This window comes from Gopherus flavomarginatus, chromosome 2, assembly GCF_025201925.1.
Source record: "Gopherus flavomarginatus isolate rGopFla2 chromosome 2, rGopFla2.mat.asm, whole genome shotgun sequence".
NCBI classification, from domain to species: Eukaryota; Metazoa; Chordata; order Testudines; family Testudinidae; genus Gopherus; species Gopherus flavomarginatus.
Window position 1 is genome coordinate 199,436,595 of NC_066618.1, and position 72,089 is coordinate 199,508,683.

Here is a 72,089-nt window from a genome sequence, read left to right on the forward strand (position 1 = left end):
TTCTGTGAAGCACGACATCTACCTCCTTCTTAGTTTCTTGTAATAATTTTGCACAACTCTGTTATTGAACTTCTTGGAAGCAACACGTTCATCTTTGGTGGCTTCTCGTGTGTCCAGTACTTCCATTCCTTCAATTGATATGCTCATTAGTTCATTCACATGATCAGGCAGAAGGCTACTTCTTTCAGAATACAAAATTCTATTCAATGATGAAAAAGAACACTCAGCTGTAGCTGTTGTGACTGGGAGTAGCAAGAGATAAATTCCTACTTCTTTCATCCCAGGAAACATAGCGTAAAGATCAGGTCGAGCCACTAGTGATAATAAAAAAGAAGTTGAAGTCAGATCTTCATTCATTCATTGTATGATATGTGTTCAAATTTTCTATTCTGTCCTGAGCACATTGCTGGTATACCCAAACACTCAATTGTCAGTGTTTTATAGGACAGGGATCTGTAAAAACTACGTAGAGGTTGAGTAGAATCTTGAAGTCACTACTGTAGATTTTTAAGAACAAAGTCTGTGTACTTTTTCAGTTGTCTTAAACACTTCTTGTCCTCTTCACTTAAGGATTCAATATAAATGCCTTCATTAGTCAACTTCTGAACTGAAGTCTTTGCTTCTTTTTTCAATGGATAGCTCTCTGATTGATCCAAATGTAGCTTTTATTGCTTGACAAAGATCTACTACTGTTGTAGCAGATGCCTGGATGGCATTTTTTAATGACCCAAGTGGTTTCAACAGTAGACTTACAAGAGAGAGAATGGTAATAGTCTTCTCTGAAGATATTAGCAAAAGTAATCCATCAGCCTCACTACTTAGATCCATCCCATCTCGGTAGATATTTCCAAAGTCAGTAATAATGGCTGGAGAATTTTAAGACAATAGCCAAGGATCGCTCATGAGAAAGCCAGAGAGTTTTCCCAGGTTAGCCTAATTGAACTTCAGTCCCAGTGTATCTCCTATATTTTCCAAGATAGTCAGTCTTTTTGGACTCTTACTGAAAAAAAAATATAATTAAAACATTAAATTTATAGCTTTTTAAAGCGTCTGCAGCTTGTACTAGTGCTAGTTGGAGTAGATGGCCTCTGCAGTGTGTATAGGAGAGATTAAGGTTACACTTGTCTCTGAGCAAAGCTTGTACTCCACCATGTCTTCCAGAGAAGTTTGCAGCTGCATCAAATGCACAAGCAGCCATCTGTTTCGGGTCCAACTGACAAGCATTTAACTCTTCTAAGATGCAGATGCAGATACAGCCTATGTGTCTTCTATAACTTGAACATCTAGAAATGCATCTCCTGGACTACCACTGACATCAAGATAATGTACACAATGATTTAATACTTGTCCATTTGCACTGGTGCATTCATCAGCCATGTATGCAATTTTTTTTCAATGTGATGAGAGAGGTCTTCACTTTTTCAACTGTTGTGTCTTTCACTGTTGCACCATATGCTCCTAGCCAGTCAGTTGAGTTTCTTGCATAAAGATAGTGAGCATTTGCTGGTCTTGTTCGAAACCAGTGTTCAACTTCAGGATGAACAAGTGACAATGCACTTAACATTGTCCTCCAGTCTGTAGTGTGTGATATTTCTTGCTTTAATAGAAAGTATGATGCCACACCCATGTTTGATCGCATGTCTCTTGAGGCTCCACCCAGCTCACAGTGATTTCAGCTGAGCTCTCAGTGAGGGAATCTTGCTGCTAGTGCAGACTGGGCCCTCTCTTCCACTTAGACCTGATTATCAGTGATTTCACCTGTAGTGGTCCCTTAACAAAACAAAAGACTATCTATGGAGACCAATCAGCTCTATCTTTAAACAGTGGAGAGGGGCAGGTCAAATAGTACTTGTGACTCAGGCAGACCATCATGAAAAACTCCTGTCCCCATCCTATCTCTTGATGCCCTCAGTCAGCACAGGCTAAGTACAGTTCTATTGCCCTTTACTCATTCAATAAGAATAACAACATTTCATCCCCCCCCCTCACATTAAAGTGATTTGTAACCCAACCCCAGTCAAAATCTATCACTTGGGCAACACAGCTCTATTGGATACCTAGGTAGACTAGATGTGACTGTAAATACAATCTGGTCCTGAAGCCTTTCCATCCAGCTCATCACTAGCTGTCAGGAGAGCTCATTTAGTCTTTGCTTACAAATCATAATTTGGCCAACATCACCGAATGAATGCACTGACATCATCATAAAAACAAAAGCTGTATAAGGAAGCTCGTTTATGTTCATACTTTTCAAATCTATTATACTTTTTATAATACACTTTATATGCTTTTAAAGTATGTATTAATGTTTCAATTTCAATTCAAATTTCCAGACAATCACTAAATTGGCAACACTACCTGTAACTAATTCAAAAAACGGGGGGGGGGGTGTTGGGGAAATTCAGGAGGGGAGTAGGGGTGTGTAGGGGAGTGTAGGGAAATTGCTGAGTCCAACCAGGTATCATCTTCAGGGAGTAATGCACTTTGTCAAGTAGGATCCCTTAACTACTTTTCTTGGCCCTGTCAATCAGCCACTTTATCTTATATCCTAGAGTACATGAATATTTTTTTAGCCTTAGACCTGGTCTACACTGAGGGGGTGTCGATCTAAGATACGCAACTCCAGCTAAGCGAATAGCGTAGCTGAAGTCGGCGTATCTTAGGTTGACTTACCTGGCCATGAGGATGGTGGCGAGTTGACCGCTGCCACTCCCCCATCAACTCCGCTTTTACCTCTCTTGAGCTGGAGTTCTGGAGTCGACGGGGAGCATGTTCAGGGATCGATTTAGCCGCTTCTAGATGAGACGTGATAAATCGATCCCCAATACATCGATCTCTACCCATAGTGAAGATCTGGCCTAAGAGTCTCCCAGACTGAATCTATCTGTCTGAAATTTCTGTTCTGTCTGTATAAAGTATATCTGGGTCTCATCAACAGAAGGTAACAGATTTTTAGACAAATGAAACACAGTGGATCTAATTTACCTCGATTTCAGTAAGGCATTTGATATGGTTCCACATGGGGAATTATTAGGTAAATTGGAAAAGATGAGGATCAATATCATAATTGAAAGTTGGATAAGGAACAGGTTAAAGGGGACATGACAATGGGTCGTACTGAAAGGTGAACTGTTAGGCTGGAGGGAGATTACAAGTGGAGTTCCTCAGGGTTGGTTTGGGGACCAAACTCATTTAATTTTTTTATTACTGACCTTGGCACAAAAAGTGGGAATGTACTAATAAAGTCTGCAGATGACACAAAGCTGGAAGGTATTGTCAATACAGAAAAGGACCGGGATATCATACAGGAAGATCTGGATGACCTTGTAAACTGGAGTAATAGTAATAGAATGAAATTTAATAGTGAAAAGTGCAAGGTCATGCATTTAGGGATTAATAACAAGAATTTTTGTTATAAGCTGGGGACACATCAGTTGGAAGTAACAGAGGAGGAGAATGACCTTGGAGTATTGGTTAATTACCACTGTGAGCCGCCAATGTGATATAGCCATGAAAAAAGATAATGCGGTCTTGGGATGCATCAGGCGACGTATTTCCAGTAGAGATAGGTATTGTTAGTACCATTATACAAGGCACTGGTGAGACCTCATCTGGAATACTGTGTGCAGTTCTGGTCTCCCATGTTTTAGAAGGATGGAACAGGTACAGAGAAGGGCTACTAGGATGATCCGAGGAATGGAAAACCTGTCATATGAAAAGAGACTCAAAGAGCTTGGCTTGTTTAGCCTAACCAAAAGAAGGCTGAGGGGAGATATCGTTGCTCTCTGTAAATATATCGGAGGAATAAATACCAGGAAGGGAAAGGAATTATTTAAGCTCAGTACCAATGTGGACACAAGAATAAATGGATATAAACTGGCCATCAGGAAGATTAGACTTGAAATTAGACGGAGATTTCTAATCCTCATAGGAATGAAGTTCTGGAACAGCCTTCCAAGAGGAGTAGTGGGGGCAAAAGACATATCTGGCTTCAAGACTAAGCTTGGTACATGTATGGAGAGGATGGTATGATGGGATAGCCTAATTTTGACAGTTAATTGATCTTTGACTATTAGCGGTAAATATTCCCAATATCCTGTGAAGGGATGTTAGATGGGGTGGGATCTGAGTTACCACAGAGAATTCTTTCCTGGGTGTCTGGCTGGTGAGCCTTGTCCACATGCTCAGGGTTTAGCTGGTTGCCATATCTGAGGTCGGGAAGGAATTTTCCTCCAGGGCAGATTAGCAGAGGCACTGTGGGTTTTTCACTTCCTCTGCAGCTTGGGGCATGGGTCACTTGCTGGACGATTCCCTGCACCTTGAAGTCCTTAAACCACGATTTGAGAACTTCAGTAGCTCAGACATAGGTCAGGAGTTTGATACAGGAGTTGGTGGGTGAGATTCTGTGGCTTGTGTTGTGCAGGAGGATCATAATGGTCCCTTCTGACCTTAAAGTCTATGGTCTATGATTCTAACAGTAGTGTTTGAGCTTATTACGTAATTACTTTCCTCCACCATGTATAATCAATGCTCTTGCCCAGTTTCCTTCAGCACATTGACTGTATCTGTTTTCAGGACTGATTCAAAGGGAAGTATTCGACTTACTACATCACTGAACAACTTGTAGTGTCCTAGCTTACTTATGACTGCTTCCTTTCCCAGTGCTATTGACCAGTCCTTAACCTTAATTTGTAAGTTTAAAAGTTGACTGTATGCAGGGCCGGCTCCAGGGTTTTTGCCGCACCAAGCAGCAAAAAAAAAAAAAACCAAAAAAAAAAACCCGCGATCGGTGGCAGCTCCACCGCGCCGCTTTCTTCTTCAGTGGCAATCCTGCGGCAGGTCCTTCCCTCCGAGAAGGACAGAGGGACCCACCGCCAAAGACCTGGACATGTTGCCCCTCACATTGGCTGCCCCAAGCAGCTGCTTGCTGGGCTGGTGCCTGGAGTCGGCCCTGACTGTATGAGATGGTGTTGTTGGATATAAATATCTCTTTAATTTCACATCTCTCATTGGTAGATTTTATTTCATTTTTTTCTTTTGTCCTTTGTATCTCTCTCTTCATAGAAGTTAGAAATCTTCTCTAGCTTAAAAATAGGTGAAGCTTTTTTAATAACAGTATTTCTGTCAATCGCTCCCATGCAGTACTTTGAAAATTTAACCAATGAATTCCAGCAATTTTGTTATAAATATCCCCGTAGTTGAACTTAATGTCCATTTACTGTAGAATAATATTCTCTCCAACAGAGTTGAACAGAGGAGTGCTAATCTTTATTCATGAGGCCAGTAAATTTTGTTCAAAGCAAACATCTACTAAAGGCTGGAATGACCATGAACAAGATGAATTGTGATATTGTTTAGATTTCTAATGACAGTTATTTATAAAAAAAAAAGTTCAGGTTTTCTGGATTTTCCTTCCTTTTGAATACTGAAGAGGCTTATTGAAATTCAAATTAAAAATATGAGTGATTTGATAATTATATATCCCAACAGAAGAAATAAAACAGTAAAAATATCCATTAAATATTTCATTATTTTGTTTTACTTATACCAATGCCACATTTCCAAGGATATGGTAGCTCATCTGTACTGTACATTGGACCAAATAAAGAATTACACTATGCAATTTACTTTATATTTCCCAGTTGTGAAGGGAGATCATTTATAAAACATTACATATATTAATTAATAGTTTTATTAGGAATTGAAAGTTACATCAGTCTGAAAGCATTCTGCGATGTTTGAGTAAAGTTTGTCATGGTTTCTTTATGCTTCCAGGAGCTTACTATGGAACTAGTATGTGTGAATACCATAAAAATGGAGCAAAAAATCCACGATGCAACAGCTGTGTTTTGTGAAAGATGCCCAGCATTCAAAAAGCCATTCAAGGGCAGTTTTTGCAGATTCTTAGTGACAGAAATCAAGAAGGGGCATAATCAAACATGGCCAGTAGTCCAAGACCCAGATTTTGAACTATGCATGTGAGTAGCCTTTTGAACCCAATAATTAAAGTTGTGTTAGTATTTGCAAGAATGCAGCCCATGTGTAACTGTATGGACCAATTATGTTCATTATGCACATGCTTTATATTATATTCCTAGTTTTGACATAGACTAGAAAGCAGAAGGGACTGTTCATAGGTAGAGTTTTTCTAAGCACATTAGTGCTGTTATTGATTTTAAGCCAGTTTAATTCCAGGTACCAGAATTTAATCCTATGGTAATAGCAGTTTGTCTAAGACTTCCTTCCTAGATCCCCCAATCTGTTCTCTGCCCAGAACCATCCCTTATGATATAATCTGAAAACTTTAATAAATGCTGTGGGCTACATCAAAGCTATGCACATTAAAGCTTCATCAAAGCTATGCACATTGAGCAAAGGCACAAAATGAACTCAAACTAGCTATGGGAATAAAGGGAAACAAGAAGACTTTTTATCAATACATTAGAAGCAAGAGGAAGACTAAGGACAGGGTAGGCCCACTGCTCAATGAGGAGGGGGTACCAGTAACGGGAGACTTGGAAATGGCAGAGATGCTTAATGACTTCTTTGTTTCGGTCTTCACTGAGAAGTCTGAAGGAATGTCTAGTATAGTGAATGCTTACGGGAAGAGGGTAGATTTAGAAGAGAAAATAAGGAAAGAGCAAGTTAAATATCACTTAGAAAAGTTAGATCCCTGCAAGTCACCAGGGCCTGATGAAATGCATCCTAGAATACTGAAGGAGTTAATAGAAGAGGTATCTGAGCCTCTAGCTATTATCTTTGGGAAATCATGGGAGACGGGGGAGATTCCAGAAGACTGGAAGGGGGCAAATATAGTGCCCATCTATAAAAAGGGAAATAAAAACAACCCAGGAAACTACAGACCAGTTAGTTTAACTTCTGTGCCAGGGAAGATAATGGAGCAGGTAATCAAAGAAATCATCTGCAAACACTTGGAAGGTGGTAAGGTGATAGGGAATAGCCAGCATGGATTTGTAAAGAACAAATCGTGTCAAACTAATCTGATAACGTTCTTTGATAGGATAACGAGCCTTGTGGATAAGGGAGAAGCGGTGGATGTGATATATCTAGACTTCAGTAAGGCATTTGATACGGTCTCGCATGATATTCTTATAGATAAGCTAGGAAAGTACAATTTAGATGGGGCTACTATAAGGTGGGTGCATAACTGGCTGGATAACCGTACTCAGAGAGTAGTTGTTAATGGCTCCCAATCCTGCTGGAAAGGTATAACAAGTGGGGTTCCGCAGGGTTCTGTTTTGGGACCGGTTCTGTTCAATATCTTCATCAACGATCTAGATGTTGGCATAGAGAGTACGCTTATTAAGTTTGCGGACGATACCAAACTGGGAGGGATTGCAACTGCTTTGGAGGACAGGGTCAAAATTCAAAATGATCTGGACAAGTTGGAGAAATGGTCTGAGGTAAACAGGATGAAGTTCAATAAAGATAAATGCAAAGTGCTCCACTTAGGAAGGAACAATCAGTTTCACACATACAGAATGGGAAGAGACTGTCTAGGAAGGAGTATGGCAGAAAGAGATCTAGGGGTCGTAGTGGACCACAAGCTTAATATGAGTCAACAGTGTGATACTGTTGCAAAAAAAGCAAACGTGATTCTGGGATGCATTAACAGGTGTGTTGTAAACAAGACACGAGAAGTCATTCTTCCGCTCTACTCTGCGCTGGTTAGGCCTCAACTGGAGTATTGTGTCCAGTTCTGGGCACCGCATTTCAAGAAAGATGTGGAGAAATTGGAGAGGGTCCAGAGAAGAGCAACAAGAATGATTAAAGGTCTTGAGAACATGACCTATGAAGGAAGGCTGAAGGAATTGGGTTTGTTTAGTTTGGAAAAGAGAAGACTGAGAGGGGACATGATAGCAGTTTTCAGGTATCTAAAAGGGTGTCATCAGGAGGAGGGAGAAAACTTGTTCACCTTAGCCTCCAATGATAGAACAAGAAGCAATGGGCTTAAACTGCAGCAAGGGAGATTTAGGTTGGACATTAGGAAAAAGTTCCTAACTGTCAGGGTAGTTAAACACTGGAATAGATTGCCTAGGGAAGTTGTGGAATCTCCATCTCTGGAGATATTTAAGAGTAGGTTAGATAAATGTCTATCAGGGATGGTCTAGACAGTATTTGGTCCTGCCATGATGGCAGGGGACTGGACTCGATGACCTCTCGAGGTCCCTTCCAGTCCTAGAGTCTATGAGTCTATGAGTCTATGCCAAATCCTCTGGCTTTCCTTGAATTTAGAAAGAAACAACTCTTCATTAATTTCCTATTTGTTTTAGATTCATGGATTCAGACATTACAAGGCCTGAATAAATAATGAAGACTATTCAATTCTTCTCTGAAGAATCTGCTTTGCCATCATGCCTTTGAGAGGTATAAAAAGAGTATTCTTGCTTAACAGGGATCCTAGACAACCAGCAGAGTCTGCATTTATTTCTGAGGTTCCAGACCTTGATAGAGGACTCCTAACTGTGAAAAGTTCACCTAGGTCCTTAAACAGACAGTGCAGTCACAAAAGATTATGGTCCTTGCTGAGAAGGGGCTACAATTAAGATGTCTGGGATTTATATTTATTGAGCACATCCTCTTGATAGCCTCTACCAGCACGGCTCTTCTGAAGCTCCCCAGTAGAGAGGTATTTAATGATGCAACCATATGATTTTTCTTCTGCAGGACTCCAGCATCATTCAATGCTCAGGATGGACAGTGAATGAGGAATAGGTTTGTAAGGAGATGAATGATGTTCCCTTGTGGTAAGGTGTTAGGCTGGGAGAAAGGAGAGCCAGGATCTATTACTGGCTCTGCAATAGGAGGGCTAATTAAGGCTTCATGGCCCAATTTGAGATGAACATTTCCCAACTTCTGAGTGCTTCATTTTGCAACCATTGTTCTTTTAATGCTGTTTTTTATGTAATATGTATATATTCACATTTTACAATTTCTTAATAAAAATAAAATCCTCACATTTAATGACATTCATGTTTCACCCTGAAACCTTAATGTTCTCATTTTAAAATAGAATTCTGCATTCTTGCAGTGTCATTCTTTAATCTTCTAATAGAAATAAGGGTTTTTCCTCACTCAGCAAATTGCAGGATTGGGGCTTTAGATTCTAAAACCTTTCTGATTGTATTTGCAAATTTTGGTCTTAGTTATCAGGATCTGTAATGATGTCTCTTAGTGTACCATATTATGTAATAAATCCAGCACATTGGATAAAGCATTCAGAGCTTTAAAGCTAGGCCAAAGACTTAGCCTTGGTCTATACTACTTCAGGGAGAGGAGGGGATCGATCTAAGTTACGCAACTTCAGGTATGTGAATAACATTGCTGAAGTCGACGTACTTAGATCGACTTACTGTGGTGTCTTCACCACGGTGAGTCAACTGCTGCAGCTCCCCTTCGACTCTGCTTGCGCCTCTCGCGGAGCTGCAGTACATGAATTGACAGGAGAGCACTCGGGGATTGATTTATCATGTCTAGACTAGACATGATAAATCAATCCCCGCTGGCTCTATCACTGCCTGCCAATCTGGTGGGTAGTGTAGACACACCCTTAGTTGCATCTCCATCCCAGTTATTCATCAGGGTAACAGACTCATTAATCAAGATAGCACTCATGAAGTGCCCTTGTGAAAGGAAATTTTTATTTTCCATGAATAGCATCCATGAGGTGCAGATGTTACAGAATAAAACATAATGCATTAGGCTCATACTTGATACTTGTAGGGTTAAAACAATGAATAAGAATTAACACAACATAAAATCTTATCTGCTGTTGGAGGAGTATAAAATCTCCAGAGGTGTTCTGTTGCACAGCCATATGTTGTTTTCTCACTTAAGGTCTGTGAAAGTTTAAAAGATTAATAAGATTACTAATATTAAGACTGAAACTCAGAGAGTTTAAGAATAAAAAAAATAGACAAATGTGGTTAAAACATATAACACCCAGGAAAAAAAAGTTAGACTTGTTGTCTATCTTTAAAAAGAATTTCATCATGTGTCAATAGAGTGGGTTTTTATCTGCACTGGATTTTTCATCTCTATGTATTTCTTTCAGCAACACTTTATATAGATATTAATAAGTGATGAAATAACTTAAACTTTTTATTTTTGTTTTGTTTATAAAATAAAGGAATGCCTGCTGTTTTGTCTGTAAAATTTTAAACAGCTAAAGCACCATGCATAGTTCTAGCATAGATCAAGTAATATTTTATGGCATGAAGCAGTATCTTAGCTAGATTTGTTGTGCTTATAACCTCTGTTCCTTCCTTCTAGGTTGTGTACAACTTTCCCACTCCCTGCTCTACAAACAGGATATTCCCTTGAAATAAAACTCTGAGTTTACTTTAAAAAACATTTTATTAATAAAAAATAATTAAAAAACTACAACCCTTTTAAAAATAAATTTTAAAAAACCCTGAGGGTCTGAAGAAATCCATAGATCTGTGAAGATTCCCTTTGTAATTATTAAGCACTTTCAATACTAGAATGCAAGCCTTCTATGGAAAAAAATGACATAGTGGAGATGCTAGTATTCGAGTCCTGTCTTGGTACCAGTGCACCTGATTTGGTCTTTATACAGAGAACTGTGATGTCAAGCTGTGGAAGACTAATTTTTTTACAATAGTGGCATCTGGCCTCTTGGCAGACTCCCCAGGCTAGCACACATTGAGTTGCCTCTGGGTCTGTCACATAGTAAAGCTACAGATGGGCTGGTTTGTCCTCCTTGGACATCACCTTGAGAATAATGATTTGGGTGAATTCTTGTTCTGCTATCTAGTTTTTAAGATCTTTTCCTTTTTTCTCAAGTGACTTTAAAGATGGTCTCTCAAGATTTTCTTCCCTCTTTTCATGACTAAGGTGCTGCACTGATAACCTTGGAGACCTTAGATGCTACAGTTACCACAATTGCAATGCCAGTTCATCTTCATCTGGGTCTGGAGGGGTAGGCTTCATGGGTCAAAAGTTAGAGTGGACACTGAACTATTTCTTCCCTCTACTGAGGCTGCCAGCGGGTACTCATTCATTCCACTTCTGAGGTAGTGTTTTTTATACTGTGGATACTTGTCCACTAGGATCCAGACCAAGACCATGAAATAGTCTCATATAAGTAACTAAACATCATTAGTTGATGTTGCCCCTTTTCAATCTGAGTGACTAGTGAAAGCTGGGGGCCTCATGCATGTTCTAGGTGGGAGTAGAAATTGGTCTCAGTCAGTCACTCTTTTATGCTGTTCTGTTTATTTACAAAGATTGTACAAAGTCCTGTTGCTCTGAAAGCAGAGAGAATCAAATAAGCAGGAAGCAACTTATTTCACACTTAACTCCAAGACCACTTTTCAGCCTGATCCAGAAACCTCTTCCCAGGCTGCTTCCAGAGACAGTCACCATATTTTTAGCTGCTTCTTCAGGCTGAGTCTCTGTCTCTCCTTCCTTTTTTAGTTTTCTGTGTTGTCTCCCCTGGGTAACAGTAGCCCTTTACCCACCTTTTGCTAGTTTCTGGGAAGGTTTGTTTTAACTATGTCCCCTTAACTGATTTATTCACACAACTATTTGAAAGAGGTTTTAACTCTGCCACCCAGCTTATAACAGTGGCAAAAACTTTCCATAATCTAATGATCAGAGCCCCAATCCTGCAACTAGTTGTACACAGGCAGACTGCAGGCCCGCCCACAGTCCCTCTGACTTCAGTAGGACTCCATCCATGTGTGAGAGTTTGCCTATGTAAAACAAGTTGCATGTCCAAGGTCCGAGATTGGATTCTGATTGGTGATCTAGAGATGTAGAGTAGGGCTGAATTAATAACTTGCAACAAGTAATTAATATAGCAATTTTAGCCTCTTTTTTAGGTTGGTGGACCACTCATGAACAGATTGCAAATTCTATCTCTCTCTCTCTCTCTCTCTCTCTAAAATAGAGGAATTTATATATATTTACACATATATAGTGTGATATTTTAATGTAATAGATTAATCTAAACTGTTTATCATTTAATATTTGAAACTTGCTAGTTAACGTGTATTATAATTTAAAAGATAAGCTATTGTTTCCATTCCTTGGTTAGCTGGCTGTGTAAGCACTCGTGGAACAAGTATTGTGAAAATTTGGAAATGTCTGATTTTTAAAATGGAAGATTTTCATTCCATGAACATTCATGCCAATCAAATTCTGTTTTATGGAAATACAAAATGGAATGTGAGCATCAGTGAAAATAATTCATTATAAATTTGAACAGTATTGATGGAAAACTACTGAGGTACTCAGGCTGCTCTACCCATTACCAGTCCCCTGTGTGATCCAATCCTACAGAAGACATTTATTTTTGTAGTAGTAAGAGCTTTTAAAGAATAACACTTAATAAGAGAGATTCATTAAAGGGAATTGTGTAACAAATCAAATCGAGTAACTCCCTAAAAAAATTAAATCACTTTAACTTGGGATTTTTTTTTTATTGAAAGATGTATTTACGTATTTTCATTTAAAATGGTATGTAAGCTTAGTCAACTTGTTTTTCAATGCAAATATGCTATTATAAGCTCTTTGAGACTACTCATAATTAAACTTCATGTAACTAAGGCTTAAATAGAATTAAATCTAGCCATAATTCCCTTACATTTGGTAAACTGATTATGGTTTCAGACAACAATACTTCTATCACCTCCAACAGAGAGCCAGTATCATAGTGCTTTTCAGAAGCTACATGGGGATCACATCACTTCAGAAAGTAAATACAGTATCTCCTGAGGAACATAGTATTATAATGGCAACAGATACAAAAAAGAGCCAAAGAAGAATACCTTATGCAGTCAAAGCAATGAGGAAATTTACATCCATGGCACATAATTATTCATATTGAAACTGGCTAGGACATTGATGCAGCTACTTTTACTCTTGTTTGAAGTTCTTTTGACACTTTTTTTAAACCACCAGAAATAGTTAGAACTTTGGTTTCATTTCATTCAAATAGCAGCACATTCTGAAGGGATTCAAAAGCAATACTGACACCAACTAAATTACTGACATGTGCAAAGGAATCAAGATTTTCAAAATTAGGGAACAAATTAGCACCTGGTGTAACTTTATTTCTGTGGAGCTATGACTATTTACACTGGATGAGGATCTGCCCCAGGTGCCCAAAGATAGGCCCTTAAACTAATATTTAGGCATTTAAAGAGGAGTCTTGGTTTAAAAAATGCTGAGCATGCGCCACTTTCATAGAGGAATGTAGTTTTAAAATCTTTGCTCACATCATTTTTTCCTGGGGGGGGGTCTCTTATCTAAGTGTTAACTAGACACATCACCTTACTTAGCTTGAGAACTGCTTGCTTAAGGAGGTCAGACCCTGAAATGTTAGGGCTGATTGCAGGGCTGTTAGTGCAATATTGCCAAACCTGAACAATTTCCATTGATTGTTTTTAATGTGTTCTAGTTACATAAAACTTTGAAATGGCTTGAGCTAACAGTGCCTAAATACATTATTTAAAAGTGCTTGGTAACTATGGCACCATTGAACAGATGCAAGTTAATAAAATACCATGATAAATCCCTTATCACACCATTTTATTCAGTAGACAATACAATGTGGCAGTTTATTATCATTCCATAAAGAACTGAGAAATAAAATTACTTTTATTTGCCCAACTTTGCTCTAAAAAGGCCACATACCCTACCATAATTTCTCATCCAGCAGCTTTCTTAGTGTCAGTAAGTTATGCCATAAGAAAGAAAATATGAAAGTGGGCTATTTAAAGGACATCATTGCTTCATCTTTATTTAGTGCATAATGTGTTTATGTTTTGTTCTTTTGTAGCTTATGAAACTATCAGTCTGGTGTTACAATCAAATTATCATACAGGTAACAATACTTTGTTTTGTGCTAGCTTCTTCTGATATACATTATAAAGCTTTTGGTTTGTATTCTTGTTTTGCCATTTCAAGATATTTGAGAAAAGCACTTGTACTGTTGAATTGTTTGCTTACTTTTTAAAAATGCTGCAATGCGGAGAAAGACATATGTGAAATAAACTGAATTTTAAATTTCCATCGGTTTAGTGGCAAGGCAGGCTAATTTTAAACTATTATCTTTCAATCATTATACCTTTCAACTGAATCACACATATACACCAGCTGTGTTGAAATGTCCATGGGGATATTAACTTCATGCAGTATACGAGCCTTACTGCTAATTCTGTATTAATATCAAGTGACTAAAGACTTATGGCTTCTGACACTATTCATCCATGTTAGTTTTCTATTCTGGAGGAGATAAAAATATTATCTTGGTAAAGGAAAAAGTTCACTAGATTTACAAACTTGAGTTACATTTTCAAATTCGACAAATGTTAAATAATTGTTTATCCGCCATTCTGCCTTTGTGTCCTTGTATAATTTTGCCTGAAAGGAGCCTATCTTCACATATGTAGGCTGTTAGATTAATTCCTCCTTATTCTGGTGGAAATAAAAGTGGATGACCATGTCCGCTCTTATATCTGTTATGGTGAGGTGCAGAGCAAAGGCTTTGGAAATCAGTGAATATGTTTCATCCAAAGGCTAACTCCTGAAACCAAATATGGGGAAAGGGGAAACTCTACAGGTGCTGAACTTGTCCAACTACAAATGTCTCCCTTCTGGAGCGGAGTAGAGGTGTAAGAAGAGTACTTCTGATGATGGGAATCAGGAGGATACAAAACAGTGAGGGCCTCCAGAGCATTCTACCGTGCAGTCTAGATTGAGCAGATGAGTAAGACTGACTTGTCTGCTGAGCTCTTCCACCTTATAAGCCCCAATTCCCCATTAGATCTACATACATTTGTTATTCTTGACAATTCTGACAATTGTATTCATATAGTGATTCAACACTCCCCTTGAACACTCATCTCATCAGTGTTAATGCAAATTGGAATTTAGACAAAGTTGTTCCCAGTTAGCTTATTATTTAGTATCAACATTAATTTATTCTTCTACAGAAGCACTTCAAGGCAAATGAATCCTGAAAGTATGGGATATGGGGAACCAAACTACATATTCAATATCATTCATTTCTCAGGCCTTGAGCACTTCGGAAAGTTATAAATATAGGAAAACTCTTAGGATAAATATTAGCTCGTGACAACTGATAGCTGTAACTGCTGTCTTTCATGGTTCAGGTAAGATGTTAAACATGGACCTTTTCTGCCTACTACTTACATTTCGTCCTGGTGGATATTCAAGAGTCACTGCATTTTTGTTTCGAAGAGAGATGGCATTATCTCTCAATTATGTGATGTTGTGTTAATTACCACTCAATGCATAGGACCAACTTCAGACTTCAGTGGTGTTACATGAGTGTAACAGAATTTGTTACATAATGGCTGAAGCTTTCATGGTTTGCATTTGATTAATCTATTGCCTATCAGTATTTAATAATTCAGTCAATGCTGTGTAATCATGTTTAGAAAGGAGGCACAATCTAAAACGAAACTCTGGTTCAAATAGCCAAATATCACCAAGAATTCAAGAAATTCATAGTTTCTAGTGCCAAACCTGAGAAAAAAAACCTTATCAGAGAATCTGCAGTTTGGCTGGATAACACATATAGATGCTTGGCTCTGTAAAGGTATACTAGGAAGCAAATACCTTAGAACAAACACCCTCATTATTTTAAAGAATCTTTTTCTTGCGTCTCTCTTTTTCACCACTTTTTATATGAAATTGTTAATGTTAGAGGCACAGGTAACTAAGCCAGATGGATTCTGATAGTCTCATGTCACTGGCTGCTATACAGATCTTCTCTGAGTCTGTCCTTTCTCCTGCTGCCTTGTCCTTGAATTCTGATGACTGGAGTTAGTCAAGTAGATTTCTGCAACCATATCATATTTACATTTCGTTCATCAGAGACTGAACCAGACAGTTCACTGGCACTTCAAAGGCAGTACCAGAATACTCAAGCAGCCTGGAAGAGAACCTGAGTTGCAGTGGACAGGGCATTTATTCTTCCTTCCAAACTGGGATCTTGTTCAGTGATCCTTTTTCAGAATCATTGGGTAGAGGAGAGGGGAAAAGAGAGAGAGAGAGAGAGAGAAAATGACTCTATAGCCTGGTGGTTAGAATACCCCCTACTCCTATAACTTTATTTAACACTATAGATCTACAGTGCAACAGCTTCAAGAAGAGAGACTGAGGGAGCCCTACTTTAGAATATCTTATAGCCTAGTAACTAGAGAACTCACCCAGTTCAAATCCCTTCTATCCCTTGAACTAGGGCTGAGTACCGTAACCACTGGGCTGAAAGTTATGAGGGAACTCCTCCTCGCTTGTTATAGGGATTCAATCTGGTGTTGGGGATGTGGGAGTGTGAACACACTCACCTGATTGGGCCCCACAGGTGCGTTAGGCAGAAGAATGTCTCTCTTCCCCTAGTGTGTGAATCATGCTGGGGCTTAGGTGACTGGCCACCTGTGCGAGATGGTAATGCACATGCATAGAAACATAGGCATCTAGGGAACTTTTTATTTAAAAATTTAAGCACAGAGTGGATTTAAGCACCTATAGTGTTTGGGGACAGTTGAGCATGGTCTCTATTAATCCCAGTGAGGCCTGATTCTACAGTTAAGGCTTCCACAGTGTCAAGCACCAAAGTCCTTTTGTGAAACTAAATTTTAGTGCCTTTTAGAATATCCAGTTAAAAACTTCAAAAAGAAGGGAGAGGAACATTCAGTGGGTTATCCAAATAAATCTCTTAAGGCCTGTGGTTTTAGTAAGTGTCTAAGAATGAAAAGTCTTCAAGCTTCACAGAGCTCTTCAGCTCTGGGAAAGGTACACCGTGTGTCACAGCTAAATATAAGGTGGGACAGACTGCTACCTTTCCCAGACCAGAAGAAGAGTTCTGTGTATCTTGAAACCTTGTCTCTTTCACCAGCAGAAGTGGGTCTAATAAAATATATTATCTTACCCACCTTTTCTCTCCAATATCTTACTACTAACAACAATACTACAAATAAGAATTAAAAGGAATTTTAACTAAACAATATTTTAAAGCCCCCAGGATGGGTTCATCCTCTTTTGGAGATTTGGAATAGGGTAGGGAAGCAATAGTTTAAGGTTTAATTTTTACTACTTTGATAGGGCGAATGTGACTGGATGGCTGACGTTTGAGAATAGGATTTTGTATAGTACCTGACTTCCATTATTTTTTTTATATTGAGTTCTAGTCATTTTAATATGATGCATATGTATGTACTATAAAATAATTCAGAAAATGGATACCGTTTTAGAAGTTAAAACTATAATGGATCAATCCTGCAGTCTTCATTCAATTGACTTGAGTGGAAGCTTTGTATAATAGAAACATCACTGAACAGTAGTTGTTATTGTTTTTTAAACTGTAAATCCCAAAGTGCTACACAAAGGTATTTTGTCTATTTTCTTTTAATAAATGGAATCTATGAGTGACAGACTTGTTCAAGATCACTCAAAGTTAATGGGAAACCTGATACTAAAACCTTGTTCTCCCTCTCTTCCTGGACCAGTAAACCATTCCAGTAAGGGAAAATGGGCTACTTGAATTTGGAGCAAAAAACAGTACAGGCCAGCAAAACAAATCTTTTACAGCTCTTCTTGACACATTCCTTAAACTGCAGCAAGGGAGATTTAGATTGGACATTAGGAAAAAGTTTCTAACTGTCAGGGTAGTTAAACACTGGAATAGATTGCCTAGGGAAGTTGTGGAATCTCCATCTCTGGAGATATTTAAGAGTAGGTTAGATAAATGTCTGTTAGGGATGGTCTAGACAATATTTGGTCCTGCCATGAGGGCAGGGGACTGGACTCGATGACCTCTCGAGGTCCCTTCCAGTCCTAGAGTCTATGAATCTATGAATCTATGAATCCTATGCCCAGTGAAGCTTGCAAGACTCTAAGGGTATTAAAGCACAGTCAGCATTTTTTCATTCAGAACGTTTTCATGGCAATTCAGAGGAAAATTTTTGAGTTCTCAGCAGGAAATGCTAAATGGAAAATTTATCTTCATTTCAATTGAAAACATTGTTTGGTTTCAGCTTATCAGTATAAGAAAAATGAAACAACATTTTATGTCAAAATATCAGTTTGAAACATCCATTTTTGTTTCACTTTGACTTAAAATATCCTGGTATTTTTTTAACAAAAAAAATGGGGGAAAATAATGTTGTAAGTCAAAATGGAGTGAAAATTTAACTAAATAAACTGAACTAGATAAACATTTTTTATTTTAAACCAGTTCAAAACTTCCCAGGGGAAACCCAGAACATTTTGACCAAAAAACGTGGACAATTTCTCACTCAAAATTTCTCACAGAGATTTATTTTTGACAGCTGGAGTGTTTTACCTGTCTGTTTGACAGCTCACAACTCTACTCTTCTCCTGCTAAATACAGAATGAAAAAGATATCTATTTTTTACACCGAACTTGCACAGGTTTATTAGTAGACCTGAGAAAAATTTGGAATTTCCATTTTAAGATTTGTTTTCATCCAAAAGTGGGATGAAAATTTGAAACAGTGATAATTTTGGTGGAATAAAATGTTCTGGAAAAAAATAATTTGTAAATGGTTTTTTTTGTCAACTTTTCGGTCAAAACAAAAAAAATCAGTATTCTAAAATAGAAACATTTTGTTTCATTTTGTTGAACTAACCCAAAATACTTTGTTTTGAGTAAGTTCAATATTAAACAGCATTTTTCCAGTGTGTTGCATTGTCTCATGAGAATTGTAGTTCATGAGCCTTATGCTCACATTATCCCTTATGGGCCAGGCTCCCTTACTGGACTACATATCCCATGAGGCACTGAGACTCATATGATTCTCATGATGCACCACACAGGTTGGTTGAGGGACGTCTATGTTGCACTATTGGAGATACAGTCTTCTATGGAACCCAGCCCAGAAGAAAGAACAGGAGACCAAATGACTATTCCCACCAGGCAATGATCTATAATAGGCATACGCAGTTTAATGTTGTTTTGTGTTGAATCATTTCATTTTGGGTCAGTAAACATAATTAAATATTCTTATTAATATTTCATTTTGATTTTCCCATTGTAAAACTGATAATTTTTTGACCAAACTGAAATTTTACTGTGGAAAATGTGGATTTTGCAGAAACTGAATATTCTACTCCAAAATGATTTCTGATCAACTCTGGGAATAGTGTATAACTTGAAAACCAACCTGTGCCAGTGCATAAAGAGGATACAAAGTTTCAAGCCAGTCTATTCTTCAAAACAACTTTGCTTATTAAAATATTCCTGTATATGTAATAATAGTAACTTATTTTCATACCAAAAAGATAGAAATATTAATGAGATACATCCTCACTTTGGTGTAAATTGTCATAATAACGCTTCAGTGGAGCTAGTCCAATCATTTAACCAAAAAAAAAAATCTAAAGCCTTACATGGGTTGTTCAAAACCATTTTCAGTGACTGGGAAGCATACCCCAGCTTGGGACTTCAGAGCATAATGGCAGACTATGACCTCTCTTTAGGACTGGTCTTAGCACACTCTCAGTGCAGGAAGCCAAACAGAGGCCTAGTCTACACTACGCGTTTAAACCGATTTTAGTAGCATTAAACCGATTTAAACCTGTACCCATCCACACAACGAGGCCCTTTATATTGATATAAAGGGCTATTAAAACCGGTTTCTGTCCTCCTCCCCGACGAGAGGAGTAGCGCTGAAATCGGTATTGCCATGTCGGATTAGGGTTAGTGTGGCTGCAAATTGACGGTATTGGTCTCCGGGCGGTATCCTACAGTGCACCACTGTGACCGCTCTGGACTGCAATCTGAACTCAGATGCACTGGCCAGGTACACAGGAAAAGCTCCTTCAACTTTTGAATTTCCTTTCCTGTTTCCCCAGCATGGAGCTCAGATCAGCACGGGTGGCGATGCAGTCCCAAATCCAAAAAGAGCTTCAGCATGGACCGTACGGGAGATACTGGATCTAATCGCTGTATGGGGAGACAAATCTGTTCTATCAGAGCTCCGTTAGAGAAGACGAAATGCTAAAGCATTTGGAAAAAATCTCCAGGCTATGATACAGAGTCCACAGCACAGTGCTGTGTGACAGGTGTAACGGAAAGCCAAAGAATCAAATGGATGCTCATGGAGGAAGGGAGGGGGGACTGAGGACTCCAGCTATCCCACAGTCCCCGCAGTCTCCGAAAAGTATTTGCATTCTTGGCTGAGCTCCCAATGCCTGTAGGGTCAAACACATTGTCCGAGGTGGTTCAGGGTATATCTCATCAATTTACCCCCCCTCCTGCACCATGAAAGAAAAGGGGAAAAATCGTTTCTTGACTTTTTCAATGTCACCCTATGTCTACTGCATGCTGTTGGTAGATGGGGTGCTGCAGCAATGAACAGCAACATCCTCTCCCTTCCCCTCCCCGGTGGCAGATGGTACAGTGCAGAAGGACTGGTAGCCGTCCTTATCATCATCCCGTGAGTGCTCCTGGCTGGCCTCAGGTGAGGTCAGCCGGGGGCACCTGGGCAAAAATTGGAATGACTCCCGGTTATTCCCGGCAGATGGTACAGAATGGCTGGTAACCATCCTCATCATAGCAACTGGGGGCTGAGCTCCATCAGCCCCCCCCCTTTCATGTCTAAAGAAAAGATTCTGTACTGCCTGGACTATCATAGCAGCGGGATGCTGGGCTCCTCCCCCTCCCACTGTTTCATGTCCTGCCTGCACTATCATAGCAGCGGAATGCTTGGTTCCTCTTCCCCGCACCGTTTAATGTCGTGCCTGGACTATCATAGCAGCTGGAGGCTGCCTCCCCCTTATTTTATCTCACCAAAAACTCAGTGTTTCTTATTCCTGCTTTCTTTATTACTTCATCACACAAATGGGGGGACCCTGCAATGGTAGCCCAGGAGGGTTGGGGGAGGAGGGAAGCAACGGATGGGGTTGTTGCAGGGGCACCCCCTAGAATGGCATGCAACTCATCATTTCTGCGGGATCTGACATGGAGCAGCTGTGCTCTCTGGTACACTAGTTCTCTAGTACACTTGGCCCATATTCTAGGCAGGACTGACTCTGTTTTTAGATATAACATAAAGAAGGGAATGACTCGGGGAGTCATTCCCATTTTTGTCTTTGCGCCCCCTGCCAACCTCAGCGAAGGTCAGCCAGCTGCACCCATGACAGCAGCAGATGGTACAGAATGACTGATAACTGTCATCTCATCGCCAATTTACAATGGTATAGCAGACAGCACAGAACAACTGGTAACCATCTCTGCTACCTTGCAAAGGCAAATGAATGCTGCTGTGTAGCGCTGTAGTACCGCCTCTGTCAGCAGCATCCAGTACACATACGGTGACAGTGACAAAAGGCAAAACGGGCTCTATGGTTGCCATGCTATGGCGTCTGCCAGGGCAATCCAGGGAAAAAGGGCACGAAATGATTGCGTGCCGTTGCTTTCACGGAGGAAAGAATGAATGATGACATTTACCCAGAATCACCCGCAACACTGTTTTTTGCACCATCATGCATTGGGATCTCAACCCAGAATTCTAATGGGCGAGGGAGACTGCGGGAACTATGGGATAGCTACAGGATAGCTACCCACCGTGCAACGCTCCAGAAATCGACGCTAGCCTCTGTACATGGACGCACACCACCGAATTATTGTGCTTTGTGTGGCCGCGTGCACTCGACTTTATACAATCTGTTTTTACAAAACCGGTTTATGTAAAATCGGAATAATCCTGTAGTGTAGACATACCCAGAGGGTAGAGGAGGACCCAGTTAAGTGGCTTTGTCACCCAAGGATACATCCATGAAGGGCTAGCTGGAAACTCTTCTGGCTTTTGAGTTCCTTTATGCAGGTTTAAACCTATTTGAATCTAGATTTTTTTGTTTTTTGTTTTTTTTTTATATACTTCATTTTAGAAATAGTCTGTGATCAGATAATTGAAGATGATATTGTAATGAATATACACTAGCATTGCAGCGAGACAGAGTTAAGGCTGCAAGTTCAACTTTAACTTGCATTTTCAGAGCTTTGTCTGCTTATCCATCCATGCTTAATATGGCATCAAAATAGTTCACCTTTAATTTAAATAATATAGGATTTCCTTTGTACCTGGAAGGTTTTGTGTGTGTGTTACATAAGTGAAACTTCACTGCTATAGAAAAAGTTATACACTGCTAGTTGGTAGTTGATAAGATTGACTCATTTCGACTATATGTTCTTTGACTCCTTTAAATTAAATATTTTTTAGTGATTGCTGCTTGTGTTTGGGTATTTTCTTGGTCTCTTTTCAGGTCTCTTGTTCAGATTCTGAGAATTAGAAAATTCCTGTTTTGAATAATCAGTGTCTGGACCTTAAAGAAGAATAGTTTTCTTTAAAAATATGTCTAGATTAATGTTTGTCAAGTTTTCCTCTCAAATGTTTAATTTATCCTGGAATTCATATGTAGCTTGAGACAAGAATCATCTTAGCTTCTTTTTTGTTACGGAATCTTCTAAAGGAATTTGCATTTGTTCTAGCAATAAGTAACTATCTGAGATATAGTAACACTTACGGTAGTTGAAAAATTCCTCAGAAGCTTTAGTTTTTGTCAAACAGATAGGTAAAGAGGAATAAAAGAAAGTGCCTTTTAGGTTAATACTCCCTCAGACTATTTCTCTCAGCAGGCATTTACTTGACCACTGCTATCTTTTCACATTTACAGCTAGATCTAGGTTGTTGGTTTTTTTAATCTCTCCCTCTGTAAGGAACAATATTAGCTATGTCACTGAAGAAGCAGCACATAAAGAACCTCTGACCCATAAAGGCACAATTTTCCCTCAGTTGCCCCTTAGTCCAGAAAGAAGCTGTAAACCTTACAAGGGTTAAGATTAAGCTTGATAAGTTTATGGCGGGAATGGCATGATAAGGCTGCCTACAATGGGATATGCCCCATCCATGACTGCTGTTAGCAAATGTTTCCAATGGCCAGAGATAGGACACTAGAGGAGGAAGACTCTGAGTTACAGATAATTCTTTCCCATGTGTCTGGCTGGTGTGTCTCATCCACATAGATTATAGATTATTAGGGTTGGAAGGGACCTCAAGAGATCATCTAGTCCAACCCCCTGCTCAAAGCAGGGCCAATCCCCAAACGGCCCCCTCAAGGATTGAACTCACAACCTGGGTTTAGCAGGCCAATGCTCAAGCACATTCTCAGGACCTAACTGATCACCATTTTTGTGATCAGGAAGGAATATCCCCCAGGTCAGATTGGCAGAGACCCTGAGGCACTTTCACCTTCCTCTGCAGAATGGGGAATGAGACACTTGCTGTTTTGAACTACAGTAAATAGTGAATTCTCTGTCATTTAAAGTCCTTAAATTATCCAGAGGTTATGGGCCTGTTACAAGAGTGGGTGGGTGAGTTTTTGTGGCCTGCGATGTGCAGGAGGTCAAACTAGATGATCATAATGGTCCCTTCTGGCCAAAAAGTCTGAGTTATAGTTTATCAGAAAATAAGCAAATTTTTAATAGAAAATTTCGGGGGGGAGGGAGGAGTTGGCAAAAATTTCAAAACGGTAAAATGTCAATTGAAAACCAAATATTTTTTAATAGGAAATGCTGTTGCATTGCCTCATAGGAGTTGTAGTTTGGGTGTGTCATGGTCCCATTCTCCTATATAGGTCAAGTTCCCTGATCATACTGTATCTCCCATGTTGCACCCATGTTCTCCCTCCTTGGAGGGGGAGGCAGTGCATTGTCAAATTCCCTGGCCATGTTGCATTATGGAAAATGTGATCTGGCCAGAGAGCCCAACACATAGAAGAGAATGGGAACATGAGACAACCAAACTATAACCCTCATGATGCACTGTAGCAGCATCACCACATCAGAATATTTTGGTTTTCAACTAATTGTTTTTTGATGAAAAACATTTTTTTCCTGTGGAAAGTAGACACTGTTTGAAAAAAAAAAAATTGGTCGAAAATCCAATTTTCCGTTTTTGACCATCCCAGGGAAAGAGTTCTTCTCAACTCCTCCCCTCCCTCAACTCAGCTCTGTTGGCCAGTAAGTGGGGAAAGGAACCACAGCTATGGCTATTACGGCCAGTTCCGCACACATGCACTGAGGGCAGGTAAGTAGCTGTCCTTCCCGCATAAGGCAATGGCAATCTTACCCTTACCAATAATCTTAATAAATAACTTTATTTATAGAGTAATTCCTCTACCAAAGCACTTATGGTGCTGTGACCAGCAGTAAAAATGAACAAACAAAAACAAACAAAAAAAGAAAGAAAAGAAAAAATAGATTTAAAAATGAAATTTTAAATACAGAACAAACTTCACTATAGACCTGGGAAAGCACCTTCAAAAGCAGTCTACACTGACCTAACTTTAGCTCCCATTGAAATAAAGTGGAAAATAGGAGTGGTAAAGTTAATCATTTTCTATAAATGTTGGCAGTATTGATGCCTATATCAGGAACAATTCCACTGAAGTCACTATTGCTATTGTGTTGCCAGCTCTGACAATATTGGGTGTATCTCTTAAAGCCCTAGCACCTGGAGTCAGGTGAGTAAGTGAGAATCTCAGCTTGCTTTCCTTTTTCTTTTTTTTTAAGTAAGTTTCTAGCCTTCATATTGGAAAACATGAGCTGAAAAAGCTCAAAAACCAGAAGGCAAATTAAACAAACAAACAAGCAAACAAAAAAACAGTAACTTTAGCTCCCATTGAAATAAAGTGGAAAATAGGAGTGGTAAAGTTAATCATTTTCTATAAATGTTGGCAGTATTGATGCCTATATCAGGAACAAACTCACCCAATTGAAAAAACTCACCCAATTCTTTTAAGACAATTTTATTATTTTGGAGGCTGACTCATGACTTTTGAATGCTGTCAATCACAGCAAAGAGTCAATAGTTTTGTTTGCCCATGTCTTCTGCAAAATTTGCTTATAACTTTTAATAATTTCCTCCAAATCAATATATGTAAAATGTAGAAAAGCAGTCTTGTTTTAGATTCAATCTAAGATTGTTTCTTTAATATATATTCTTACATTTTTAACATTTACATTCTTTTGCAGAAGCTTCCCCCTCCCCTTCCAGGCTGAATATTAAAAACTTTATAAATATTCTGTAAAATTGATTTTAAAATAGAATTTTGCATTGTAAGGATTGTAGGAATGCCATTTGGCTTACTCAGCTGCCACTTATCACTCTTCTTCTTCAGATGGCACTAAAAGGACCTTAAAATCAAGTAGTGGAAGATATTCTTCCAGTGGTGGCATCTGACAGACCATGGGCAACTTCCTGGATAAGCTCAGTGAGCAGTGGTGCTGATAATTCCAAAGTTGCTTCTGGGTCTGTCGCATGACTAGACCATTGACTGGTTCTGCTCTTGTCTTATCATTCTGTCCTCTTCTGATTCATCTTTAATTCTGATAACCTGCACATTCTTATTCATTTTAGAGTTAGATTCTCTACTATTTTCTCAGAGGATCCTTTCATGGTTCACCATTATCTGTATATAGCTCCTTTTCTTACTGCCTCTCATCTATTTCCTGATGTGTATCCTGGTGCCAAATACAAACTTACAGAGTTGCATGTGCAACATTTCTGCTATACAATAAATTGGAATCATGCTCAAAAACCTGTATGTCTAATCCAGTTTTTTTAAAAAATTGTGTTTTTTGCTTTGTTTTTGTTTTGTTTTAATTGTGAATAGGGATTCATGCATGTGAACAATGTATCAGACAGAGATCTTCACTTTCTGACCCACACCTGACCACTTAGTTGCCAAAGATAATACATTTCTCTTGGTATGCTCTAGTTTAATAGTTCTGTGTTCTTAATAATAAACAGTCAAAATGCAACTTTTGGGTTACTTGCACTGCCTGATTGCAAAAACAACCAAAAAAAGCTTATCTTGTTTTAGAGAGATGAGTTGCTGAAATAAAAAGTTTGAGTGATCTTCTGTTTAACAAACATTTGTTTTTGTTTCAAGACACTATTCATCTCAAACATGAAAATCTCCATTTAATGTTTAATAATTTATTAATTAATTAAAATTACAAGAGAAAAAACCCACCATTATATTGAAGTTCTTCAATGATACTCTGGTGTAGCCAACCACAGTCATGTATGACTTTGAGCATGATGTTACCTGAATGAAAATCATGGGGTAAAATGACTTGGAATTATCTCTACAAACAGCCAATTACATCTAAGTAATCCATGCAGGTTAATGATTTAGAAAGCAATTCAATTAAGAAAATCCTTAGTACCAGGATTGTGGCTCATTATTTGTACAAAATATTATTTGATTTACTTGTTCAGTTTCAAAATGTTCAGTCCAAGTATATCTAAATAAATCAGGGGTGAAATCCTGGCAATTGGTGTCAACGTCAAAATCCAATGGCCTTCAGTCAAGCCAGGATTTTACACCAGTTTTCTAATTTTGTCTAAAATAACATAACATATAAGGGGTATAAAATATATGTTTTAAACATATATTTGCTTTTCTGTTTAATTATGAGCCTTCATCTGTGTATTTATCCTTCTTTGAGAATGTTGTTTGATCACTTTATTTTATTTATATTTAAAGTATTAAAATGAAAACACCAGCACTGGGCATCCTCATAACAACTGACCATACAATAATAAAGAATAGTACTGCAATATGATGAGAAACGTTAAATACTTTATATCCCATTCTGCGTTATGGAGTGAACATACCCTATATCCCATTCTCCACAATATCATCATCTCCACAGAAACACTGCCAAATAGGTGGCTTTTGCAGTGTCCTCGACATAAAAACATTGGCACTGTTGCAGAACAAGAGAAAAGAGCAAATTCCAGACCCCAGGAGCTTTCATGAAGAACATTATAAGAGAGAGAGAGAGAGAGAGAGAGGGGACAGCAGCTATAGGGGTCAGTTGTCATCCAGAATCATGTTTGTTAAATTGAATCAATGTGTTTTAATGATTTTGTGGTGGGTTTTTTCATTTTTTTTGGAATTTTAAAAACATGGATACTATACGATCTTTTAAAAGAACAATACCTTCTCTCATTTGTAGTCATTGTATTTATGTATTACAGGATTACAGACCAAGTTTGAGATTGGTAAGTGTGCTGTTAATGAGATTAGAAGTTTTTTGTTTTTTTTATATTGATACCTATTCTAAGATAGAAGATTCTTTTGATTCTGAAGAAGACATATACTGCAAAATCATCCATTTTATCACCTTTAATTTAATTATTTAACAGATACAATTATTATTAAAATAATTTTTGGTGTTCTTTGTTACTTTAACTGTATCATCAGTTATACCTGTTATTGTCTTACCTCATTCATATTTGCCTATAAAAGAAATCACAACCTTGCACATATTGTACTGTGAACACAAACATTTCACAATATATAGTTAACCACTGCATAAAACACTGACTCTGTGTGTGTGTGTGTATGTGTGTGTGCACATGCACACACGTGCCAGATAAGGAATTACTCTCTATTAGTTATTGAAATTTACTTATTTGTTTACCTAATAGAAAGGTCACAATAAATAAAGTTTTATTAAATAATGGTAGCAACAAAAATAAATCTTTACTTTTTTTTTTTAATGTAAACTTTCTAAAAGAGTCTGGGTGAGAAAAGGCTTTGTTAAAAATTAACTTTAAAATAAATATTCCACAACAAAGGAGTCATTTTTTTCTCCACTGTTTCTTATTCCTCTTCCCTTTTCCATTCCCCCCCCCATTCCATCTTACCTCTCTTCTTTACCATTTATTTTTGGACTCTCTCCCTCTCTCTCTCTCAGCTACATTTTTTATTTGATCTAATTCTATTAACCCTTTCTTCCAAAAAAGGTCCATTAAGTCCAAATATACAGTAAATATTATTAATAACATATACGATCTAGTTGTGCAAACCTTGCTCACTGATGACATCCCCATTCAGTAGCAGAAAGTAGTCCAATAGGAACCCAAGGCAGTGTACTGATTTATTTGGTCTCTGTTTTTTCACTTTGATACAGGAAGTATATATAATGGAGTCCAGTTATGTCAGTAGACCTGGTGATGTCACCAGTGAGCAAGGTTTGCAAAACTAGATCATATATGTTTTTAATAATATTTACTGATAAGTCAGGATAAACAAATAATACATTGTATATACAGTAATTTGACTAAAGAATAGATATTTTGCGGAGGTTTTTTTTTTAATTCTCCTTGCTGTATATTAAAAGAGAGCTGTTGGATGAATAGATTTCTGATTTATAAACTAGTGTTTAAATGCCCATTGAAAAGGTCATTAATATTTAAGTAAATTTTACTAATGAAAGGAAATAGACTTGATATTTTAGTTTCTTGATGCAAAGTAAAATATCAAAATGTCTGTCATATGGATGTTCTGTATCAGTTATAATTATGTAAAAGATTAACCAGAAGAGTGTCAGATCTTTTTTTACCTTTCTACTATATACTCAATGCATTATAGACCAGATTATTTTGTAGCCGAGTTACTTAATTAGCCCATTTCACAAAATGAATGTACTGTATGTTACATTATGGCCATTTATCTACCAGTCCATTGACAGCTAAATTAAAATTATGTGGTAATTCCTCTTCATTACCATCTTGCTAATTTTCATTAGGCTTCTATATTTACAAGATCTTACATTCTGCTTACTTTTAATATGTGAAAGTAATATGTTTTTAATACAGTTGTTTGAACCTTTCAAAATGAATTCCCATGACAGCCCTTCTCCAACAGGCTTCAGGCTATAAGAAATTTTAACCAGTCTGTTTAACCAGCAATGGCCACTCCCCTTGGCCAGGGACTTTCTGCAGTTCCTCCTAAACACCGGGGCTTCCAACACAGGGCAGTTCTAACTGGTTAAAAGCAGTATCTGCGAGCATACTGTGTCCGATAGTGACCTATCCTTGAGAAAGCATAAGGCCCTAACTAGGCCGTGACAAAGTCTTCCGGGGTCCCCTACACCCTCTCTTTCACGCATTTACATACGTGTGACCATTGTTTACTTGTGTCTTGCCCCTTATCCATATGTGTCTTTCTGAGAACCCATAATTGGGACTCTGATTGCTGACATAAGTTGGTCCAGTCAAAGACATTACCCCACCCACCTTGTCTCTCTAATAAGGTATTTGCATCAATTCTGCATTAATGTTTTCCTGATATTTCCAACACATTAGTGCAGTTATCCTTATGGTTGCACATACTAAAAAATTCCTAAAACCTTTAGTTTCAAGCATAAACTGTTATTTTTGTTTAACTTGTTTTTTACAAAGCACTTATTGCTAAATCTTATAACCTTAAGTCAAGCTGCTTTTGCTAACTCTTATATCCTTATGCTAAAACATTTCTAACAATTGAACTACTATATGCTGCAATGGACCTAGGTTATTGCCAAGCCTGCCTCCTTAACATTCATACCCAACTGTATGTTCCCCTACTTGCATTTCAGCTATATTGGCTTTACTCATAATTATTAAAAAAGCTATTTTACACACGCTATATGAATTAAGCTTGTCTCGTATCCTCTCCAGGATCAGGTCATGGATCACTGGTCAACAGACAGAGACCTTTGGAAGACAGAGGAAAGAAGCTCACCAGTAAGTGGACCCTTCATATAACAGCAAATGTTAAGTTTTAGGGTCAAATGCCCTTTGGTGAAAGCTGTCATGGGTGAAAGCTTGATTCACTGTAGGTTGATGGTGTAGGGGACATTGCCTTCCTTCTGTGATGAAGACAGGGCACAGGGAAGGATTTTGTGAGGAGGATGGTTTCGGATAGGAGTGATCAAAGTCATGGCAAAATGCAACATTTTGGGCTTCTCCAAACTGAACACTTGGAGTGAATCTTTGGGGTGGCAAAGTCACATCTACTGAGATACAAAGAAATGGTTTTAAAAGTCCATGAGACCCCAGCCCACCAAGTTTTTATCATAGAATGTCAGGGTTGGAAGGGACCTCAGGAGGTTGTCTAATCTAACCCCCTCTTCAAAGCAGGACCATTCCCCAGACAGATTTTTGCCCCAGATCTCTAAATGGCCTCCTGAAGGATTGAATTCACAACCCTGGGGTTAGTAAGCCAATGCTCAAACCACTGAGCTGTTCCTCCCCCTCAAACTTTTAGCTAAGTTTTCATTTACATAAGCCACTTGCCATTTCTGTAATGCCTCACCAGTATTCAGAGCGACCAGGGCTAGCAGTCTTCAAGTGCTAGCGGGTGACGGGGCAGTTTGCCAAACTAAGTGATGTTTCAAACTGTCACACAGGGTTGCAGCACCACTTACTGTCACAGTCACAATGGAGGGGCCACTAGAGAAAATCAGAGTGACATTGTGACCCTGTGCTTCAGATCACAATGCTTGGAGTGGGGAGTTGGGCCCAGCCCCACAGGACAGGAACTGTCACTGTTAGGTGAGTGTAGGGTGGACTCACTCTGCAGCCCTGTATCCCACTTGGGCCTCCCCTCTGCACCAGGATTAGGGTTGTGGTGCCATGGTGGATGGTGCTGCTGCAGCTGGAGGTGCCCCCTTGTTGGAGTGAGGAGGTGAGGCTGGTATAATTGAAATTGGCACCACTCAGTGCCCCATTTCCTCTTGACCTTCAAAACTTGGCTCTGCCACTGCACCCCATGGGAGAAGCTCAAGCTCTTCACAAGCACTAATACATTTAGCTTCACAATACCACCATGAGGAGGTATTATCCCCATTTTCCAGAGGAAGAAACTGTGTCACAGAAAAGTTAAAGATAAAAATCCTGCTCTTCCTGGTGGGAGGTGAAAGGGTCTGAAGAGAGGAAGAAGAGGAAGTGGGGGCTGGAAGAGAGCAGTATTAGTCATGAGTACGGTGCAAAAATTTATTGTTTCAATACAATACAATACAGATGTTGTAGGGGTGGAGAAGATGTGTTGTCAGGCTGTCACTTTGCTGTTGCTTTGAAAAGTAGAAGAATGTGCCCAAGTTAGTGCATGCTATTGACTTTCTCATGTGGTCCCAGCAGCAGACCCATGCTCTGCTACCTAATATTCTCTCTAGTGCTACCTTGCTGCTCCACAGACAAGTTGGGGAAAAGGCACTGCCTGGGCATTCTTCCTTCCCCATTAGTGCACCAATACAGTACAGGGTAGAATCTAGCCCAAAGTATTTGGTCCAACTGCACTATTAATAATCGTAGTATTGTGAATAGAACTTACATGGAGGTGTCCTGATTGCCAGTCCCTTTCCCTGACCACTAGATCTCATCTTCTACTAAGACCCTGCAATGTGCTGGTTAAAGAGATGCACTGGGAATTAGGAGGCTCTTGATTTCTAATCATGTGGAGCCACTGACTCACTGTGTCACAAGCTGGTAAATTGAAGTGGCTCAATCCAGCTAGAAAAATGGCTAATAAACAGTGAAAAATGGATTCAAGGTCTGAACTTAGATTTCCTGAATAAATAAAGTAGAAGAAAAATGGTCAACAGATGGTACTGTATAAGATGTCACTGTATCTCACTGAGTAAAATATACTTACCACTTGACCTCTAGTAGCACAACATAAAGAGAAGCAGCTACAAATTTGCTGGATGCACTGAGATTTAGTAATACCTGAAATAGACAGACAGACATCGTGAAAGAGTGTCTAGCTGTTTCAATGCAATAATGCAAAGACCATTCTAATATAAGTCACAGTAATAAATAACACAAGCTCAGATTTTCTTTTTGCATTTCATTTTATTTTAATGTATTTGACTTGAATGTTAGCCACTAGCCCAAATGACTGTGATATCAAGTTTTAGTATCTCTGTCTAGTTCAAATCCTACCATAGTTTATATATGTTTGAAAGTCATTGTTGTGGGCCTGAGCCAATGCCTATTGATTACCAGCAGCTTTTTGATGGCATGTGTGAATAGATTTAGTGGTCTCAATATGTTTCACTGAAAGAACCATTACTTCTGGATGCTGTTGGCAGTTTCAGAAGAGAGGCCAAAGACTGGATGAAAATGGAGAGTAACATACTCTTGCCTGCTCTAGACAGGGTGGGGTGGGGAAAATTGCATGGCTAATATAGGTGGTGTACTTGTCCAGGGTTGCCACATAACGTTGTGAGATTTCCATGAGGAGAACCCTTAACCCAGCACGAAAACTACCCCGTGTGTGCAATCAAGAGGTTAGAGCACTCAAAGGGGCATGTGCAAGTGGTCAATTCAATGCACTGGGTATTCCAATTGCACTTCTGAAAATCATTCTAATTAGGGTTACCATCCATCTGTATTTTTCCTCACATGTTCGGCTTTTTTCATTCTTAAATTGCTGACTGGGAGGAATTTTTAAATATCTAAAAACTTTTAAATATCTAAAAAAGTCCAGGAAAATAGGGACGTATGGTAACCCTAGTGGTAACCCCGAGTTGGGGGAGGAGGGTTGCATAAAATTAATGGAACTGAATACGAGTATAAAAATACAAGAAATATTGTGCAGATTGCCTTGTTTGTTGTCATATATAATTTAGTAAAATACTTTTTTTTAATTACCTTAATGGGCCAAAAAAAAATGTCCAGCTTGACACACCAGAGTGCCACACAGGGTCAGGGGGCCTTGCAACTGAATTTTGGTCCAGTTTGCTGTAGAATATATTGGTTTTTATCCATGGAATTGCCATAGTAAAGTATGCATGGTCCTGTAGAGACATCCCTATTTCCCAGCATATCTAAAAAGGCATCTTTGACAGAAAAAAAGTAGCCCACTATAGTTGTCTCATATGTTGGCCTATGGTAAAACCTTGAAAAGGTTTATTTGTATGCAAACCTTCACACATATTATTGATGAACTTCAGTCAGAGAGAGTTTTAGGTCTAATAGGCACAGATAAGGATATACATTCTAGATAGGTTTAAAATAATGAGCTGGCTCGAATGCTATTGAATCAAGAGAAGGTAGCATTAGAAAGTAGTGAAAGCTAGTATTTATACACTGATTAAATGACAGTACTTCACCCTTCTTGCCGTTGTTTTATATTCATTCCCCTCTATCACTTGAAAGCTTTTCCATTAAGGGCAACACAATCCCCTTCAGTATGATGAGACTGATTAAATAGAATAGAAGTTAAAGTTTAGTCACTGGCATATAATGCAGCTAAGCATGTCTATGTTGTAACGGAGCTCTGTGACAAGGCTCACACAACTTCAGATGCTCAGACTCCAAGAAGGGTGTGTGAAATATCTGTAAGAAAATGCAAAAGTGTTCTAAGTTTTTCCCTCTCTCTCACACACATGCTTTCATTCACACACATTCTCTTTCTCTTCACTGTGAATTTTAAAATGAACCTGACGCTCGTAGGAGAAGGGCAGAGACCCCAGCATATCACTGAATGGGCCAAATTTACCCTCTTGCTGGGATTTACCTTTATTAATCATTTAAAGAACAAGAAACTTGAGGTAAAGTCCATGTAGCTTCTCCTGGAAAGACCCAGAGCAGGAGGAGTGAGGCCAAAGTTAGGCCCCTTTTGAACCACTCAGATTCGGAGCTCCTGTGGGAACCCAAACAGCCTCCTGATAGTCCTGAGGGGGTTTGTTTATTTTTTTCATATCTTTCTATCATATTTCAGAGAGGGTTTATTTTTCAAAACTCATGGTCTTTGGTTTGTTGTTTTATAGATTTGTTTATTGGTCTGTATTCCTTGCAGAGCGGTTTCTCTTGATTCATCCAGTTTTAGATATTTGAAAACAGTCTTCAGGTTATTGCAAGTTAAGCTATCTTTCCTTAACAGGCTCCTTTTGGCCTTTGGGTTTTCATCTGTTGTTGTCACTATTGAATGCATGTTGTACTCAATTAGTTGGTGTGGGTTTGGGAAGCTTTTGTCTCCTGCACCTGAGTATCTTGTCAGAGTTCTATTTCTGAGCCTGGCTCTGGCCTTGGATGCTGCAACATCCTGGCCCTTTGTTAGCATGAAGGCTTTCATTCTCTTGTCATTTTCCCTCACGTAATAGTTCTTAACCTGCCAACAGCCAAGTCCTTGCTTTGTAAGTCTGAGACACTGGCATGATGGTAATAATGTTACAAGCTGATGAGACCTTTGCTACACCAGGGCTCCCACAACTGATGCTAAATCAGCTGAATTCCCTAGTGTCCACATCGTCTAAATATTATGAAGAATATTAAATATTCCATGTGATACACAGACTCCGAATGAGGAACTCAACACCAAACAACAGAGGATTAGATTTGAAAGGGTGGATCTGTTTCTCAGAAATGATTGCACAAAGTTTCTTTTTAAAAAAAACTCCTTTGTTTTCTATTTCAGCATTTCTGTTGTCAATATTTTACAGTAATAAACAGCGAGATAATACCAGGTCTATGTGTGATGAAGACAAGTCTGGGTGTGAATGAGTGATGTACAGTATCTCTTAATGAGGCACAGCAGAGAAGTATGTTTCTCCCTGTGTTTATTGCTTTTCTTTCTTTTATATTTCCTCTGTGGCTGCTGGCTGTAATATGCCCCCTGCTCTGATTCCTAATTGCTGTGAAATGACTAAGAGAGAAGCAGCTACAGCACGGAAAAAATAGGTGATTTCTTCTTTGTGAATCTGACTCAGCATTTGGCAGATAGTCAGACAGGATTCTGAACCACGGAGTCATCACTCTCACTCATTCTCTCTCACTCCAGGTCTGCAGGCTCCATCAGTGATCCATGGTTCACTGAAACCTTCTTTCAGAGTGGTAACCTTGTTAGTCTGTATCCTAATGTTACTCACACCTTCTTGTCAACTGTCTCTAATGAGCCACTCTCTTACCACTTCAAAAGTTTTTTTCCTCCCTTGGTATCCTGCTGTTAATTGATTTATCTCATTAGACTGACCTCACACTTGGTAAAGCAACCCCCATCCTTTCACGTATTTATATGTGCTCCTGTATTTTTCACTCATGCATCTGATGAAGTGGGTTCTAGCCCACAAAAGCTTATGCCCAAATAAATTTGTTAGTCTCTAAGGTGCCACAAGCACTCCTTGTTGTATTTGCTGAAACCTTCATATACTTCTGAGGTGCTGAGTCATGATAACATTCTTGACTCTCCAGTTCCTCCTGTTGACAGTGTTGTGACTCACTGGACAGAACGAATCAACTCAAGTAGCATCTTGGATGATGTACACAACTCCAAACTGTAATTAGGTCACAAATGGAAAATTCAGTTTGGTCTCTCTCACCCTAATGAATGTTTGTCCATTTCCATAAAATAGTTATACAGTTTGCAATCACTGTGCAACTTCCAAATAGGAGGTGCCAAAAGCAGCTCCGGATAGTGTACTTGTAGGTGTGCAGATAAGTTTGTACTTCATCCTCCCAAACTATGCCTGGAGGCTGCTAGAACAGTCATATCCCTCACTTTCGCCACCATCAAATTTACATTAAAAGGCATTTTAAATAAAGGCTGTGGAGTGCCCTTAAGAGATGCTTTCCCCAGTCAGGACATTAATATGGTGAAGTTGTGCAGAGGTGAGCCCACACATGATCCATTAGGGAAGGGTGTTTGACTCCTCCCAGAAGCCAACCTCTTTTGGAACTCTGCTAACAGGGAACAGTGGTGATGCAGAGACCGATGTTGACTGCAATGCTGATGATTCTTGTTAGCAGTTTATTGTCCATAGGGGAAGGGATACACAACCCTGCAGGGGAGATTTGGGAGTGGAGCAACGCAAACAATTCACAACAAATAATTTATTTGGCTAATTCAGCCTTTTTTCTGTTTATGAATTATCCACGTACAGGTCTTAATTTTTAGGAGTTTGTTTATCATTCATCATTTTTTTAATAATTTTTTTTGTGTGAACAAACTTTAGCCAATGGATTGTTCATTAACTCTTCATTCTGAGTATTCATGCAAGTATCTGTCATTTTGTGATTCATTATTTACGCTGCTTGATACATAGCTAAGGCTATGTCTACACTACCTCTTTTGTTGGTATAACTTATATCTCTCAGGAGTGTGAAAAAAACACATGCCCAACCATGAGTGATGTAAGTTACACCAACAGAAACGCTGGTGTGCACAGTGCTATGTTGGCGAGAGACAGCTTCTCCTGCTGACATAGCTACCCACCGCTCCTGCAGGTGGTTTTATGATGTCGCTGGGAAAGCTCTATCCTATTGGCATAGAGCGGCTACACGAGCAATCTTACAGTGGTGCTGCCGCATCGGTACAGCTGTAGACAGGACCTTAGTCACAAGTAATTGTTTCTCTTTCCTACATAGTTGATCTAAGCTTTATAAATAGGAAGGAAACCTGATTGAATTAATGGGGATGTTAGGAACACTTTAATTAGATGGGAGGGGAAGGCAGGGGTGGAGATAAAGAGAGAGAGAGATCATTTTTGAAGTGAGAGCAGCACACTAAGGCCTGGTCTACACTACGAGTTTATATTGAATTTAGCAGTGTTAAATCGCATTAACCTTGCACCCGTCCACACAACGAAGCCCTTTATATCAATATAAAGGGCTCTTAATACTGATATCTGTACTCCTCCCCGACAAGGGGAGTAGCACTGAAATCCGTATTGCCATTTCGGATTAGGGTTAATGTGGCTGCAATTCAACAGTATTGGCTTCCAGGAGCTATCCCACAGTGCACCATTGTGACCGCTCTGGACAGCAATCTGAACTCGGATGCAGTGGCCAGGTTGACAGGAAAAGCCCCGCAAACTTTTGAATTTCATTTCCTGTTTGCCCAGCATGGAGTGCCAATCAGCACAGGTGACCATGCAGTCCCAGAATCAAAAAAGAGCTCCAGCATGGACCGTATGGGAGATACTGAAGCTGATCTCTTTATGGGGAGATGAATCTGTTCTACCAGAACTCTGTTCCAAAAGATGAAATGCCAAAGCATTTGAAAAAATCTCCAGGTTATAATAGACAGAGGCCACAGCAGGGACTCAACACAGTGCTGCATGACAAGCGTAACAGATAGCCAAAGAATCAAATGGGTGCTCACGGAGGGAGGGAAGGGGGACTGAGGACTCTAGCTATCCCACAGTTCCCACAGTCTCCAAAAACCATTTGCATTCTTGGCTGAGCTCCCAATGCCTGAAGGGTCAAAAACATTGTCGCGGATGGTTCAGGGTATATGTTGTCAATCTCCCCCCACCTCCGTGAAAGAAAAGGGAAAAAAATCGTTTCTCGCCTTTTTTCAATGTCATCGTATGTCTGCTGGATGCTGCTGGCAGACACGGTGCTGCAGTGTTACACAGCAGCATCCCATTGCCTTCCCTTCCTGATGGCAGATGGTACAATAAGACTGGTATCCATCATCATCATCCCATGAGTGCTCCTGGCTGGCCTCAGTAAGGTCGGCCAGGGGTACCTGGGCAAAAATGGGAATGACTCCCGGTCATTCCCTTCTTTAAGCTTTTTCTCCTGGAGATTCAGTCCTGCCTGGAACATCATAGCAGCTGGAGGCTGCGCTCCTCTCCCCTCTCCCTTTAATGTCTAATGGAGATTCAGTCCTGCCTGGAATATCATAGCAGCTGGAGGCTGCCTCCCCCTCGTTTTATCTCAATAAAGTCAGTGTTTCTTATTCATGCATTCTTTATTACTTCGTCACACAAATGGGGGAATAACTGCCACGGTAGCCCAGGAGGGGTGTGGGAGGAGAGAAGCAACGGGTGGGGTTGTTGCAGGGGCACCACCTAGAATGGCATGCAGCTCATCATTTCTGTGGGATATCTGGGGTTCTGACTCAGAATGGCTGTTTGCCTCTCTGGTTCTTTACTAGTCTTACCTGATATTCTAGGCAGGACTGACTCTACCTTTAGACAAAACGTAAAGAAGGGAATGACCTGGGGAGTCATTCCCATTTTTGTCCATGTGCACCTGGCTGACCTCACCGAGGCCAGCCAAGAGCACCTATGACAGCAGCAGACAGTACAATATGACTGGTAACCATCATTGCCAACTTGCAAAGCAGGAGACGGTACAACAGACGTCTCTGTTAACTTTCAAAGGCAAGGGGATACTGCTATGTAGCACTGCAGTACCGCGTCTGTCAGCAGCATCCATTAGACATATGGTGACAATGAAAAAAGGCTGAACGGGCTCCATGGTTGCCGTGCTATGGCGTCTGCCAGGGAAATCCAGGGAAAAGGGCGTGAAATGATTGTCTGCCATTGCTTTCATGGAGGGAGGATTGACTGACGACATTTACCCAGAATCACCCGCAACACTGTTTTTGCCCCATCATTCATTGTGATCTCAACCCAGCATTCCAATGGGCGGGGGAGACTGCGGGAACTATGGGATAGCTACCCACAGTGCAACATTCTGGAAATCAATGCTAACCTCGGTACATGGATGCGCACCACCAAATCAATGTGATTAGTGTGGCTGCGTGCACTCGCCTTTATACAATCTGTTTCCAAATACCTGTTTCTGTAAAATTGGAATAATCCCGTAATGTAGACATACCCTAAGAAAAGAGTGAACAAGCAGAAGGAGAGCAAGTCCCAGGAAATTTTTGAACATTTTGTCTCTTCTGTACACTGAAGAGCATTATACATGGCTTTGCGTATAGACCCAGATTTTAAAATACCTGGGACAAAATATACCAAAATAGGAGCATAAAATTAGGCTTTTAAATTCATATTTAGGCACCTGAATAGGTGACCTGATTCTCAAAAGTACTGAGAACCCAACAGCTCCATTTAACTCATGATCTTTTTTATTCTCCCCTGCCATCACCCCCAACAGCTTGTACTAAAGCTTTACCAAGCTGTGAAGGCTGTGATAAGGCATTCCTTTGACAGCTTCAGTGGCTCTGTCTGTCAGTTTCAGTATGCGGATGGGTAGGTGGGATGATGTATTCCTAATTCGGAGAAGGAGGCCACTGAATATATTTCCAGTAGTGCAAGAGGTGGTTCAAAAAGGGGGCAGAGGGTTTGTGGGGGAGAGATTACTAAAATTTTGGTTTGCATTTTTCTCTGAATCTTTATTTTCATCAGCATTTTCTGACCAGCTCTTATTAATGCAAGCTGGGTCAGCCTTTGTGGAAGCAGTAGCAAGCTCATTTGCTAGCATGCCATGTGGACTTCAGTAAATTTAGACCAGCAGTTGTCCTACTAGAGACATTTATATAACTGAGCTGGCAGTTCCTTTTCAGTTGCTACTACTGCTCTGTCATTTTCAATCTCTCCTATGTACAAAACAGCCAGTTTTAGCAATGTCCACATGACTATGACTCCTGCCTGATGCTGGTACCACATTCTTGTCAGTTTCAATTCACATGCTGACCCTTCTGATTCTGGGTGGCATTTTTTTTAACTTAATTACCAGTGAGTGGATAGCATCACACTTTAGAATTCCAGCTAAGGACTGAGCTAATGTTCTCTCTAGCAGTGGAGATATGATTACTTAGCATTCAAGTTTTCAGATTTGTATGTGTGACAACATTAGTCTCAAATGCATCTTCTTTAGAATTCCTCTTAGCTGTTTGCTTGCTATTTTCTTTTTTTTTTTTTCATTAGACAGCTTATTTTTTTCACGGGGTTTACAGTGCCATTGATATGAAGATTGCTGCTTTTTTCCTCTCAGACATTCATGAAAGGGAGGCTTTGCAAGTCTAGCCACCTGCATGAACACTTGGAGCAGTATGTGCCAACATATTTTATCACCTCCTCCTTGTTTTGACTACTACAGACATCAGATGGAAGACCTCCTGGGACATCCATTTGCATAGCTCTGTTCTCATCTGCGATTTGTTAATGGTCTAAGTCATTTGCAGAGGCAATTTCCTAGTCAGTGTTTACCCACAATAAAATCCTACATGTTTTCAACATTTCCAATAAAATAAGTCTATTTTGAAGACCACGGGAAAAGATCAATATGACAGAAAATCAGTAATGTTGTTATTGCATCACTACCGAATATGATTCCTATTGTATTTGGCTTTATTTTCTCTACAATGATTTCCCATATCAGAGATGCTGTTTTTATTAAGCATTCAAAGAATTCTACCGTGCTGGAATATTAACTGCAATATGTTTGGGGTCAGATTGCAGCCTTTAGCAAACTGCCAAAACTGGAGTGTTGCACAGCTTCAACGCCCCAGTGGCAGACTTTAGATGGGCATGAGGCAGATTGTGGTTCAGAATGCACAATCCCTCCTATAGCTTCCTGGTACACAGTGATGTGCATACTTCTCCATCTCTTTGGATAGCACCACCTGTTTTCCTCTCTGTGTTCTGTCAACTCCATCACCTGTTGCAAAGGGGGAGAGAAGCAGATGATTTGCCCCCTGCTTGTAAGGATGAGCAGTTTCCATGCTCCCCTAAATGCAAAGAAAGTGAGATTGCCTCTAGCCTTTTTGTGCTAGGCACCAGTGCAGCAAATACCTGAACTATGTGTTTAATTTTAAACACAACAAAGTGTGATAAAAGGGCAGAATGGAGATGAACAGCTTTGTTCTGTACTGTTCGTTGCAGTGGATTCCCCAGTAACATGATCAGCTATAATTTTCCATGAAGAAAACCTCTAAACAAACAGAAAAAAATATTTTGAGTTCAGCCAAAATCAGCTTAATGAAAAACAAACAAAAAGCCAGATGATCAAGATTCTTTTAAAACACCAGAGAAGCAAAGTGTTGAAATGGAATGATCAGGCCAGACTTTTCAGAAGGGATATTTTCCTTCCTAAACTGTTGTAAGAACCTGATTAATGTTGCTTTCACCTTAACATGGAATATAACTTATAAAAACGGACTGTGAAGGTGAAAGCTTAGCAGGATGTCAATGAATAAAAGACAAGTACATTTCCTAACATACAAAATAAATCGTTGTCTCTGTACTTTCCTTCTGAGAGCTTTAGGTGTTTTAATCCAATATATTCTCATTTTGTATAATAGGGTAAGTGCTACAGGCAAAGTTCTCTCAAATCTGCACTGTGGATCTTCACTTCGGTATTCTGCTAATGCTCTCACCATGTGTATGGAACTTCTGTTGATGAAATGCTCTGTATTTTATGAGAGCAGAATATTGCGAAGAATTTACATTATTGCCCACCTGAAGGGACAATTTGGTGCAGTATACCAAATCCTCAGGACTGGCCTTCTGTTCCCTCCCAGTCTTGTGCCAAACTCTACTCATCCAGAGAATCTAACCTTATAGAGTCAAACCTTTCAATGGGCCAGATCCTCAGCTAGTGTAAAGCAGCCAGCATAGCATGGTATAGTTCAATGTATGGAATATTAAATCAATGTGACTATTCGTATGTGTAAGTATTTTTAGCTCCATAAGTCCAGGAGTAAGATGAAAGGTCTGACCACAATAAGCTCATTGCGGGATCAGGGTCTAAATTTCAAGGGTTAAAAAAGTGAAAAATCTTCACGTGGGATAATATTGCGACCTTGTACTTTAAAAGGCAATCATCCTGGGCCCACGTTTACTACCATTATTTATGCTGAATAGTACTTACTCTGAAAGTAATGGCGTTTCCATTGATTTGACCTGGACCACTTGTGTAGGAAGGTACTATTCAGCATGAATAAGGAAGGTAGATTTGGGCTTTTGTGTAATAGAAAGTAAAAGAAATCCTGTAATAATGTATAAAAGTACTTAATTCACATGGAATGATGTAGGCTGAATGAACTCATAAGCAAAGGGCTGGGGAATAATACTAACAGCTCTGAGGCTGGAAGATTGAAATTGAAGGCATTTTAATGAGCCAAAGGTAGATGGGATGGTCTATCTGACCTTTACATAATTAAGTCTATTGTTCTTCAGATGAGCAGAGCCTGGAATAAACAGTTCAGGAACAGAGCTGCTATTAGCCATTAGAAATTTGGGATATTTTTATTGGCTTGAAGGGGGGAGAGTTAGTAGAATTTTGGTGAGAATACCATATGTTGGAAGGATCTTTGAATTTTTCAAATTGCGGAGACACTTGAAATGTCTGAGGCCAATCTAAATGATTTTATTTTAATTAAAATGTGGGTTATTGGCTCAATATGTAAAGGACAGTGCGCACCTAGCTTTTAAGTATTGGTTGTTAAAAAGGTGAAGATGAAAGATAAGCAGGATGTCAATGAACAAACATGTACGTTTCCTAACATACACAAGAAGTAAATCCTTGGTTCTGTACATTTGCTATAATTCTCTAGAATAGCTTGTCAGATGAACTGTGTATATACATCATTCTAATGAAACCATTTACAGGGGCATTTTGCTCAAAGAGGTTGCTGGTGTCAGTATCTTTCTTGCCCCAGGAGAAGTATCCAGATAAATTCTGTCAGCAGCACAAAAGTGGGTATGATGTAAATGTCAGGGGTGAACAAGAGGGAGAGACTGCAGTGTAGGCTGAGCTTGTTTGCTCCTGAGTTTGAGTCTTTATCAAAAAGTTCTCTGCTGTCCTGATTATTAGTTAAAATAGCAGCTATCTCAGCGGAAAAAAAAATCTTGTTGAGAATGGGCACGTGCTGAATATTCATGATAATGTAGGTGCATGCTCCCCACAGTTTGCAAATTGATCTTGAAAGCACTGTATAGGCAGTCAGTTCATTTCCAACTGCACAGCACTTTATTTATACCACTTGCCTACATTTCAGAATAATGTTCAGAGATGAATAGTCCATTTTTGATGTGTTTGTTGGCTACTGTATTTTAAATGTAGTGTCTGTAAAACCTTCTATATACAGTCAGCATACCTGTTGTCCAGCGTAATCAGGCAGAATTGTCTTGGAGTACCTGAATCTCCAAATCCTGGAGACGCGGTGTGCTTCCATTTCTCCTTGGAGTGACTATGCACGTATACATTCTGTTACCCGGAGTTCATTCAACCCAAAGCTCTTGATAACTTTTACTCTGTGCGAGGTGGTGTCAAGAAATAAATCAAGGGAGACATGGCTGTTCGAACCATAGATGGCTGGCACAAACAGGACAACGCAAAGGTGCTTTCACTTAAAGCTACACTTTACTTAGTAACAAGCACTTACACACATCTTCAACAGGTTAGTAAAACATCCTCAATCCTTGATAATTACCAAAGCTGAGTGTGACTCTTGAGTGACACAGCAGCAGGCTTCTAGTGGCCAAATCTTCCGTCTGCCGGTGGGGACCACAAGATGTATCCAGAGGGAGAGTCCAAACAAGTCCCAAAAGAGTCTAACTACCTCAAACTTTTCCCCCTTATTTATACATTAGTAATAGAATGACATGTCCCTTAAAGAAAACTTGTTAAGTAAGCAGTTTCAATGGCCAAGCAAGAAGTTCCTTCTGATTATTGATTAACCAGGTGTGGGTTTTTCCAGAGTTTGCAGCCTTGAGGCTCCAATAGACATTCTTGGGGCACATCCTGCTCTTCTAAAATGCATGTATCAGCAACCTCAACACAGTTCTTATCAGGAAGGATGTGGGGTCAAGCTGCCCTTTCTGTGGCACCCAAAACCCCCTCCCCTCCTGCCTTGGTCAAGCTGAGACTGCTGACTAGGCTGCTTTTAGCAATAAGCCATAGTGGTTTCAGGCACTTGACTGGTTTGGCAAAATCTCCCTGTACACATTCCACTGTAGGAATATGTGTACCCAAAGCACTTGAGTTGGAAACTTTCACAAGCAGTACCACTAGGTGGTACATGCAAATCCACCTTCCTTGTGCTCAGAGTTAAGGGCATAAAAGGGGCATAAAAGGGACTCCTTCTCAGTCCCTTCTTACCAGCAGAGGTGAGCATTATTCTTGAGCCTCCATTATTCCTGAGCCTTGATTAACCATCTTAGAAAAAGAATTCCTCTTTTTGTACATAGCTGTAGTTCAATTGGTATAGTTTAGTATGTAGTTAGTTGATAGTGGTTTAAGGATTTTTGCTGTACAGAAATCTCCCAGATTTAAACAATGTGCCATGTGCAGGGCTGTTATCCCTGTCACAGATAGATGTAAACATTGGCTAATGTGTATGGGTGAGGCACGTGTGGGGTGAGGCCCTATCTGTACCTTGTTCCACTTGTGGTTGAAGAAACCAAAGGATTTCTACCTTAAGGGTCATCTCCTCAAAAAGGCAATGTGCCCTTCTTCAGAGCTTGACCTTTACCAGGTCAGAGAAGTAAGTTCCTCCACAAGGAGTGCCCCTCTTTCTGTCATGGCTCAAAAGCTGGTTTCAGGTGAGAAACAGATCTTGTCTTCTCCAGAAGTCTCCGTAAGCATTCCAAACGTTCTGAAGCTGATAGGCTGCACTCCTCATCTCACAAAAAGGTGCTAAAAAAAGTCCTCTAAGGCCAAGTCAAGGTCTGGTCAACTCTGGCATGGCCATCAACACCAGAGAATTCACCCTTACTGGAAAGATCCTATTCTTTAGCAATGTTCGATCCAGCACCAGCTCCAGCAGCTGCAAACTTATCTCCTCTGTTGGAGCCACAAGCCTTTTTCATGGCAAATGACTTACTATCCCTCCTTTTGAGGGACTCACCTCAGCTGCGCCATCTAACTACACCATAAGCCATACTAGGCTTTTGTCATAAAACTTAGTCCCAGATTTGGACCTTAGCGTCCAAAATATGGGGGTTAGCATGAAAACCTCCAAGCTTAGTTACCAGCTTGGACCTGGTACTTGCTGCCACCACCCAAAAAATTAGAGTGTTTTGGGGCACTCTGGTCCCCCTGAAAAACCTTCCCTGGGGACCCCAAGACCCAAATCCCTTGAGTCTCACAACAAAGGGAAATAATCCTTTTTCCCTTCCCCCCTCCAGGTGCTCCTGGAGAGATACACAGACACAAGCTCTGTGAATCCAAACAGAGTGACTCCCCCTCTCCGTTCCCACTCCTGGAAACAAAAGCACTTTCCTCTTCACCCAGAGGGAATGCAAAATCAGGCTAGCAAATCCAACACACACAGATCTCCCCCTGATTTCTTCCTCCCACCAATTCCCTGGTGAGTACAGACTCAATTTCCCTGAAATTTCCCAGAAAAGAAAACTCCAACAGGTCTCAAAAAGAAAGCTTTATATAAAAAGAAAGAAAAAATACATACAAATGGTCTCTCTGTATTAAGGTGACAAAATACAGGGTCAATTGCTTAAAAGAATATTGAATAAACAGCCTTATTCAAAAAGAATACAAATCAAAGCACTCCAGCACTTATATTCATGCAAATACCAAAGAAAAGAAACCATATAACTTACTATCTGATCTCTTTGTCCTTACACTTAGAAACAGAAGATTAGAAAGCAGAAACTACTTCTCCAAAGCTCAGAGAAAGCAGGCAGACAGACAAAAGACTCAGACACAAACTTCCCTCCACCCAGAGTTGAAAAAATCCGGTTTCCTGATTGGTCCTCTGGTCAGGTGCTTCAGGTGAAAGAGACATTAACCCTTAGCTATTTGTTTATGACAGCTTTGTTGACTGCTTCATGGCCCTCTGAACCTCCATTAGCTATACAATCCAAGAAGAAGTCACCCTCCAGCTCCTAAAGCCACTAATGAAGCTCCTTGGAACCACAGGGTCACTCCTTTTGAAGTCCACAGACCAAGAGAAACCCCTAGATATTCCTTCTCAAATGTCTTCCTCTTCTCCTGACAAGGCTATCACATTGGAGTCAACTTCACTTCTACCTGCAGACGTTAAGGTATTCCAGAACTTCTTGTGGAGAGTGGCTGCTTCTCTAGAAGTGCAGGCAGAACATGTGCAAGACAATCCACATAAGCTGTTAGCTGTCCTGCAGACTCCTGCTCTCAGGAAGGATGGTCCTGTTACCCAGGGTTTTCAAAACTCAAAACAGTGGTAATGTAACTGTTTCACTTCAGGAATAAATCAATGGAAACACAGCGCTTCCAGATGACGAAAGACATACAAATAAGCTTGATCTTATAAAAAAAAATGCATATGTATCCTTCTGTCTGTGACCCAGTACCCTTAGGGACCTGAATGTAGTTTTGTCCTGTTTAATGGGTTCTCCCTTTGAGCCCTCAGCAACAACTTCCTTATCATTGTTACCATGAAAACAATGTTTCTAGTAGCAATTATGTCTGTGAGAAGGGTGTCAGAGCTCAAGGCATTGTTAGAGGACCCATCTTCACAAGGTTTAATCTAGACATCAAAAAGTATTTTGGATTGTATGCTGGAGCAGACGAAGCCCATAGGCCTGCTGCTGGAGGTTTTAGGGTCCTGCCACACTCATCCCAGGAAAGGAGCAGTAGAGAGGTCCTCCAAGCAGGCTAGAGTGGCTGCAGGGAAAGCAGTCAATGAGAGAGGCTGCAGAGAGCAGCCAATCAGGGCCCAGCAGGTCCCTATAAAAAGAGCTGCAGGGCCAGAGTGAGCTCAGTCTACTGGCAGGGATTAGGGGAGTCAGAGGTGCTCCTGGCTGGCTGCAAGGACTGAAAGGGCTGGACAGATTAGTTGTTGGCAGGGACCATGGAAGCCTGAGACTAGCTCCTGGCTGGCTTCTGGACTAAGCAGGTAGTTACTGTCAGGGGCTGGGGGAGTGAGAAAGGAGTTTCTGGCTGGCTGCCAGGGCTCAATTAAAATGAGCTATGGGGAGGTGGCCCAGGGAAATGTAGAGCAACAATTAATAAAGGGCCCTTGGGCTGGGACCTAGAGCAGTAGGTGGGACTGGGTCTCCCCTGCCCAGCAGCCACTAGGGGAACTGGCTATGCCCTAAGGAAGGGAATTAGAACTGTGGCACCTCAGGGAAGGGGGCTGTCCAGGGACTAGCTCAGCAAACTGAGTCCAAGAGGAGTGGTTCAGCAGGAAGGCTGAGGACTCAAGTAGTGGCAAGGAGTCCCCAGGGTAAAAACTCTTGAGGTGCTGCTTGATTCCAGAGTAGAAGCCTTGAAACCTAGCCAGACCAAGCGAGGGTACCATGATGGGCCCTGTTGGACTGTTTTAGAAAAATGAACCCAGGACGGGCTGCAGGACATTAGGGACATTTTAGATTGTGACCCCTGGAAGGGGTTTATTTGTTTTGCACATGGACAGTGTGTGACTTGGCTGGAGGGCTGAGTTACCAAAGACCCATCTGACAAGTGCAGTGACTGACACATCAATCAGTGGGTGCTCAGAGAGGTGAGTACACGCCATTATAGAACATAGCCATCACTGAGAGGATTAAAGAGCAACTAGTTAGAGCCAAGTGTGGATATCACTGGATTTCTGACTGTATCAAGCTTGCTATAATCTAGCAATGGTTGCTCCTCCTCCAAGAATGGCCATTCCACTAGGACCTATTCCACTTTGCCAGGCTGCCTGAATAACATGCCAATAGTGCATATTTGCATAGCATCAACGTGGTTATCAGTACATGTCTTTTTCAGATACTATGCTTGTCATAGTATATTTCCCAATTCTGAACCTTAGCGTCCAAAATATGGGTGCTAGCATGAATTCCCCTAAGCTTAATTACCAGCTTAGATCCTGTAGTGCTGCCACCAATCAGGACTTAGAGTAGAGTGCCTGATAAACTCTGGTCTCCCCCAAAACCTTTCCTGGGGACCCCCAAGACCCAAATTCCTTGAGTCTCACAACAAAGGGGAATAAACCATTTCCCTTCGCCTTCCTCCCCTCCAGGTGTTCCCTCCCTGTGCTCCTGGAGAGAGATACAGATTCAAGCTCCGTGAATCTAAACAAAGGGATTCTCCCTTCTCCTTTCTTCCTCCCAGATCTTTCCCGCCCTGGGTACACTAGGAGATCACCGTGATTCAAACTCCTTGAATCACAACACAGAGAAATCAGGTGGGTCCCCCCCACCTTTCTCTCCCCTTCCCTTCTCCTTCCCTGTTAAGTACAGACTCAATTCCCTTGAGCCTCAACAAGGGGAAAAATCAGACAGTTCTTAAAAGCAAAACTTTTAATAAAAGAAAAAAAGAATAAAGAAAATCACTGTAAATTCAAGATGGAATATTACAGGGTCTGTCAGCTTCTAGAAACTGGAGAAAAGCCTCCTCCAGCAGAAATACAATTTAAAATACTTCCAGCCAAATACACATTTGCAAATAAAGAAAAACAAATAAAAAGACTATACTACCTTTCTACCTTTGTACTTACAAAATTGGAATAGAAGATTAGAGAGCCTGTAGGTACGTGTGATCACTCTCAGAGCCCAGAGAGAACAAAACCAAACCCAAAAAACACAGACAAAGGCTTCCCTCCACCGAGATTTGAAAGTATCTTGTCTCCTGATTGGTCCCCTGGTCAGCTGTTTGGTTCTCTGTTTGTTAACCCTTTACAGGGTTAACCCTTAACTATCTGTTTATGACAATGCTATCCTGCAAGCTTCCCAGGATGATGAGAATTTCAGCAAATTAGTGCTGCAGTCTCTTTTCAAGTAATCTGAAGTCCCACCCATCCACCTGTAAGGGAACCATGGGTGAATCACTTAAAATGGACTGCATATATACACAATCATTTAATGGACAAAAAATGGTTACTTAAATGTACAGTAACTGTTGTTCTTCAGGATGTGTTGTGCAGTTCCCCAGTACTCTGGATAGTAGATGTCAACAAGGAGGAACTGAGAGGGAGTAGGCAGCCCTGCTCTTTTTATGTCCTCCGCTCTGAGCATGAGGAAGGTGGGGATGCGTGCATCGCTTAGTGGTATTGTTGGCAAAAGTCTCCAAGTCAAGTGCATTTGGCTTACATAGACCTCCAAAAGAATGTGTATGTGTACAACACATTTCAAGGAACAGCAGTTTCTGTTCAAGTAAATAACCATTTTTTTCTACTGACTTCAAGGGGAGTTGAGGGCATTCAGCACTTCAGAGCCTGCCAGAATATTTCAGGAGGAAACAAGCTGGCAGCGAGACATCAGTGGACAGAACATACTACATTGACCAGTGTTGAAATCTATCCTGTAGTGTAACATAAACAGCAGTGGGCAAGGTGTTCACAAAATCTGATATTATAGGGATTGATAAACAACTGCAAATGGGGGTTTTGCTCCTAACCGCAAAGTTCAGTAACCTCAGCCACATCTTGATATTAAAAATGTTTTCTGCAAAACGTCATTGCATTGTATCATCTGCTCATAAAAGCCTTATGCTCAAGGTAATCTTTTCCAGAATAGGTGGCATAGAAGTTGTATGATGTTGTGTCTTCCTCAATCTCAGGGGATGAATTCCAGAAATATAGAGCTATTGTAAGCTTGTATTTGTGGCACTGTGACAAACTGCTGGGGATACCCAGAGCAGTGCAAGACTGCGCTACCTTTCTTATCCTCAGCAAGTGGGTGACAACTTCTTGACACACCAGCTTATCTGCTTTGCTAGCAAACTCCCCCAGGACTCTCCCACCCCAAACCTTGCCTAGCAGGTAACAATTCAGCCCCTGAACTCTGCAGAGATGTGTATCTGAAATGCCCCTATCGCTCTACATTCGTAGAGGATAAGCTTGCTGCTCCTTTAAAGATACAGAAACAGCCACTTGCTATCTTGACTGGAGTTAAGAAACCTCATCAATTCAATCACAACATTCGGTTGGTGTAGATAAAATAAAACAAATTTATATAATGAAAAAGAAAGTAGTTTTAAATAATTTCAAGTAGAAGGGATAAAGGTAGAAAGGGTTACAAACAAAAGTAAAAATACTTTGTAATGGTTAAGACCTAACTTAACAAGCTATTGTCTTTGTTCAAGGAAGTTTCCTCACCACTCTCCCTTTTCCTGCAATATCTGCCTAGCTCTGAGTCAGGATCCCATTGAGACCAAGGTGCTAGTTTTTGTTTTCTCCTCAAGTGAAGAATAATTCAGGGGTTTTCTGCCCCTCTTTTTATAGTCCAATCTACCTTTGAAAAGTATAGCTCTCAAAGTTCATTGAATCGGCTGCAAGAAGCTAGAAGGCTTTTTGAAGCAGGTTTATCCTCCATTGAGATTAAGTAGTGACTTTCTTCCTACTTTGCTCTCCTGATGCTTTGTTTGCCTGGAATGCAAATATGCTTTTCTTTGTCTTTGGTCATCCCTTGCTCAGTTTACATGGAAGACAAATTCAAGCAGTTGGAAGTGCATTCCTTTGTCTGGACATAAAAACTGTTTATGAACTACCCCAACATGCCTGGTATAAATACATTTTAGTCATAATTCCAGCATATCTGTATAATCGTTTGTGAGTTGACCATACATACATCACCTAAAAATATTAGTGATACATCACATAAGAATATTAGAGATCAGTGAGTTATTAGTTTTCCAGTGACATATTACATGGCACCTTTTAGATACAAATTATAACAAGAGTGAGGTGGGGTACAATGAGCTAGTCAGGCCAGCTGAAACTCACTGCTAAATACCAGGGAGCCCCTTGCCTTCTGGCATAGGGATGGCTTTAGGGTCACAAGCATCAAATCAAAATTTACAAGCACTCAGATTGCTTTTGTCTGATGTGAACAGAGTTGATTCATTCTGTCTTGATTTGCACTCTAACCATTTACTTAGACCTATACAATGGCTTGAAGAGAGCAGAGGATGCACTTCTAATTTGGACTTGGACCTGTAAACCTTGTCTTTTTACATGAGGACTTTGGCTTCAAAAGGCATTTTTCTGTCTCATTCTGAATTATCGTATAAGGCCAAAAAAGTCAAGCGTGGGAGCCTAAAGTTAGGCTTTTAAATCCATATTTTGACAACTAACTGAAAGAGGCCTGATTTTCAGCAGAGTCATGTGGCCACAAATCTCATTAAAATGAATAAGAACTTCAGGAGTGCAGTGCTTTTCAAAAACCAGGTCACTTCTTTTAAGATATCTAAATGTGGATTGAGGAGTCTAGTTTTAGGCACTCCATTATGAAACGTTTTGCCTAAAACTATCTGAGGATTTTTTTTTCTTTTGAGCTGCCACTTTTCCAGCCAGCCTGTCACACTAAACACGCCAGTGAGTGCCAGACATCTGAAGAAGGGGTTCAGCCTTCAGGTTTTGTAGTCTAAAGGACAGAGATGTGATGTAACAACAAGAATACTATCAGTATGGATGGAGTTAAAGAGGACGCTAGAAAAAATCTCATTTGTACCTTTTGTTCTGATTAATATTGCATCTCTCGATCATGAGCATATTCAATGAATTGATGAACATTTGCCAGCCATTTAAAGTGTTAATAATTATTCCACAGACTGAGTTGCTTAAGTGTTTTTGGTTAAGCTATCTTGCTACATGATGCATTCAGGAAATAGACAAAACCTCTTCTTACTGAACACTAGGGAATATATAGGAACTATGTAGGTGTTTACAGAAAAACCTTGAAATCAAAATAATTGTGAAGGCCTCTAACAGAGGGAGCATCCAATAACATAATCTGAAATGTTTTTCTACAACTCTTATCTACATTTCCTCCCTGCCCTAAAGAGCTTACACAGGAAAGGCAAAAAACTGCAGTCACTTATCCAGGTCAGATGGGGAGTCTACAAGAGCCAGGAATTGAATCTATATCTCTTGAGTCTAGGTCTTCTAGTTTGGCCACATACTTCCTCCAAAACACACACTCACATGTCTCCACTAACTCCTCAATGCTAGGAAATAAGTCCTCCATTTTTTTTCCTGCATGGCAGTGAAATGAGCTATTAAACCATTGGTCTAGCCATGTTTTTTTTTTCCCCTCTTCTTATAAAGATCTTCTGCCAGTAGGCTTTTGGGTAGGTGTTCCCTATTCAAAACAAAGAAATGCACTTATACCAAACTCGCACATTGAATCATCTGAACTTTTGCTAAGTTCAGATCTAAATCTGGAGTCAAAATTTTCAGTTTCTATAATGGGCCAAAACCTTAGATCAGAACACCCCAAAGTATGGGGAAGTCTGGATTTGACCAATATGTTATACAGGTAACCTACAGAGGCTTGATCCAGTTCCCATTAAAGTCAATGGAAAATCTTTAGGCTAAGGTTATCTAAGGATCCCACTGAATTTCCTTTGAAAAATATTAGCATTTTTTATTTCAGGAGGAGTTGTATGAGGCTTTATATGTATATGAAGTAGCAAGTTGCCATTTGTTTTTAATTAGCAGCATTCTCCTTAATCTTTAGTCATGTTTCCATTGTTTTATTTGCTTGCAACATATCTGATCATTAAATGTCACAATAACAATGAAATAATAATATAATAATAAATTAAGAAAACTTCACTGGGGTCTAGAAGCAGCAGGTTTGAGCATTGCAAAGCTGACAAACTGTACTTATTTAAAATTAGAGTAATTTTCACTTGCAGATAGTACGGAAGGATTCTACTTCAAACCTAGGGAAAAATTAGAATTCAAACATGTCTATTTCTGCTGTTTACGCACAGTCATTTTGTCTAATCATGTCTTATGTGTTCATTCTGTTTGACATTGTGAATTTTCCACTGAGCAAGAGAAAAATGATAAAGGTGCAAAATGTTTAAGAGCTGGGATTCTCGAGGCTGTCATTCATGCTATGTCTTTTCAAATCTCATCCATTCAGAAACTCCCATGTTATTGCAAACCTGTGGGGGTTGAAATTCTCTTCTTTAACATTTAATGATACTGTCCCACAGACACAGTACACTGTTTCTGACAGGGATGACAAAATTGCTGTCCCCCTAAATATGTTTTTTAGTATTCTTTCCATTTATTTTGTATAAAGTGCTTCTACCAATTTTGATGTGAATGATGTTAGCCCTGGTTTTTGTTGCATGCAGGAAGCATGCTGCTGTTTCTGATTTATATTGATTTTAAAGTAAACTGTGGTTTGGATGAAGGCTGACTACTGTCAATTGTATCGTATAATTAGATTAATGCACAGCATATTACAGCTGAGCAAATGCAGGCCTGGTTGGGTTTGAAAGGATTGAAAGGAGAGGAAAGGAAGCATATAGGGTTGTGCATCCAGTTTATTATTATTAATGATTATTTCTTATTTCATTTGTTTGCTAACTGTGCACGCTGTCAATGCCACAAAGAGCATTTAATTGAGTATTGGGGAGGAGAAGGAATGAAGGAAAATAAGAGAGGGAATATATAACTGTGGCATGATATTTTTCCCCAGAACCAAGGTTTGTGAATTCAACATCACGCATAGCAGCTAAGGAGTAAACATTCTACCTTATACAGCAAAATCCCTTTGCAGTCTGGGCAAAGACTTCAGACAGGAACCCTCACCTACATCTCTGCCTGCAATTAGGCAGCTAGAGTGTAATAGGATATCGTAATGAGCCTAACTGACAACATGCAACCCTGAGTCCCAGAGAGAGGAACCAGCAGTAGGAAAGCAGACAGAAGTGGGAAAAGAACTGCAGGTAAGAAGGTATTACTCTTTGGGCCCCAATAATAGTGAGTGTGATGATGTGCCCCCAACTTTTCCTCATTGTTTACCAACAGCCAGCAATAGATGTGGTATCGTATAATTTATACACCTTCCACCACTTGATTGCTCCCACAGACCTTTCTACATACTGCACTTTTTGCTCATCTGGGAGTGCAGGGACTCCTAGATTTAAAGACTGGTTGGTCTAATCACTGTTCTGTTGCTGTCTCAGTAGTTTTAATGCACTGAAAAATAAAACTGATGAAGTTAGCTGTTCTAATGTGTGTACTGTGATACTCTGAATGCTTCATATAACATCTGAACTAAAAATGTCCCTCTCCCCACCTAACATCAAACCTCACGATAACAATTAAATAGTGCAAGTGGAGGAAATTAAATTTATACTGAAAGAGAGAAAATTCACTCTCTCATTTTCCATCTCACTTTTGTACCTCTTCTTCTGCTATCTAACAAAGAAAAAAAAATTGTAGTTTACTAACTGAGATTTTCTGCAGCGGTTTCCTTGATAAACTGCAAAAATATCTTGGAGTTGCACATTTTCAAGCTGATTTCACTCCCTCTGATGTAACCTCTTTTCTATATACCCAGCTCCTGCTGCCACTCTGGATTTTTCAGCCTTCCAGACTGATAGGAAGGGTTGATTCTGGTGTGCTGAATCAATGTTACTTATGAGAGACTGGTACCAGTGCAAGCAACTGAGGGGCAATTGCTGAAGCAAAATCAGCAATGCATCAGTGCTGCAGCATTCTATGATATTTTGCAGGTAAGTGAGTTATTAATTCCTAATATATGTGTGTTCGGTTTAATGTGTGATGTTTGCAGCCCCTATACTGGAGTTTCATCTTTATCATTTTTCACTTGGCTGTGACTCTCCCACAGAGTTCGAAAAAGATTGCTGGGCTTCCTCTTGATGTAGTTGTATGGATACAGGCCATGTGCAATAAAACGTTTTACCTGCTGCACGTAAGTTAAAAACCTGTGTACTCTCCCATTAGCTCATCAAACTCAAGAATGGGCCTTGTGTAAACTAGGGGAGAATGTGTTGAACCAGCTCGTGTATATGCCAAACTGCTCTCCTGTGTAGTATGTGAGATCTACTCAGATGTAAATATTCCCTCCTCTGGATGACTCAGGCCCGGTCTACACTAAGCGTTTAAACTGATTTTAGCAGTGTTAAACCTATTTAACTGCGCACCCGTCCACACTACGAGGCTCTTTATATCGATATAAAGGGCTCTTTAAATTGGTTTCTGTACTCCTCCCCAAAGAGAGGAGTAGCACTAAAATCGATATTACCATATCGGATTAGGGTTAGTGTGGCCGCAAATCGATGGTATTGGCCTCCGAGTGGTATCCCACAGTGCACCACTGTGACCGCTCTGGACAGCAATCTGAACTCGGATGCAGTGGCCAGGTAAACAGGAAAAGCCCCGCCAAATTTTGAATTACATTTCCTGTTTGCCCAGCATGGAGCTCTGATCAGCACGGGTGGCGATGCAGTCCCAAATCCAAAAAGAGCTCCAGCATGGACCGTACGGGAGACACTGGATCTGATTGCTGCATGGGGAGACAAATCTGTTCTATCAGAGCTTCATTACAGAAGATGAAATGCCAAACAAAGCGTTTGAAAAAAATCTCCAGGCTACACAGTGCTGCGTGACAAGTGTAACGGAAAGCCAAAGAATCAAATGGACGCTCATGGAGGGACGGAGGGGGTACTGAGGACTCCAGCTATCCCACAGTCCACAGCAGTCTCCGAAAACTATTTGCATTCTTGGCTGAGTTCCCAGTGCCTGTAAGTTCAAACACATTGTCCGGCGTGGTTCAGGGTATAGCTCGTCAATTTACTCCCTCCTCCTACCACGTGAAAGAAAAAGGAAATAAATCATTTCTTGACTTTTTTCATTATCACCCTATGTCTACTGAATGCTGGTGTTAGACGCAATGCTGCAGCAGTGAAGAGCAGTATCTGCTCCTCTCCCCTCCCTGGCGGCAGACGGTACAATATGACTGATATCCGTCGTCACCATCAGCCCATGAGTGCTTCTGGCTTGCCTCAGGTGAGGTCAGCTGGCGCAGCCTGGGTAAAAATAGGAATGATTCCTGGTCATTCCCAGTAGATGAGACAGAACGGCTGGTAACCGTCCTCATCATAGCTCCCCTTCATTTTATCTCACTAACAAGTCACTGTTTCTTATTCCTGCATTCTTTTTAACTTCATGACAAAAATGAGGGGGACACTGCCACGGTAGCCCAGGAAGGTTGGGGGAGGAGGGAAGCAATGGGTGGGGTTGTTGCAGGTGCACCCCCCGTGAATGGCATGTAGCTCATCATTTCTGCAGGATCTGACACGGAGCAGCTGTGCTCTCTGATACACTGGTTCTCTAGCACACTTGCCCCATATTCTAGGCAGGACTGACTCTATTTTTATAAAACATAAAGGAGGGATTGACTAGGGGAGTCATTCCCAGTTTTGCCTTTGCTCCCCCGGCCGACATCAGCCAGGGGCACCCATGATAGCAGCAGACAGTACAGAACGACAGATAACCGTCATCTTACTGCTAATTTACAATGGCAGCAGACGGTACAGAATAACTGATAACCATCTCTGCTATCATGCAAAAGCAAAAGAATGCTGCTGTGTAGCGCTTCAGTAACGCCTCTGTTAGCGGCATCCAGTACACATACGGTGACAGTAAAAAAAAAGCTGAACGGGCTCCATGGTGGCCATGCTATGGCATCTGCCAGGGCAATTCAGGGAAAAAGGGCACAAAATGATTGTCTGCCGTTGTTTTCCTGGAGGAAGGAATGAGTGACTACATTTACCCAGAACCACCCGCGACAATGATTTTTGCCAGAATTCCCAGAATTCCAAAGCGGGGAGGAGACTGCGGGAACTATGGGATAGTTACAGAATAGCTACCCACAGTACAACGCTCCGGAAATCGACGCTAGCCTCGGACCATGGACGCACACCGCCGAATTAATGTGCTTAGAGTGTCCACGTGCACTCGACTTTATACAATCTGTTTTACAAAACCAGTTTATGTAAAATCGGAATAATCCCATAGTGTAGACGTACCCTTAGTGGAGCTGTTTTCTTTGACTGCCATTTAGAAACCTGTGTGTTAGTACTTAGAACTGCTCCATTTTAATTTTCTCCTTATGCTGTATCTGTGTCTTTATTACAAATGATAGGAAAATGGAGGGGTGGGAATGTTCTCCTGAAAATTTTTACTTTTCATCGCAAAAATGAAAATTTCACTGTTTTCTGCATCCAAAAAATCCCCACAATCTGCCCCAAAAAAGTTAGTTTAAAACAAAAATCTAATTATCGTGTTTGAGGAAAGTAGGCACTTTCTATGAAAATATAAGTTTAGTTAAAACCTAATTTTCATCAGGAAAATAAAGATTTTGCAAAAAACTTCTGACCAGTTCAATACATAATAAAAATATTTTAAACCCAATAACCTGTGGCAAAAAACCCGGTTCACATCACATAGGTTTGTTCCTGTACAGTAAAACCAAGTTCTCTGCAACACTTTGTCTCTTGATAGGGTTCTGTGCACTGCTCACAATTGTAATGGGACCTCTAGCTTCATGTGTTGAGTCTCTACACCAGCTCTCCATAGGCCAGTATGAATGTGGCATTGGAGTCAGACCAGGGACATCTGAGACAAATTGTCAAGGAGAGGTATAGCTGCTACTTCAACCCATAGACTGAAGTGAAGCTCAGTATTGTGACCAAAGAATTGAAAAGATGCAAGATAGATATATATGGAATCTCAGAGCTGTGATAGAACAGTACCAGTCACTTTATGATGATGGATAGGTATATGGCGTGCCACTCAGGTTCTGAGAAAGTGAGAGAAAAGGGGATTGCATTTATCTTGTCCAAGGAGACATCAAAGTGTATGCTTGGATATAATCCAATCAGTGACAGAACAATTACAATTCACCTTTAAGAGAAGCTAGTCAATATATCAATTACATAGGTTTGTGCCTCTACAACAGCAGCTGACAACAACACAATTAAGTTCTATGAATGGTTTGAAGAGATGCTCATTAAACTACCAAGCCAAGACATCACCCTTGTTATTGGAGACCTGAATGTGAAAGTTGGAGCTATAAGTGCTCATAAAGAAGTAATAGGACACAATTATCTGGGTTTACAAACTGAAAGAGGAAGTAATTTAGTCATTTTCTGCTGCTCTCATTGTCTGGTCATTACAAATATCATCCTCACCCAACATCCTAGATGTGTGTATATACATGGATATCACCTGATGGCATGGCAAACTTTATTATGTTATGATACATATATGCTGGAGTTCAAGCATCCAATGGACAAATATTTTCCTGAGTGCAGACTGCTGGTCAGACTATCGACTGGTAGCTTCAAATATAAAAATAAATATTAAGATAATGTTTGGCAGGTCCACTGCATCTGGATTTGTCCAAAATCTTCATGACTTCTGTGAAGAAAGGGTTTGAGACATTGTTACAGGTGAAAGATGAAAACAACTGGACCAAACTTAGTTTTCATTTTATTTCCAATCAGCCTCAAAGCGCACATTCAGAAAAATCAATGTTGGACTACATCATGGTGTTTCATACCTGACTCTGAAAGTTGTTAAAGAAAATACATTAAACACAGCAACTAGCCGCTCCCTGTCACTAACAAGTAGAGTCCTGCAAATCTGCAAATATCCACTTTATAGCCACAGATGTGGTTCTTTGCTTACCATCTTTGCAGATGGCGGATGCAGATCAACATTTTTTATCTGCACAGGGCTCTAGAAGAATAGTTCTCAATGGGAGTCTGCAGCCTCCTGGGAGGCATGGTTTCAGGGGATCCATGCGCGGAGCCAGAGCCTGGAGGACTGGCAAGAGGCTCAGGACACCGGGCTCAGATGCCATGGCCCCGGATCCCCCTGAAGCTAGCTGGTGGCCCCCCAAGGGGCCACGGAAGCCCAGTTGAAAACTACTGCTAGAGAAGCTGCTGGTGTGGATGCAGGTGTGGATTGTGAATTGGATAAAATTTAATTACTGCAGATCTGAATTGGATACAGATCCAAATGTTTGTATCTTTGCAGGGCTTTTTACTCGCAAGGCTTATGGCTGTTAAATGCAGATGTCACGCGTAAGGGTCTTCCTCTTGCTAATACACATACCCTCCAGTAAAAGTATGGCAAAGTACTATAAAAATACTCTGATTATTAAAAAGAAATCTTCAGCCCAACCAAGGATTACACATGCAAATAAAGAACATAGAAAATAAATAAATTACAGAACTCTACAGAATAAACTTTTAATCTGTTTTATGAGGCTTCTTTGGAATAGCCTAAAGTGGCATAACGCCAGCTAAACATGTAGCTCATTCACAAACGAAAGAATATATTCTTGAACTTATCGTATATATTAGCTTCAAAATGTTGATATCAAGATTTGTGCAGGGAATAGTGTTGTGACATGCAAGGCTTTTTATTAAGATTATGAAGTATTGGATTTTTTTGCTTAATCTTCAAGTGCATTTTTGTCCATTTCCAATTTTTTTAATGTTTAAGTGTTGAACCAGAGCACAAGCTTGAATGTTTTAAATGAAACAGTAAAATATGTATCTTGAGTTTTGCTTAGAAATGTTTGTAATATTGCTAAATAGATAAACAAATTGTTAACACAGCAAGCAAGGCAGATGGGGCTCTGCCTCATCATAATGAAATATAAACACGTTTTTTCTTCATTTGTCCTTACTTTTTCCTATTAGCAAGATAGCAGATGCCAGAAACCATTACAGTAGGCTTAAGAATATATTGGAGTAGAAAAATACAAAGAGCAAGCCTCCTGCTTCTTGGAACCATTGTAACATTTCTGATAAGTTGAAACCAAAGGGGGTTGATTGTAAAGCAAATTCTCTCACCTGTAAAGTGAAGGTATAAAATTGAAACTAGATGTTCACCAGAGATTCAGACTCTGGCAAATAGAAGGGCAAATATTTGCTTGTTTGCACAGGAAAATGGTGCCATTTATGATTAGGCTCAAGTTGAAAAACAACCACGACAGCTCTGTTTACTTATGCTTACCTTTTTTAATGTAGTTTGTAATTGTTTGTGCACAGAAAGAGACTGTGATGGAACTGTAGTGAACTGACATTGTGGCTGGCAAGCTTTTAGTGAATAGGTGCCTTGAACATGCTAACATTCATTCAAACCCAACAGAGAAAACATGGACACTTGATTATCTTGGACCCAAATGTATGTTTTTATATACAGAATCCAATGGACTTATTGACACTAAACAACATTAAAATGAGTTGCAGGTATGGGTGGAGAGGAGTTAGTAGATGGAAGAATATATATCCAAAATACTGCATAATTTTAAAAACATTTTTTCATATGTTCATGGACTAGATTAAAAATAATAGAGTTGAGTAAATTTTGGGCAAAGATTTTGTAAATTAAATACAGAGATTGGCCATGTTATAAATTATTCTAACTTTTTAATTCTGTGTGTAAAAGAAACTTATCAATTTTTGATTTCTAGGCAACATTGTCTGAAAAGACAGACAGAGAAAATGAGTGTCCTTAAATTAAAAATGGCTTATTCTAATACTCATAATTATGCTGTTGGTTCATTTACAATATATTACAGTAAGAAAATTGAGAAGTTTTTAAAGGGAAATGTCAGGACTTGCCTACTTGCAGCATGGTTTATTATTTTTTTGGAACACGTGTCATGGGCACAACACTAATGACAAACTACGTCCCTTTTTCTATATAGTGCTACTAAAATACAGAAATAACAGATACTTTCTCTCAATGTGATGACTTCTATCAATATGGAATAGCTTCACATTGCTTTTTCAGTAACATTCACTTTAAGTGTTGTAGAGCAGGAAACAGACTACAGGAGATGAGTAACGGTTTAGGTTGATATGGGCCAAATAGACTGGCTAACAGTAGGGGCATGGGAAGTTTGCTCTGATGGTTCCAGCCCCTACTGCTGATCTGAGGGTCTGTTACCACTGTAGCAACATCCTTCTGCTTAAGACTTCCAAGTGTTCAGGATCTGCAGGTAGGGAGGGGCACCCTGGCAGTGGGAAAAACATGAACTTGTTCTTGCTCCCAACTCCGTGGAAAACTGATGGGGAGAGACAATAATTCGTCCTGAGACATGAGCTGTTGAGGTAGGAAACTGCCTGTACTACTTGTCTCCTTCCCCTGCCTGTGCATGCACTTCCAGAGGTATTTCTAGGGGAGAAGGAGACCAAATCCCAAATCACTGTCAGCAATTTTGTGTGTTGCTATTTTGTTTCTAAAGATTTAATACACGGAAAAGTAGATTCTTTATTAAAGAATGTCTGTAAATGCATGCACATATGGTGAACAAAAATAACCACCTTTTGGTTATATGTGATACTTCCTAGCAGTAAAATATTGCTTGATCACACTGATTTTAGCATAAACTGTCTGTTTTGTTTTCTGGTTAGATTTCGCATGTCCCCAAATATTCCAGCATGAAACATAACTGTAAGGGTTTTATCTCAGTTACTGCAACATCTTAGAGCAATGTTGCCCTGTTCAGACTCATTTAGAATGCTCCTGCAAAGATAATTTTCCTAGCACAGCACTTTGAATACCTGACCCCTATCTTTGCATCCCTCCACTGGCCAACCCTTCTCTGTTGCCTCAGACGTAAGCTACTTATTCTTCCTTTCAAGGACCTATCCCTATACTGGATATCATTTCTCATTCACTTCTGAGATGTTGAGTCTCTTCTCCAATCAGCCCATGCTATCAGTTTCCATAACTCTCTTACTAACTTTTCAAACAAGCACCTTCCTGGATTCTACCATGCTGTTCCACATGCTTGTTGTTAATGTCCAAAAATCTACCTCATTACCCTCCTCCAAATCCCTACTTAAAACACTCTTGCCATCCTGCCTGCAAACAACTTGATGGTTGCTGGTATGCCAAGACCAATGCCTATCATGCTGACCAATACTGTCTTATTCTTTCCATGTGTTCCCCTTCTCTGTCTGCTTGTCTGCACTTATTGTCTCTTGTCTTTTATTGGATTGTGAACTCTTTGGGTAAGGACCACCTTTTTTGTTCTACATTTGTACAGCACAGCGGGTTCCTTGTCTATATCTAGGACTCATAGGAACTGTGGTAATTCAAATAATAACAAAGGATAAACAACTCCTGCAGCACAATTTGAGTGAAATTCTAATGTGGAATAATAGTTTCTGTGTCTGAGTTAGATTAACAGCTGTACAAGGAATGCTAACACATTTATATTGTAGCAGGAATGTTTTATTATATAACTAGCTACTTACATATTAATTTAAAATCTACTAAAGTTGAGACATTATAAGTTTAGTTTTATAGAATGGGATAATTTGTGGGGAATTTATAAAGAACAAGCAAAGGCTCCTAACAATTTATTGCAAACAGTGAAAATTATCTAATGTAATTTAGTGTTTAGCTTTTCAGAGGCTAAATCTTTAACAATAAATATAGTAATAAACAGACTCAGAAAAGAATTCTGAGTATATAGATGTAGGAAATGAGTGTATTACTGTTCGTCTCATAAAACTGGCTACTATATATGCGCGTACTGCACAGAGTTTTAATAGGATATTTTAGTTATCTGAGATCAGGATTGAATCTATGGGGTTGAAATCTGATCTCTGTGCAAGAAAGAATAATTTGGGGGAAAGGAAGGAACAGCACTATATTCACGCAATGAGGACAGTACAGATGGTTGGTGCTACTCAGAATAAGCCATGCTATTCATTCTAATTTTTCGAGGAAAGTGTGTGTGTGTGTGTGTGTGTGTGTGTGTGTGTGTGTGTGTGTGTGTGTGTGTGTGTGTGTGTGTAAATCTGGCTGTGGATGATAATTGTCATAGCTAGGCTCCTGCTAGTTAACAGTACTTCTGCTGATGTCCTTGTGGAAAGTGAAAACTGATTTTGTGGTCCTGTCGGTCAGTTTCTTGTTTGGAGCAGAAATCCATTGATGGAAAGGCAGATATTTTCTTACTGTAATTTTTTAAATTACAACATGAACACATTTCCGATTTTCCTGAGCACAGGTGGTAACAAACTGCACACGGACAACTCCCTTGTTAAAAGATTCCTAAGGCTGGACACTGTTGCTCGGTTTCAGGAAACAGCTACTTTGGGCCTCTGTCTGTCCAGGACACTCATAAAATTCGAAGAGATCCAACTACTTTAACACACTCTGTCCCCCTTTCTCTCTCTTTGCCCCTGCACTTAGTCCAAGTCCCTCAAACTGCATGGTTTGGAAAAGGGGTTCAGGTCATTAACCCACTGCCTTTGGGCAGCTGTGCAACACAAGGATGCTCAGAAAGATCCAACAGTCAAGCCCAGGAGACTGCTTTTAACCAACACAATGCCCTTACCTCTCCAAGAGAGGTTTTACTGGATACCATCGTCAACCCTTTCTATGGACAATGTCATACTGAATGGTTATACATCAGTGACCCCTTTATGGTAACCATTAGCACCTTTCACTGTAACACCACTTTACTCTTTTCCACATCGGGGTCTGTATATATTTCTCCTTTTAAAACCCTATGCCCTGTTCTGACTATCCAATCAAGGATTGTTTTTCCTAGTCATTTTTTTACTGGATATAACATAGTTGCTTATGGCAACTGAGACTTTCATTATGAGAGAAACAGGGTTCAGATAAAATTTAATTCATGTGAAAGGGAATTTGATATAAACTGTATTTCACTGTGCAATCAAGTGCATTACAAGTGGAAGTGCTGGGCTTAGCACAAACTCAACTGATTCATATAATTCTTCTCTAAAAAATGCTAGGTGTCATAGTCTAGTAATCACAGATTTCTTCTGGTTGGTTGAGAAGGGCCCAAGGCCTTCTACAATCTTCGGTGGGAAGTGTGGTTAGAATCTGACACTGAAGATGTGCTGCTATAGAAGTAACGGGACAAGTATCTGTATTGGAAAGGAAAAGAAATAGGGACGGAGATAAGTTTGCAAGAGCAGGGGCCTCACAAGGTTCCGATATCTTGGATGAACTACAAGACCACTTTCAGCTGCTTACCTGAATTAAACTTCATTTTGTTGTGGTTCACTGATCAGTAAGGGGGGCAACACAGAATAGAGAAGTAAGTAAAAGGACTAAGAGCTGAGCTTCTCAAATTCTAATCCTGGCTTTTCTATCAACTCAAGGCTTCAGTCTGGTCCTTACTTCCCCAATTTTACAGAAAGAGTAATACTCACCTAGTTCCAGTGGTGTTGAAATGATAAATTAGGCACTTTATACATTGCTTTGAAGATACCAAATGCTATACAAGTGATATTGATAGTCATAATGGTCATGCTATTCAGGACTGATCCTAGGATTTTCAGGGCTCTATAAAAGTTAACTATTAAGAGCTACTCATTTAAAAAGCTATTTTGAAGTCAAACCTCTGCTTTATCCCCTGTCATTGGCAGTCTGTCCAGTGAATCTCGGTGGAGTTAAACTCATGAAGTGCACTGGGGTCCTACTCCCTTCTCTACCTCCTCAGATCCTGCCCTCTCTTGCCCTTGAGCAGCAGAACCACAGTGCCTCTACTGCCAGAGGGACCCCGATACACCTGAAGAAGGGGGATGGGAATTTTCTTCAAATGACCTGACCCTTTAGACTAAATTCACTTTTTTCAAGGCTGTTAGCATTTTGCAGTATCTCTAGCATGAGATGTCTACCCTCTCATAGCTGTTCTGTATCCCACAGAGAATGACCCTTTGTGGATATCATTCCAGATCCTCACAATTGGCTTTAATTGCTATTGGAAGGTTGGGCAGAGGATCACATTCTTTTCTCACTCTGAAAAGCAGTCCCTCCAAATCAGGACTGAGGCACATTAGCAGCATAATATGATCAAAGTAGCATAGCTATTGATTGTGCTGTAGTCACTGGCCAAATTAAAAATAAAATAAAATAAATGAATGACCTAAGTTAGGCACCTAAATAGAAGTGAGCTAATTTTTCAAAGATTCTGAGCACCTGAAAATCCAACTGACTTTTTCACACCCAACTTATTCCAGCTCAAAGTTTAATTTCCACCTTAACGCCCAGGGTGAGATAAGAAAGAGGCTGGCCAGATATAAGTTCATGTTGGGTCCTCTTTCTTCTGAGTTAGAGGAGAAAAATGGTTCATCCTCAAAGTGAGCATCAAAATTCGCCTTCCCCTCCCCTTCCCCAACATTTTTGGAGGCATTGTTTGTCCCCATTTTCATTCACTGTCTTGTACTAGACAGACTGAGTGTGGAAGGTGGGAGTAGCAGGTTACTGGTTCTTACTATATTATTTGTGTGTCATGATTTCCTATCCTGTTTTCCTTCTCCCGTTGCCCTGCCCACAACTGCTGGTCTCTTTCTGGAGGCATTTGAGGGCTGTTGGGGGTATCTAGCTTGATTGGCCTCTTCCACCCTGGGCTAAATGCATGTGAATGCTGATCCTTCTCCCTCTTGCATGGCAGCCATGCTGTGAACCTCCCGTGATCTGCTGTTTCCATGAAGGAAACCTAGCCTATTTTTAGATGTTCTCATCAGAGCCTAGGACTTAGCTGGTGACCAGAGACTTCAAATCCCATCCTGAGAAAATAATTTTGGAGGATAGGCCTTTGCATACAAAGAGGACAACTATCAGGAGGAAAACATCTTTTATAGGAAGATTTCTCAATTTTTTTCCATGAGTTGTCAGATGATATATGAGGAAAACCAGCTTTGGCGGTCAACCTGTGAGATCCCTTAATTATCATGCCTATGGCATTTCACTATTTTTATGCAAGCGTGTTTGTGTTGTCTGCATTTAGTTTTCCCACTGTAACACTGGAAAAGCTAAAAGTAAGCAAAAGTGAAAATGTAAATGCCACGGTCTTAGCTGTAATATTAAATGTTCCTTGTGGTTTTAAGATTGCCTTTTGCGCAGTCTGTTGATACATTCTGGCAAGCACAATATTAAAAGTTTGCTTGGTGAAAATCCCCTTAGTTGAACTTGACAAAGTAATGTCAATAAATTTTTAATCATCTGAGGAGAAAATACTCTGCTTCAAGATGGGTACCATAGAACAATACTTGCATAGAATATTTATGATTTATTTTTTAATCTCAAAATCTGTAATTCAAGGATGAATTTTAATACATTTAATGCATTTATTTTAATCCTTAAATTGCTGTAGAATGATTGAGTCAGGGCCACTGGAAAGTTAACTGTTGAACAGAAATTTTGTTTTTGTAGGTGCCAGTTGTCCGAGACCAATACAGGTTTGAGTAAATTTTGATCGAATGAGGAAAATCAAAACTTGAGAGATTGAAAGTTCAAAACAAGTGGCCGTTTATTAATGGGGAATGAGTTGCAACTTGGGCTGGGGAGGAGCACTTTTACCAACTAACAGTACTATTAGAACGAGAATATTTATACAACTTGAAACAATCTATTTACAACCAACAACAGGAAACCAAATGATCTGTGATTAACTGCTCACCAGGAATTAGAGCAGATACACCAAACTGAGTAAACTATATACATTAACCAAATATTGTAAAGTACAACAATTGACCACTATAGCAATCAATACAACAATTTAACTTTTAGATACTATATACACAACTTGGTACCAAGTAAGGGAGGAAAAAAGGGAAGAGGCTAAGCAAACAGAATGTTACAGAAATTAGAATACAAATACCACACTCCAGGCACAGCTGACCAGCAGTACAGACATCGAGAGCATGACGAATTGATGGGACTTAATCCCACCCGACCCAAGCCGGCTAAATCCGCAGGAGACTGTAGCTGGAAGGAGGATCCAAGTCTTCCAGCTAACATGCAGATACTCCTCCAGATCTTGGCGCGAGACATGGTTTTATTCGAAAGCTCTCTTAGTCGTGTCAGCATCTGATTGGTCCCTACCTCCTTTGCCTTCCAGGTTCCGAGCTGGAGCCCTGCACATAAACAGGATCTACACATGGCACACTACCCTTATGCACACGGCAGACTGGTATTTTTGCACAAGGCACTAGCCTGACCCCTAGGTGACCAGGCAAAAAGAGCAGGAGAATGCACACGGCACTATAATGGTGCACACTGCACTAGCTTGACCACTAGGTGACCAGGCAAAAAGAACGGGAAAATGCACACGGCACTATAATGTTGCACACCACACTACAGTGTTGCACACGGTACCAATGTGACCTTTTGACCGACAATTGGCCATACAGACGCCATGTTTGAGCATAGGCTTAGGGCTGTGACACCAGTTTTCAAAATTGCATTGCTTTCAGGGTTTAGCATTGGAGAGGATAATCATGATTTAGAACATTTAATATGACTGTGACTGTACGTATTTTGTTCTTGGCTATTCAGTTCTTCTGTGTTTCCCATCTCTCTAAAATTGTAGTTCTGCTTGTGGAAGTATACATGTTCCAGTAACCTAAAACTCTTAGAAATAATGCTCCTTTGGGGTGAAATTTTGCTGTACCCAGCCAATTCATATATTTATTTTCAGTACACTCTTCAAGCACCGTCTCTACTTCTAGTAATAGAAGTTTGTAGCATTATAGCTGTTATTACAATGTCACCATGAACTGAACAATGTATAATCTCTTTCTTTAGCTGATGGGTTGGATTCTGTACTCAGGTCTAGGTCCTTTGCACCACTTGAGTGGCAGAGAATTCCCCTGTCATAAGGAAGCACCCTATTAGTGTAAATATCTGCCGCTTCACCCATCTCAACATGGGGTGAGCGGTGCCTGTGACAGGAAGTGGACATGGCAGAGTTACCCTTTGCTAGGCCTGTCATCAGTGCCATCCCTAGAGGGGTCTGAGGCCCAGGACAAATCAGGACCCTGCTCTGCATTGGTGGCTGGGCAGAGCCCTGGGAACGCAGAGTGGCAGCCAGGACCCTGTACATGTGGGGTGGCAGCACCCTCCACACCCATAGTTCCCACACCTGTGCCTTCTGGGACCGACGGTGCCAGCCAGTTGCACCAGCCCACAGGGCCCCCAAAGTCCTTCACTCTACCCAAGGGATAGCTCTGCCTATCATACACTAGCATAGGGTATATCAAATGACGTTGCACTAGTGGCAAATCTTAGAATTACATGTCAGTAGCTGTTAAGTAGCTCCAGGGCTGTCCCTGAGAATCAGGGAACTGAAGCCTACTACCTTACACTTCACTCTCTCCTCTGTGCTAAACAGAATTCTGGCACAGATCAGAATCTGCCTCTCCAGGTGCAATCATGAACAATAACCAAAGTTGGGTTGTAGATTTCTAAACAATCCATCAATACCATTAATAAGTAACCAGACTGTTGTGTGCTTTTGGCTGGAATATAAGGCAGTCTTCCATGTAAAATATACACATGACTGTAAGAAAGTCTGAATGTCTTCAGATTTAGTCACTCTATTATTAATGAAGTACTTACATCATGCTACTTAACCCTAATACCGAGATCTTCAGTACCCACTCTGAATAATTCATCTTGTTTTTATGAGTAACTGCTTTAGGTTTTGTAAAGAAGAGCTGAAAGAAGTTGCAGGTATTCATAGATTCCAAGGCCAGAGGGGACCATTGTGATCATCTGCTCTGCCATCCTGTGTAACATAGGCCATAGGACTTCCCCCCCACAAAAAAATTCCTAGAGCAGAGCTTTTAGAAAGACATCCAATCTTGATTTAAAAATTTTAAGTGATAGACAATCCACCATGATCCTTGGTAAATTATTCCAATAGTTAATTATCATCACTGTCAAAAATTTCCAGTCTGAATTTGTCTAGCTTCAACTTCCAGCAATTGAATCGTGTTATACCTTTCTCTGCTAGATTGAAGAGCACATTTTTAAATATTTCTTCCCATGTAGATACTTATCGACTGCAATCAAATCATCCCTTAATCTTCTCTTTGGTAAGCTAAATAGATTGAGCTCCTGAGTCTATCACCATGAGGCATGTTATCTAATCCCTTAATCATTCACATGGCTCTTCTCTGAACCCTCTCCAATTTATCAACATCCTTCTTGAATTGTGGGCACCAGAATTTGATGCAGCAGTCATACCAATGCCAAATACAAAGGTAGAATAACCACGCTACTCCTACTCGAGATTTCGCTGTTTTATGCATGCCAGAATTGCATTAGCTCTTTTGGCCACAGAGTCAGACTGATTTTCCACCATGACTCCCACATCTTTTTCAGAGTTTCACTGCTTCCCAAGATAGAGCCATCACCATTCTATAAGTATGGCCTACTTTTTTTGTTCCTACATTTGTAGATTTACATTTAGTCATATTAAAATGCATATTGTTTACCAAGTTTATCAATAAATCCAGATTACTATGAATCAGTGACCTATCCTCTTCACTGTTTACTACTCCCCCAGTTTTTGTAATGCCTACTAACTTTATCAGTGAGTAGTTTGTGTTTTCATCCAGGTCACTGATAAAAATGTTAAATGATGTGGGGCCAGCAACCAGTCCTTGCAGGGTCCCACGGGAAACACACGCTCTTGACAACAATTCCCATTTCCAATTACATTTTTAGACCTATCAGACAGTTTTTAATCCATTAAATGGGTGCCATATTATTTTTATATTCTAATATTTTAATCAAAATGTTGTGTGGTACCAGGTCAAGCATCTCACAGAAGACTTAACTATATTGAGTTGAATCATCAACTGCCTTAAACAGAACATCAAGATTTTTTGTAAATGATTTCAAGCTAAGGGCGGCTATGTGAAATAGTTCATTAAATGATTCAAGCTACTCTAATATAATATGAATTCAGTGAATTTATGGTTGATACATGATTTATTTTTATGAAAGGTAGATGTGTCTAATAATGGAATGGAATTACTATTGGATCAAATTAATATAGAAGTAATAACTTATGTAGATTAACTTTGGCATTAACTTTAATTGGGCCATTATACTTATGGTCACAGAAGACTAAATGGGAAGGTCTTTTTTTGTTAAAATGACACAATACTGAAAACATACATAATACAACAAAATTGTTTTCAAATTAGGACTGGATAAGATTTGCCACTTGATTTGTATTAAATTCATATATGTTATTAAATATATTGATAATTTAATACATAATATTCCAGACTTAATATAATCAGTAATCACCAATGTTTCCTCCATAATTTTTCTTTTACTTTACTTTCTTTAGTTAATTGAATCCATACTCTGAACTTTTTAACACTGTGGCACAGATTTAATGTCTTTAGAGGAGCTGTGATTAAATAATAATTATAAGATTGGTATATTAAGTGTTTGATACTGTCACTATACCATATTGGTCCTTCAACACACACTGTCATTGATTCACAGACTTTGAGTACACCTAATTGCACCTAGTCCAGTCAAACCTTGAGAGGAAATCTCCCATGATAGATTGGGGGAAACAGAATATTTTACTCAGCTGTTTAATATGTGTGTGTTCCACTTTCTTCTACTGATACTGCTTTTACGCTACTAAGAGATATCGGAGATCTACTCTGAACTTAATTGTTAGGAGCCTGGGCTTTTAAGATAACATAATGAAAAGCATTCTAGCCATACTTACTGTCACTGTGACATTACTAGGAGCTATAGGTAAATAGCACAGTGACAACCCTTAGTCTTAAGGAGTTGCATATTCTTTGGTGTTCATTCTACTATGTTGCTGTAAAGCAAAGTTTCAGCTCAATAATTACTACAAATCAGTATTTTAAATGTCTCTGTTCTGTGCCATTCCTAGATAGGGTTGGATCTGCAATAGTAGATGTGTATATGCTATTCAAGCCCTATACTCTCAATCTTTGGCATAGCTGCCTAGTGCTGTTATCTGCTAGATGTCAAAGGATTAAAACAGCTGCGCCTTACTTTTCACAGAGCTAGACACCTGCTCCCTCTGTTCACATTATTTGTTTCATGCTCTGCTACTGTGAGTTGTCATTATACTGCCTATATGGCATGGAGTCCCTCAAGATTAACTCTTCACTATCAAAAGCTGTGGTTAGAGGTCATAAGAAATAAAGCAACTTTATCATACACTTAGAAATAAGACAGTAATGATGTATAAGATCTATTTCATCATTTAGTCCATTCCCTTCCTGACAGGTTTATTCCCTTTAATACATTTGAACTGCAGCTGTCCAAATGATGGCACCTGATCCTTTAAAAATACAGATCTGGGCAGGGCACAACAATCCATTCATTAGTAATATCTACACTTGAATACTGCAGTTCTCTAGGAAGGAATCTTTGAAGCAATCTCAGAATACTGCAGGCCATCTGCTCAGTCCGAATGACCCACAGGAGTACATCACCACACTCCATATTGACTCTTCATTGACAATTGAGCGCACATCTCTAATTTTGTTTTTTTACAGCATTTCCACTCTCCCCTTCCTGTGAATGAATCCCATAATGGCTTCACTACACTGGAACGACAAAGAGAGATTTGTGACTGTGAGATACAGAAGTTGTACTAAGATTATGGAACTCCTTTCCAGATAAGCTATCTACTTCCACCAGAATCTGAGATGAATGTGAAACCCACCCTTTTGCCTAAACTTTCTTCCAAAAGTCTTACAGACATCAATATTGTAATGCAGGAGTGGCCAACTTGAGCCTGAGAAGCAGCCAGAGTTTACCAATGTACATTTCCAAAAAGGCACAGTAATAAGTCAGCAGCCCCCCATCAGTACCCCCCAGCTCCCAGTGTCTCCAACCCACCGGCACCCCTGCTGATCAGCGCCCCCGCTCTCTCCAAATCAGCTGGTTCATGGCATGCAGGAGGCTCGGAGGTTGGGGAGAAGGAGCAAAGATACATCAGGCTCGAGGGTGAGGGTGGAGTGGAGGCAGGGCCTGTGGCAGAGCCAGGGGTTGAGCAGCGAGCATCCACCAGCATATTGCAAAGTTGGCACCTGTAGCTCCAGCCCCAGGGCCTATACAAGGAGCTGCATATTAATTTCTGAAGAACCGCATGTGGCTCTAGGTTGGCCACCCTTGCTGCAATGGGTAGAGCTAGTAGTTAGTCCAAAGCTAAGGTTGGATAACGCTTTTCATTATGTGCTCCTTTTATTCATTGTTTATGACTTTGCCAAACTTTGTTTTGTTGGAAATATTCCATGCTTCGCGTTTGGCCATCTTTTACTGAAACAGCCTGAGGCAACCATTTTTGAGAATCAGATTGTAGAAAAAATTACCAGTTTACCAGTGTTTAAAAATATTTCCAACCATTGCTTTGAAGAGCTGTAGTACCTTCAGCTATGAAGCAAGAGCTTTAAGTTAGGCACAGGACAGCTGTAGTGTCAGGTGCTTTTTGTGGTGCTCATGAAAATACATCTAGATTTACCAATTATTATAAGCCTCATAAAAATCTATTTGCATATGCTAAATGCAGTGTAGTAAAAGCTCTGAATGTTTCAGTTGCATTGAGCATAGTCCAGATTCCTAGCTCCTTATGTACCAGTGACACTAAGCATGTTCAGAGGCACAAAGCAAGCTAGAATCCTAGATGGAAGGACAATGCAGTAGCAGCAAATGCTGTTTCCCTTTTCACCTAGATGAGTGGTTTTCAATCTCTACTATACCGGGACCCCATTTTCCATACTGGAACCTTGCAACCCTCTCTCCGCCTAGCCAAGATCCCCTTCCCATTTAACAATATGTGAAGGCCAGGGTGGTCAAGATCCCTTGATGCCTATTCACAAACCCCAATTTGGGATGGGGAATGTTTAGGTTAAAGAAAGAGGAGTCATGGAGAGTACAAGGAGAAACAATCTACTTTAACCATTACAGGAAAGTGTGCTAGGCACAAAAAGGAGACCATATATT